A 72,089-nucleotide genomic window follows, 5' to 3' on the forward strand; every position below is an offset into this window, starting at 1 on the left:
TCACAAGGCCAAAATCATGTAATGTGAGGTCTTTGTTATCTTGACCTTTGAGCACCAAAATCTAATGAGTTTGTCCCTGTGCATTTTTTATTTATTTTTATTTTTTTACTAAATTTGGAGTTTGGAGTTCTTTCAGGGTGTTACTGTGATATCATCATGCTCCAGCTCTGTTGTTGCTAATGTGGAGGCTTAAAAACTGGTCAGTGTAGCTGTTTCTCATCCTGGAGAACATACACAGGTCCAGGTAGAATGCAGACTCCACACAGGAAGGCATAGCTGTGAGACAACAGTGTTAACCACTGTATGACCATTTCATTCATTTATTTCTATAGCTATTAGCCACATTTCCACTTCCCACTGTCTTCCACTTTAAATCGCATAGTTCTCTGTTCACTTATCATACAGCTTTTACTACTGTGACTATCATACGTATTTTACTGACTTTTTTTCCGGCCGTGTAGACGTCTTTTTTTTGTTGGGTTTTAAAAATGCCACTTATTTCAGGTCTTTCTCTTGGTCCTTTTAGCCCACTGTAAAAGCTCCTGGAGGTGGCCCTTCAGGGGCGGTTCCTTCAGTGGAGACACGCATCAACAGTCCTGATCCCATAAAATGACCCTGAAGTTCCTGCAGTGGAAACACCTCTGTTCACTTATCTACACACTAATGTATTTATATTTACCCATGCAGCCTAGATAATTAATTCACTTGAGCTACCTCATACTTGAAATACACCTTACACTTGAAATAAAGATCATACTATTATGTAAAATGATGGTGGAACAAAAAAATAAATAGATGGTTTTAGCAGGAGGCTACTAGGTAAAAAAAAGAGAAAAGAGAGAGAGAGAGAGAGAGAGAGAGAGAGAGAGAGAGAGAGAAAAAATACACTGAAGAAGGATACAGTCCACATATAACTGTATATTTAGACAATAAAACAAATGTTTTGCAGTAAGTGGCTAGGGTTAAAGATTCCTCTAGGGGAAACTATCACAGTACACAACAGTTTGACCTGTATCTAACTTTTGCTACATCAACAATTCCCACATCAAAACATGTTTAGTCTAAAAACATTCCATTCATTTTTTATTTTTTCTGCAGAATCCATTAAGCTAATAAAGTCTAATATACAATATGTTACTACTTGTACTCTGCCTGACCTGCACTTGCCTCCAACCACGGCGCACATCACTCCCTCTTTCTCCGACCGCTCGACTCGTCCTACACCTGGGGAGGCCCGAGAGCAAAGTCTTCAAAAAATATGTGCACTGAGAAAGAAAGAAAAAAAAAATCATAATAGAGGTGATGCTTCCTGGTAATAAAGTGTGTGCAGTGGAGGTGGTAATAACTCCTGACCCTATTAAATTAATTAAGCCACAGCTTATCATAATGGTGGGATGGAAAGAAAGATGAGGGGGCGGAGGGGTTGGGGGGGATGAGTGTGGCGGAGGCTGGTGGTGGTAGTCCCTTTGAAAGCTTCTCGTTGATGAGGCTGGAGGGTAGGCACACAGAAGAAACGCATAACTTATTAAATTAGTGTCGGTCTCCATGGGATGCACAATAATTGTCCTCCATGTCATTAAATTCAGCCTGCTTTCGGCTGTGCTTCACAGGTCTCTTCAGCCAGCCGCACACAATGGCCCACAGCCGCTCATATCTGCATGCTCTGGTATCCTGTCTGTGTCTGTCTGTGTGTGTGTTTGTGTGTGTGTATGCATATCTAGTTTCAGAGTGAACACCAAGTTAAAGGATATGTGTATAGCCAAAGCCACAAACAAGGTCATTATTGTAATTTTTGTGCATCATTCTTTTAGCAGTAACACTGTACTACTCGTGTTAACTGAGTATATGAATGTGAATATATAAATGGTGAGTGGTGAACAGAACAAAGCAGGCATCTGTTTAGGACCTCCAGCTGTTAGGCTGACATGATATCTGACAAAACCTCACCCCACAATCAATGGACAATCTTCTCAGTAGGGATCCTCCCTGTATGAGCCCATTTATAATATAGATATGCAATATATTGTCAGGTACATATATTCACAATTCAATCACTTCCCTGTTGATAGGTCAGCTCAATCTGCTGTGATGTGTTTTTTGCCTATAAGGCCCCACTGGACTGCGTGTTAGTGAATAAGAAACAAATCCGAGGGCCCGTTGTTTACATCATCTACTCATATGGCAGATGCCGAAAGCAATTTAAAGTGAGGGAAATAACAAACCCTCATTTTAGTAGGGAATCCTAAGTGCTACATATGTGCAAGGAGATATAAGTGCCCTGAACATGTGTGGTGAGTGTAAGTTAGAGGTGTGAGGAGAGGAGGTGTTCTGTGAAGAGCTGAGTCTTCAAGAGGTTCTTGAAGAAGAAGATGCTTCTGCTCTGAGCTCATTCCACCACCAGGAACCACAGACCACAACAGTCTGGAATGAGACGACTGTCTTGTGTGCAGGGATGGTGATTTTTGGACCACGTTCACAGGAGCAACACAGTGTCATTGTTTATTGTATCTTTGGGATCCCCATTAGTCTTCATTGAAATGATGAGTATTCTTTCTCGGGTCCAATTACGTGAAGTCATTCAACGTAAATAAGAACAATATGAAAAATTACATAAAGTCATTCAACGTGAATGTATTAACATGATTAAATAGGAATTACATGAATGCTTTAACATGCTTATAGAAGAGTTACATGAAGCATAATATGAAGTTATTCAACATAAATGTATTAACATGATTATAGATAATAATACAGAGTTCAACATAAGTTCATGATTTCATAATTTCATAACAGCTTACTTCAGTTTCATTTAAAACTCAACATTGTGTGGGGGGAGACTATTCCAATGTGCTACAGCTCTATAACTTCTTAAGTACATTGGTTCTGGGTAAAAGCAGCGTGAAGTTGTCACAAGAGGCCTGTCTAGTGCCATAACTATGTTTTACATTTGTTGGTTGAAGTTGCAAGAACAAAAAAAAAACAGGTTTACATGAAATATAAGTCTTTCTCAAGGACATAAGGCTATAAGCCAGTCTCTCCTCCACCAGCATCCATGAGAGCCTGAAGAAGAACACAATCTACAACGTACACCGGTGGTGAATGTCCGACATTGCCGCATCTCTTCATGCCAATTTTCTATGTCCAGATACGTCACCCCTACTCTTTGCCCTTCATTGTGGCAGCTTGTTCTGCAGTGTTCTCCTGTCGCTGGCATGTGCAGTGTTGTATCCCCTACTGGTGTTGAAGTGGCACTTAATCCCTGGTGGCACTGGTGTGTATTGTACTTGGGTTTAAAGAGGAACTGTGCAAGATTATTACCTTAATTAAACAGCTTCAGAGTAATTGTGATGCTTAAATGACTTGTTCCAGGGAGAATGGAGGCTCTCTGCCTTCCACCTAGCATGTCTTGGCCGAAAACCAACCTTGCAAGATCAGAGACTATGACCTGGTGTCCCGGCTCTCATCTTGCATCGTAACCCGTAATCTGTTGTTGATGACAGATATGACTACACAAATATGCACGTGGTAAAATGTATTGTTATCCTCCACTTCATGGATTGCCTTCTTGCTGGCTTTGTTGAAAACAAATGGACATGGTGCCCAGGTGCAGGAGGGAGGAGGGTTAGGAAGACAACGAACAAGCCACCAGGCTTGCGTAGCTTCCCTTTAAGTAGATGGTGCAGACCCAGCTGATGTTACAGTCCTCCTATACATTCTCCTTCATAGAGATTACAGTAATCAGTGTATGATGATAGGTGCTGATTCTTAAAGAGATAGTTCAACATTTTGGCAGGTTTGTTACCTTTAATTAATTGTCTTTAATTGAATTTCTTCACACTATGAGATAATAACGGAATGTTACGAGACAGAGTTGTTTTTGAGACAAATGCAGAGACTGCTTGCTGAAAAACTACCTGAAAAACTATGTGTATTTTGCATGAATTTACCTTCAAAACAACTCCATCTCGTAACGTTCTCATTATCTCATAGCGTGGTGAATGTGCAGGTCACAACTTGACCACCAGAGCGTTTTGGAGTTGTTGGATTGTGTATTTGATGAGTTTGATGAGGGAAACCAAGAAATCCCATTAGCCTCCGTAGCATAGCTCTGAGCAGCTTGCAGCTCTGCTCCACCGTTCAAAAAACAGCTTTCACTGACAATTAAAGGTAACGAACCTATACTCCTAAAACTAGCTATAGGGATTATGGCAATGGGCCAATTTGCCAAAATGTTGAACCCTTTAATGTGAACCGATTCAGTGGTCATACTGTACTGGTGGCTGCAAGTTGAGGTGTTATTAATGTGTATTTTATTGTATTGTCTGGGCGCATGACGTCTGTCCGACTACCCATTTCTCCGACCATACATTTCTTTATTTTTGCGTCCATTAGTCCGACCTCCCACTTCTCCGACTTAAGTAGCCCTAACCCTTAACCTTACCCTAAACCTAACCTTAACACTGTAGAATGGGTAGTCGGAGAAATGAGCCGTCGGACTTTTGGGCAGTCGGACTGATGTATGCTCCCCCGTATTGTCTTACACTGTCAAATATGGTTCAGGCTTTTTGGATTAAATAAATGGGAGTTGGCTTAATAATGGAAACACCCCTGTAGAAACCAACACAACTAAACCACCACAATATACACACACCCCAATGATCATACAGTTTAAACATCTTTTTAGTAACACTTGTGCCTAATGACCTACTTCAATTGTTTTTTTGTTGTTGTTGTTGTTGTTGTTGTTTTTCAACGAAAACTGAAGTGTTAAAGTCAATGTACACTCCCCTCACTGTGAATGTTGGGAGATTATCTTCAGCTGCTGTGAGGCCTGTTGTCGTCCCAGCAGTCTGTCGGGAGCAGCTAAGCTGCACAGTAAAGGCTAGCAGGCTTCTTTTGAAGTGTCACTCGACTGCTCCTGTGTGAGCAGGGTGCAGCAGCAGCACGCTGGGCCGTGTAGAGCAGCCGAGGTGCTAAGGCTGAGGGCTGCACCAGCAGCGCACAGCTCTCCATCCACTCCCCCGCTGAGCCGCCCACTCCAAACCCATTCTTGCCATTATCTTAACGTTCCCTCGTGGCTGCAGCACCGAGCTAACTGTCGGCTAATCTAACGGCTGGCACCACCACTGCTTGCTTGTTGAGGAGGCCTCGGGTGGCGCAGTACAGTGGTTATTGGTTAGCGCTGTTGGTATACACAGCAAGGAGGTTCTGGATGTGATTCCTGGACCAGGGGCGCTCTCTCTGCATGTTCTCCCTGGGCCTGCCTGGGTTCTCTCTGGGTTTTGTTGCTTCCTCTCACATACACATTTGTCGATTGATGTGAATTTAAGCATTGTTTATCTCTTTATGTTGGTGCTTTGATTAGGCCACAATCACACAATCTTTACAATGAATTGTGATTAATGTTTTAATTGTCTTTTTATGATCATTTTATGCCACTATTATAGATCTATAAGCTTAAGCATAGTTTATGAATACACGTAGAACTTACTAAGAAACGAGCCATTCATTGGAATTAAACATTGTACTATATTAATAATTGTTTGCCTTTAGGCTTTGCAACTACATCCATGATGTTAATGTCAATAGATTCTCATTGAAATGCATTAATCAAATTAGAAATCAAACTCCTCGAGATGAACAGTTTGTGGTGCTCCACTCATGTGTCATTGAGCCATAGCAGAAGAAGGGGGCGCGACATGATGATGTCATTTAAAGAGGACCGATCAAACCACAAACGGTGGAAAATGACAAGGAAATAGTGAAGGAGATATGACATTTCTGTTAGTTTCATACAACTGTTTCTATACAGATGAATGACAACAATTTTAACAATTTTGTAAAATGATTGCAATCAGGCAGTTAGGTAATAACTGTGACAGGCCTAACTGTGATAGGTGTAGCCTGACTTCACCGTATGTTGGCTCGCGGCACAACATGGATGAACAGTATAGCTGATGAGTGAATGGATGAAAAGGCCTAAATTAAAGACAATGTGCATAATGCATTTCTGCATTAATTCCGGTATCAATCTGTCATACGATGCAGTGGTGGTTTTGGTTGTTATTGGGTTATAGGCTGGACATCCTCGGTCGGAGCTTCCTCACTGGCTGTGAGACAAGGAGGTTGGAGAAAGTAAGAAAAATGTTTCATAAATCATACTGAGAATTTGATAATATTTTGTCAGATAACTACTTCTTTGTATTTGATAAGTATATCTGTCTTGTCTCTTGAGGAAAATGATGTTAGTGAGGCAGATATGTATCACACTACTGAAAAGTACCTATTACACACCCAATATGTGGTTCAATGAAATGAAGTGAAACAATTTCTTAGAATAACTAACTGTTCAGTTAGCCAGGACACTATTATGTTTCTGAAATGTATTTTTCTGCTTTTCACAGCTTCAAGTGTGACACTACACGTGTAACTTTGTATAATAAGACACTGTAAGTAGGACTGTGTGTGTAGCATCAGAACTGTTATGATAAGTGATAAGTGGGGAGGCACCGCTTGAGGTGAGAAATGTGGCTGATTATTGGGCTCTGGAATTTTGATGACACGTCTCATTATCTGCAGGAGTTTGTCTTTGCCGAGCTGCTTAAACACAATAATGCCCTGGTTTCTATATTGGGTCTCCTCGCGCGCCTGACGTGATGAGGAGTAATGGCCTTGTAAATGGAAATATCCAGCAGCGTTTGCTCAGGGAAGGAGGCTGCTGGGATCAGACTAGTTTTTAACCGTCACCCCCCCCTGTGGAGCTCAGACAAGCGTCCCAACTCTTCCCCTCCTAATCCAATAAAAGTCACCTTTTTTTAGCACGCATTTGTGCCAGCGGTGCCGGATGATGGAAACGGAATCCAGTTTTCAATCCACTTACTGAATCTGAATCATTCCAAAGTCATTTGTTTGGTGGGAATCGCAGACATCCATTAATGGAATATGACTTCATTTTGAGTCGATGAATACATTATAGCGCATAAAACATGAGACATGTGAAAGTCTTTGTTGATAGACTTCATTGTGATGTCATCAATATTGTATAATGCTGCAATATTTCAGTCTATCAATATTAGAGCTGCAACATTAAATTGATTAATCGAACAATAATTGATTTTTAAATTAATCGTCAACTATTTTGATAATCAAATAATCGGTCTGAGTAGTTTTCTAAGAAAAAAGTCCAAATTCTCTGATTTCAGCTTCTTAAATGTGAATATTTCTGGTTTCTATGTTTCTTTTATGACAATAAACTAGTATATCTTTACATACTATAGACATTTGAGGATGTCATCTTGTGGTCTGGGAGACACTGATTGACATTTTTCAAAATTTTTTGCAATGTTATTGACCTAACAACTAATTGATCAATCGTTTAAATAATCAACAAATTAATCAATAATGCAAATAGTCACGTTAGTTGCAGCCCTAATCAATATTTTCATACACCTCTAGTGGTGGAAATAGGGAGCATATTTTAAAGACCAACAGTGACAGCGTGATTGGCTGATTGAGAATCATTCAACGTTCACCATTTCTATTTCTTATAATCAGCTGACCTCTGGTGTTTTCGGTAACCAATCAGATCTCACCTGATTATAAGAAGTGGAAATGGTGAACATTGGATGAAAGAGACATACAGTAAAGGAAGTCTTCCTGACTCAACTTGAGCTTCGCTTCCATCGGCACAGTAACCACACAGATAATCTGTCTGTGTAATTAAACACAAAACTTCTCATGTTAATAACCTAATTAGTCATTTTAATCAGTAACCAGACAAGCATGATTGTAGAAAGCATAGAGTCACTGTCATGGACATGCTGCTGCGTTAAAAGTTGTATACTGTATATGTTGTCACGGTGACCTTCATTAACCCTATCCTGACTGAGTGTACTGTGTTAAGAGTGGCCGGCTTGACAACACCTGTCAAAGTTATAATAATAGCACTTAATCATTCAGTAATTAGCAGTTTACTAACTTTATAATATTTTTCATACACAATATACATTACTAAAGTTACGTGAAGGGGCTTTTATTGTTGCGGTGCTCCAGGTCAGAGAATTTGATGGGTCACAGAATATGATTAAACAAAAGATGCTACAAGTTCTTTAACATGATTGATGGCAGACTGATAATTAAACTAATTCAATTGTTGTCCCGCAAACACTGCAGTTTAATGTTGTTAATTAACATTTACACTTTTTTTTCTGTTTCCTTTTCACATTTACAGATGCTTATTTACATCAGGGGAGTTAACACCATATCGCTGTACGTAACAGTGAATATCATGCATCAACAAAGTTTCATTACGGGGTTTGTCGGTTGCAGATGCTGCCTAACAAATCTGGAGAGACAGTCCTCTGGTGGGAAACAGGCTGTGCAGCAGGTTATTATGACCCATCGTCAGGTTTTATTATTAGGCCACATCTGCAGGTACTAATTATGACAGAAACAAAGGGATGTGAATGTTGAGGACAGTGATGGGGTAAGGTAGGCAGGAGGATTAGAAAATCACCAAATGCAGACACATTCAAACCTGTAGTAAAGTTATCTGAAATTAAAGAATAATCAAACCTTAGTTTAAGCTCCACCTGTCTGCAAATGTCCTCAGTGAATGTGGAAGTGAAATCCTGACTGAGCTGCTTAATTTTTCACTGCACTGCATCTCTGACTGAAAATTCTCCAAGTCTTTTGCTCAAGCAAATAGCTGATTTATGATTTCTACCATCTTAAAGGGATACTTCACTGTCAAAAAAATGATTCAGTTGTTTTGGTTTAAATGAATGGGAGATGGCTTAAAGGGATACTTCACCCAAAATCGATAATTCCCCAATTTTCTACTTTCAGAGTTATCAAAACGCTTTTGGAGTTCCAGGGGGAGTCTGGCTGGAAACAGATTTCCACATAATGGCGGCGGATAGAGTTCACTTTTGCATCGTCCAAGACACACACACTATGAAACATCCAAATACCTCCGTACTGCTCGTCTGCACTGACCCAAGTGTCCGAGTTTTGCTGTGAGATGTTCTTCCATGTTTACATCAGACATCCAATGGTTCACAACGATGAACAAACATCCCAGAGCAAATCTTACACATGTGCACAAACATAAACAGAGCCACTGGGAGCTACTGCTACAACAAGGCCAAAAACAGAGATCAAGTGGGTCAGTACGGACAAGCAGTACGGAGGTATCTGGATGTTTCATAGTGTGTGTTTTTGGATGATTCAAAAGTGAGCTCTATCCCCCGACATTATATGAAAATATGTTGCCTGGAACTCCAGAAGAGTTTTTATGACTCCAAAAGTTCTCCAAACTTTTCCTTGACATGACACTGAATAGGAAATTGGTGAATTGTCGATTTTGGGTGAAGTATCCCTTTAACTCAATATTGATCACATCAGTTCAACTTATCACAACATACTGTGGGAAATGAGTCATCGAGTGTTGTAAATGCCATGCTGCTTTCCTGTGACTGTTTCCATGGCCTCTGGCTTTGGCTGTGTCTTCGTGTGGACCTGTGTGGTTATTTCTCTCTGAGTGGGGATGACAACAGATCCCGGTCTTGTCATCAGATTAGAAAACAAGCCAGACTAAGACGTCAAGCGCTCCAGAGCTTATCAGGTCAGGTGTGATCGCAGCCCCCACAAAGCCTTGAGACTGTGCTTACTGTTTCAGAGGATTTCGCTTGCAGATTACAGTTTCCCTTCCACTAACTTTTTTTTATTTTTTTCATTTAAACTTTAAATGGAGCCACAGCAAACCTCAGGTGGCAAAGAAAACACAGCTTTTCCTACAACTATTCTTTGTTCTCAGAGTCAGGCATTTAATTCTAACTCCCCCTGCTTTATAAGTATAATTGGCATATATATTATCTTGGCATAAAACCTTGTTATTGTCTGCTCATTTCCACTGTTAAACTTACTGAATTATGCTGTAAATACAATTTCAGCACAACATACATTTCAATTTTCAGAGAAGAGAAGAGAAACCCTTAATTTCTTATCAAGGCTTTTATTGCAAACCACTTGTAGGCATGCAAAACGCAGCAAAGGTCAATGGCAACTACAAAGCAAAACTGAATTAGTTAAATATTCAAAATGTAAGATTGAATCCAGAAGTGCTGAAAATATTACCATGTTGATGTTTTTAAATCAAAACAGTAGAAATGTGCATCTCTATCTATCTATCTATGAAGAAGGCCTATATTTTGTTTATTTTACAAAGGTGAAACTACAATGATGATTTATTTTAAATGTTGTCATGGCAAAGAATGGGCTCTATGCACAGCCCCACTACTTCCTGAATTTAAGGCAGGTCCTTCATTTCCTGTGTTACATTATTGGACAAACTGATTAATCCAGGTGTGTCTGAGTAGTCACAATGGACAGCCCATTGGTTAGTTTAGTTAAGTTTATTTGAAAAGGGACAGTGTAGAATAATCGAGCATTTTAACAAATTATAAATACCCCAAAGATAGCTGGACAGCTAATTTCCAAAAATAGTCAATTTGCAGGTTGTTAAAGGCATTCTAAATAAATAAAAATAGCAACAATAAAATACAACATGTAAGGGTAAAAAGGTAACACATTATGTAGACATATAGCTACAATCAAAACACAACAAATCCACTATTACAAGATGCTTTTATGTGATAATAATAAAACCAACATTACTGCTTATATTTTTGTGTGTCAACAAAAATGGACAGCTTTCTCCTGCTGTCCTTAGGTAAAGGGAGGACTCGTGCTTTCACTGACAGGAATCTGAAGCTCCTTTCCTTATCATTTTGAGAACTAGACCAGCTCTTATCACGGCTGCCACTTAGACACTTTCCATTCATTTCAGTCAGTTTGGAGCCTTCACACAGATTTTATTGTCATTCAGAATAACTAAATGGAATTTTCTTGCAATTAGCTCAGACAGAGTGAACATATTAAGAGTAGCCTATATGTACCATAAATATAAATGTATCAAAAGGCAAAAATAGTAAAAAGTAAAAGTGCATGAAGATGCAGCCTGGCTTTTTATTTGAGAGAATGTGTGTATGAAAGTCTTGATTGTGTTGTCTTTTGTGTTACAGCCGAGCATCTTTCTCGTGCTTCGCTCCTGCATCAGCCTCCAGCTCTGTAATTGAACAGTCCACTGAGGTCTAAGTGGGTAAAAGCATATATGTAGCATTCACGTCAGCTTCTTGTGACATCCAAGTTTTCTTTTTTTTCCCTGTCACTCTAGTGCATCCAGCCAGAATGGGCTCATTACTGCCCTCTGAGACTGGTGGGAGGACACTCACTGCAACTCTAACTACCACTTCAACAGAACTGCTGTCACAAGGAGCAACAATACAAATACGAACACACTCAGAAGAGACGAGCTGGGAGAGGGCAAACAAAGGTAAGATGTTTGCTTTACTGAAAATGTTTTTAGGGTGCATGATTTGGTTTCGTAAGTGAACAGACATCAAAACTGGAGAACAAATCAATTAATCTAGGCTCCTATCCTGTATCCACATGTTACTTCTTCATTTATCTGTTAATATTAACACTTTTTTATTTTATTTTTTATTAAATGAGCATTATTCTCAGATATTTTACAACATATTTTACAAATTGATGTATTGTCTCCTCCGGCACCTGAGGGTGGTCCTAATTTTGCATTCCACATGACTGACAGTGATCAATATCCGTGATATGTCCCTCCCTGGCCTCGTGTTATTATATTATACGGAACTGCAGAGCATCTGGGAGAGCACTTCAGAACATCTTTAAACATAGATTCTATAATAACCTTTTTTTCCCCCTTCTTCTTCTTCTTTTTTTTTTGATTTGAACCATTTAGCTAATTTACACCATATCAAGATCTGACCCTAGGGATAATGAAATCACTTCAGTTTAATATTTTCAAGGATTCAAGTATCTGTGGAACAGGACCAATATAATGAACCCCGCTTGTTCTAATCATATAACTCTTCCGGTAATTTCTTTTTAATTGAATGAGGATCCTGTTAAGCCTAATTCTACTTTGGCTTTGGGAATTATTGGTGATTTTGACTTATTTGCTAGTATATTCCTTTTACATCCTATTTGTCTTCACTTCCTGATCTTTAGTATGCAGGAGCTGTAAACCTGGAAAAGGCTTCACTACAGCAAGAATTTGAAATTAACTCCAGTGTCAGATTTGGCGGAGGCTCATTGTTTGTCCTATTTGCATCAAACCAGACTCTTCTGACTAGAACTCTGTATTTGACAGTTAGATTTGTCTTATTGCATCATTGACAGTCAGGCTTGGCGAACCTGCTTCTTACAGCATTCTTACAGCATTGTGAAGACCTTCAACCCTTCACTTCCTCAGCTGTGGATACTTGATCATATCCCATCCGACCATGAGGTTTCCTTCTCATTGGGACACCGCCATCCCTGAGCAGTGTCTTAGCTCTGGAGGAAGTTCCCTGTAACTGGGAAGACCTTAACCTTCCTCTGGTGTTCGGGTCACCAGTGACCCGTTTTCAAGTTTTAAATGCATAGAAGTACCACATGAATTTGTTTATAGAATCAAGATGTTTTGACATTGTCAGGAACCTCTATTTAAACAAAATAAAACTTTTATTTTTTCACAAAGTTCTAAAATGCTCTGGTGAAAATTGTTACATTTGTGGTGTTCGGGTCAATTTTGACCCGGTTATAACGATAAGAAGAAGAATTAATTACAGTTAAAACTGAAATCATAAGTGCAAAACCAACCTTTTCATGGATAAGGAAGCCTAACAACATAACCAAGAGATGAGAAACAAATGGGATGATAAATAATTGTTTTAGTGTGTTTTCAGCTGATTGAAGACTCGGGTCAAAACTGACCCGAACACCATAGATGGCAGCAGAAAGCTGACAAGAGGAAGGTTACATTGAAGCCAAAGGGCATACTGACAAAAAAGGCCCAGGGGCCCACACCCAAAAATATTAAAACCAATATTTTCATGGATAAGGAAGCCTAACAATGTAACCAAGAGAAGAAAAACAAATTGGATGAAAAAAAAAATTATTTACTGACCCGAAACACCATAGATGGCAGTAAAAAGCTAACACAAGACGAAGGTTAAAACAAAACACATGGTTATCCAATTCCTGTTTGACTAAAAGCACTAAAATGTACTTTTTATATTTTTAAAGATATATTTACTATGACCAACATTGCAGATTGAAATGTCTATCTGGGTTGTTTTCCATCCACTGACAAAGAGCAGTGCACAGTCGCTTCCCTAAGGTTTCCTATGGCAGCCATCTGGGACTGTCTCCCACACGGTGGACCAGCTCCAGGGAAGTGAGATATTTGGACCACGGCAGTTCAGAAGTTGTACAATTTTTTTAAAGGTGGTTATTACAGTGCCATCGTCTGGTTAATATTGTAATATTTGTTGCCTTGGCGACAGAGGACCTTTGAAAAACGGCCCAGACAACGCTGTAGAGACTTATATCCATACATAAGCTCCCTCTGTTTGCCATGCAAAGCAGGCACTCTAATCAGACAACTATTTTCCTCCTCTCATACCTCCTCCCTGTGTGGTGGAGCTGCCGTAGGTGGGAACATGACATGATAAAAAGCTCTCTGTGTAGAACTAGCAAATGTCAAGACAGAGAAACACAGGAGCAAATACTCAGGGAGAGACAGAAAAAGAGAGAGGAGACTGCAAGATAATGAAACAGAGGATGAACAACGGAATGACAGGAAAAAATGAGAGGAATGGTGAAGAATGTCTGCCGTGAACCTGGGTGACCTATAAATCACGGAGAAGTCTGGACGAGGAAGGGGTGAAGAAGACAAGACAATTAAAGCTCCTAACTGATGTGCAGCTTAGCAACAGGACGCTGGGATGTTTTCTTTTTTTTTTTTTTTTCTTTCCTCCAAACAAACAAACAAGAAGCCGACGCGGAAAGTCTCCGAGAGAGTTGGCGCGAGCCGATAATGAGGACTCGCCTGTAAACAGTCGCCGAGACACTTTATGAATTTGATCCGTGACAGACACAGAGGGGGAAACAGACACATTCTGTTAATTAGCATAGCTAATTAGCCACAATGCAACAATAATTAATTTAAAAAGGCGATATTTAAATTAATTATTGATTACATTAATTAAGTCAGAGGGGGGGAAACGGGAGTGCGGGTAATTAAGATAAATGTTAAATGTGTTGGTAATTAGGTTAGGATTGGAGAGAGATGATGATGATGTAAAGACAGCGGGCCGGGGGAGGAAGAGGGGGAGGAGGGGGGGCAAACTGTCATGTGACAGTCAATTCATCACCAAGACGAGACGGAGAGACGCTTCATCGGAGTCTTCCGGCTGATCGTCCGTGCGCGGCGTTTCCGCAGCGTTCGCGCTTGATCGAACGGCCATTGATTGGTCGAAACCGCTTCCACCACCTCTTGCTCACCTCCTCTTTGATCGCAGCACTGAATCCCTGGTTAAAGGGATAGTTCACTCAAAATTGAAAATTTACTCATTATCTACTCACCCTCATGTCGACTAAGGGCTGGGAGAAGTTTCAGAGTTATCCGTGGCTTCTCTGAGGGGGCTTTCACACCTACCTCGTTTGGTCCGGACTTTCGGACTTTCCAGATAGTTCGGATCAAATTGACAGGTGTGAAAGCTCCCCCGGACCACGGTCCAGACTAAAAGACAGAGTCTTTGGTCCAGCCTCAGGAGGTAGTCTCGGTCCGGACTATCCTGGACCAAGGTCCGCTGCTGCGTAGTGTGAAAGCATTTTTTTTGGAAGGTTCGAACTATCAGACCAAATACAGGAAGTCACGTCAGATTCGCTCGTGCCGAAAAAAGTAAATAAACAGGAAAAAAAGGAAAGATAAGCCACAGCAACATTTGGGGAGAGGAGATCAGATATTCTATCCAGATTTGGTCAGAGGGATGGGTGTGTCAGTGTAGGCTACACTTGTAAACGTTTACATGGAATTAAACAGTAGAGTGTCGCCGAAAAAAGTCTGAAAAAGACGGATATTTATCAGCGGGTGACACCAAACAACGTCTGCCCCAGCAAGTCAGAGCTTTTATTTCTCTCACACTCACACACAAGTCACCTGGAGAGATGCAGCCGCATCTGACAGGAGAATCGCATGTGTGAGCACTGTGTGCGTGTCCTCCACTACACAGTTACAGCTGATCGCTGATCGCTGCCGCTCTCATCAATGAGAGCATTTTCGCCACGGCACGACCCTCTTTTTTCTCTCCTTTCATCAGCTCCAAACTCACTCTTCACCGCACCGTGATTACAAACCACAGCGTGCTTTAAAGCAATATGTACATTTTTTTACACATATTTTCATTTTTTTCAGAGCACTTTCTATGCGCTAATGTCAGACGCACGCTCATCCACAAGCCAATCACTGACAAGCAGGCTACAAAACAAGCTTGAAATATAGACCTATTACATTTTTTTTGAGACAATTTCCCTTTTCGGGGCTTCAATACAAGACGGACATTACATACGAGCAGCGTTTTGTTACGAAGACAGTTGGTGTCCATTTGCAACCGTTATATGGACATGCACTGCTACGCCGAGACCCCCTGTAACTCAGAGAAGCCACGGAGGACTCTGAAACTTCTCCCAGCCCTTAGTCCACATGAGGGTGAGTAGATAATGAGTGAAATTTCAATTTTGGGTGAACTATCCCTTTAACTCCGGACTCTTGCTGGATGAGTGTACGGCCCAAATGATGCCGCTGATAGCTGCACGGAGAGCACACACAGACACACACAGAGACCTTTCCTGTGTCTCAATTCACATGCTTTTACCTTCACACTCGCTATGTTGAGTACATAATTGCGCTCACTTTGACACGTGTGACCACATGCGCTCAGATGGTGCACTCAAAAGTTGAGAAAAAGCGGCAGCTAAAGAGGGATGACACATCGGCGCTAATAGCGGCTCGCTAACCTCCATGTCACATGACACAGGGGGAAGATAATGATACATGAAAAGCAGTTCCATTAGTATGAAATGGTACACACTTTGTCATACACTGTCATAAAACAAACAAACATGGAAAACACATAAAAACACAGTACATGATTAAACTCGTAAGACTTTATACTCTGTTTTCCACAGAAATACAGTTCAAAAATCATATAAATAATCCTCTGTAACTTTAAAATCACAGAGGGCAACAGCACTGCAGCGGTGGAATCAGCCCAGAGAGATTGTGATAGAGAGAAACTGGTCTAGAGGAAAGTTGATGTTCTCCTCATCCGTCTGAAAAATCACATTTTAATGTCTGAATGTTTGGAAGATCTGCTCTTGTGAGAAATTGATCCAGTATTAATTTCTGTGGCGATGGAGCGAAAGAATCACTTTCCCTCCCTCCCATTACTACGAGCAGACTCAAACCACCCGCTGCTCTCTTAAAAGAGCCGGGGGATAATGAAAAAAAACAAAAACACGTGACACAGATACAGAGGCCGTCTGATACAACGGTCATTTTCAAGTCAAGCCGGTAAAGCAGCTGGCAGGAGGACATCTGCTGATGTTTGCTGGTTCAGTCTGAGACAACATGAGAGTTTAGTGTCAGAAGACTCATTCCGCGGGTTAACTGTCGAGAATGTAGAACAGAACTAATTTGATATTTTTAGCCTACTTGTGGACTTTTATGAATCGAGGCAAAAGCGGTTACCAGGTGACTCTAAACGTGTTTGTGTTCAGACCTGGTAGTAACATCGGTCTCAGGTGAGCCACACATAAGTGGACAGAGATGTGAACACATTGAAAAGCATCAGAAACACAGTTGAGAGCTCCCATTTCATTTTCTCACCATCTTTCTCTCCCCCTTGATCTGTGTGTGTGTGTGTGTGAGAGAGAGAGAGAGAGAGAGAGAGAGAGAGAGAGATTTTTTTTTAATCCAGTTCATTCAGAATCAGATATATTGGCCAAGTATTCTGCATACATACAGGCAATTTGACTCTGGATTGCATAAATCTCTGACGTTCACATAAAATACATACAACTGGACAATAAGTTAAGCATAACAAGAATAAGAATAACACAAAAATAGTTAGATAAAATAAGATAACTAAAGTAAAGTGGCCAGATTGTACACTACAGTCACATGTAAAATAGACAATGATGTATTTCCATATATACACACATACATAAATGCATATATATTGCAGGATTTGTATTGACAATATTTACATCAGGCAGGGTGTGGCAATGTCATGGACAGTGAGCAATGACATTAATCATTTCACATGAAATGAAAAGATGGTTGCACCAGACTTAGCAAAATGCTAATTTCCATCTAAATCTAAAATGATCATTTCCATATGTCCAGGTTGGACACGTTGCGGGAGGAGGTGGAGAGATGCACACTGAAGATGTTAGAGGTCATTCTGAACAAACCAGTTTATCCAGTTGATAATACCTTGATGGACCAAAAAAACAGCGGTGGTGGACAATTTTTTATTCCCTAATATCGACATCAGCATCAAAAAAAAAATTGAAAATATTAAAATCTGTGTTTGAACTAGATTTAAGGGATAAAAAGCAGGTAGTCCTATTTGTTTTATTTTTTTGTTTTGAAAAATGTAAAGAAAAAGTTTAATCGGCCGAGATATATCGGTTCTTACAGTATATCAGACTTTTTTATTCCCTTATATCAACATCAACCCCAAAAAATCCATATCAGTTGGGCCCTAGTAAATACCCATCACTCCTTACAATTTCTTAACAGTTTTGGCCAAACACTGTCAAACATTAGAACTGGTACAGTGGGTCCTTGTACAAGAGCAACACTGAAACATTCTGCAGTTAGAGAGAACACAGCTTAAAACAGCTGCAACAAAACCCCAAGAGATATGTTAACGCTGCCACGATCATCTGCAACCACATCTCTGGTCTCTGGGGTGTTATTATGCACAGTGCGCAGATTTCTGTCTGCATTAAATTTAAGCTCAGGTTCACATAGGTTATTACATTGGTGGATAATGTATCTGTCTGTTAGAGCAGCTTTTTCTACCAGGACACTCAGAATCTTACAAAACTCTGTGTTAAAGACAATCAAATAAACAACGGCCTCCGGGTTTTGGAGGTCTCATCTGACGGAAATTGAAGGTTTGTCCAAGTGAAAACGATGAGAACAGAAGGCGGCTTCTACCTCCAGATCTGTTGACAAGCCAAATGATAATGTGACGGAGTGAGAGAGACGGAAGCGAGTGCCAGCGAGGAGGGTGATCAGATCGGGTGGGAATAGGGGAATAGATATGCAAGGTAACTCAATTAAGGGAGGCAATTTCCACCCTCCCCTCTTGCCCTGAAAGAACTAGAGCAAGTGAAGCCACTTACAATTTTGTCAGAGGACAAATGGAACACAGAGACAGAAAAAGGCTCATACATTTGAAGAGCAAGAGGACTCGGAGAAAGAAAAAGAAAAAACAGCAGCAGAACCTGCACGTTCCGACGAATGGAACCAGCGTGATGAACCTCCAGGGCTGAAGCAGAATCCAGTCCCGGCCACAACTTCAAAAGGAATAAGTTAAAAGAGGAGGAATCAGAGGATCATCTGTGAGAAATAACTAAATTATATTTATTAGTCACAGCCTGCTATCAGTTCTTCCTCTCTGCAGCAGGGCTTTATCATCCAAACAAATAAAAGAACATTTTCATTCATCTGAGGGCTGGTGGGAAGGAAGGGTCAGAGATCGTCCCAGAGAGAACAACAGAAATATAACAGTGCCATATAAAAAGTATTTGCTGCCTTCCTGATTTCTTGCTTTTTTGAGTATTTGTCACAATTACATGTCAGATTCTACAGGTCAGGCAGTGATCAGGCCTGGTTGTTGAGATTGACATTGAACTTAACATTCCAAAATGTTGTAATATGTCATGATTTGACAAGCGGGCAACTGCTTTTTCACACAGGGCCAGGCCAGTTTGGATAGCTTTTATCCTTTGATAAATGTAAACATTATTTAAAAACGGCATTTTACAGTTACTTGCGTTATCTTTATCTAATATTAAAATTTGTTTCATGATCTTAAACATTTAAGTGTGGCAAATATTCAAAAAAGTAAGAATTCAGGAAGGGGGAAAATACTTTTTCACAGCACTGTATGTTCCAAACAAGTGGTGTTTTTTTGGGTTGTGGCCACAACCAGGTAGCCTGGTCCTGTACAGTCTCTTGTATTTGATTTCATTGAGAAACATTTACCTCCTAGTAGGTGGATACTCTGTATGCTGAAGTTTAAAACTACTGGATCTGCCGCTACCCAATCGCTAATGTTTGGTTGCGACGTATGTCATGTGCCAGAAACGGCCGGAACGCAATGGAGCGACCGTTGTAATGAGCAGAGCAAAGTGGTGTCCAGAGATGTCTGTCGACGACAGCTGCAGGTTTTCCTCAACAAATTTAAGAATACATTGGACGAATACTTCTTAACCCTTGTGTGGTGTTCATATTTTGGTTACTCAGCCAGTGTTCGTGGGTCTGGTGGACCCGCTACATTTTTGGGTCTCCAAATCAACACAATCAAACAATTTTATGGCAAAATACTCAACAGATGTTTACTTCATCCTAATTACAAGCCATATGAACAGCATATATGGTTAATATTTGCCCTTTACCTTTGTTAGATCACATTTATGAATTAATATGCTACTCGTTTTTTGTTAGTTTTTTTAATAAAATGTAATAAAAATAGAAAATCAGTTATAATCAAGATATTTAAATCAACAAATTTACAAATGAAGCAAGATTTTTCATAATTATTGATTTTGAACTTCATTAGAAATGTTACCTATTCAGGCCAGTTGACATAACTCAAGCTGAACACATACAGTAACCATCAGCCCCATTGAACACATTGCCATTTCACACCAGCCTATACAACACATGAGGGCTGCCCCTCATGTGTTGTATAGAGAGTTTTGTGTGGTTTTTGTCACTATCAGACTCTGAATCTTCAGAATTGTGCTCCTCACATTCTGAAACCCCTTCTTCATCATCAGAAGCTTGTCTCTTCCAAAATCAATTGCAAGGCCCTCTCAGCATATAATCTTTTGGCCGTCTTGATCAGTAGTGATCAATTGGGGCGGGAGTGGCTCAGGCCGTAGAGGGGGTCATCCAGAGGGTTGCTCTGTCCTAGTCGCTGTCGTAGTGTCCTTGGGCAAGACACCTTACCCACCTTGCCCCATGTGAATGTGTTTGAACGTGCATGAATGATCATGGTGGTGGTCGAAGGGGCTGTTTGGCGCGAAATGGCAGTCACACTTCCGTCAGTCTGCCCCAGGGCAGCTGTGGCTACAGACGTAGCTCACCACCATGTGAATGTGTATAAAATAAATAATGGTTTCTGTAAAGTGCTTTGGGTGCCATGAAAGCGATATAGAAATCCAAGCAATTATTAGTATTATTTGATAAGGAACCACCCTGGCAAAGGTGTGTCCCGCCCCCAATTTGTAGGTGGGACAGAGTATGAGTGCTTGAATTTTGCAATGGAGACACACACGCACATACACACACACACACACTCACACATACACACTCACACACACACACACACACACACACACTCACACACACTATCAGCAGCCCCAGACAGGAGGAAGACATAGTGAAGGTACACAGGACCTACACTTTCCATGCTAAGATTAGCCCCGGGTCCAGTGGACCCGAACACCCTGTATGTAATATAAACGTGTAGGGGGGGTCTACAGTATGCGGTCATTGAAAATGTGTTCTGATATATGTTCTTCACAGAAAATGAGCCAAGGCCAGTGAATCTGAGTTTGAAAAAATAATGTATCATTTCTTTTTTCTTTTGATAAAAAATGAAAACGGGTCCCACAGACCCGAACACCACACAAGGGTTAAAGCAGAAGTAAGCGATCCGGTCAGCGGATGGAGTTAGCAGTCCCGGCCCTCGTCCGTACGTCACCACATTCACGCGCATCCCTTGGCTGCACACACAGAGAGGACCGCCCCTTTATGCCGTTCTCTCTCCTCATTGGATAAAGGTTGTAGGATACAAGGAAAGTTTTCTCCTCGGTTTATAGCAGAGCAGAGTGACTGACAGTCTCGTGTTTCAGACCAAACACTCTATATAAGTGATTGCTGTCGGAAGATATAACTATTTAAGACTTATATTAACACAAACATTCCGCTTCCTTCTGCTTTAAACAACGCTCTCGCTCCAGCTTTAATTCTTAGATGTTAGGCAGCGCTGCCACAACATAACAGATGGCTTCACAAACATCCATCTCTGCTGGTTTTATGAGATTTAAGATTTTTTATCGTCAATTCTCTATATTTTCTTACTTCCAGGATACACAGAAGAATCGAAAAGCGTTATTTTGCTATCTCCCCTTAAAATGAACAGTATGGAATATAAATTAAGCACTCTAGAAAAAAAGTTAAGATATACAGTAATAAAATGTATAAAAACAACCAATGTACAACAGTAGTGCAGAAAGTACTGCAAGATGTACATGGACAGAAGTGCAAATGGTAAAGCAAGGTGCATGACAGATTGCTGATTGTATTCAAATGTAACTGATTATAATGAGCATTTTATGAGCAAAATAAAAAAAAAAGAAAACTAAGGGAGAGTGGTTGTCTGAATGTTGTGTTACAGGCAATGAGCAGAAGGCGGAGGTAGATCCGTGTCTACGTAGATATTTCTTGAAACGATGCCATGTTTGCGGAAAAACTTTTTCAAAACAAAAACAAAATGTGGAGAACGGCTTAGCGCATGACCTCAATCTCATTGTTCTCAGCCACTCTTTCTGTTCTCTGATTGGCTGGTAGATTCACTGCAGGACAAAAGCTGGCGGAGTCCTGAAGGGAAATGAACAGTGAGCGGAGGTCTATGTAGGCGGACGGAGGCGGGCCAACAACCAGGAAGACCGTCCACCAGACCTGGGCAGCTAAAGCTAATGTTGGTGTTTCTAAAGTCAATAACTGCAGGGATGTTACAGCTGATAACCAGTTGTTGTGTATTGAGGTCAGCCCGTCGTGTTATTCTGGACATCAGAGCTTCTTGCCAAGCTGGAGCCGGAGGGAGCGGACCGACCGCAGACTGTAGCTACACTGCAGCAGCTGCACTGCAGGGAGATCACAACATTATGAGTATATATAGCTGTGCTACCCTGTTAGCTTGAGAGCATTAAGCCACCGTGTTAACTACTGTTACCACATATTAACCTTATACATTAAATTCAAAGAAACATAAACACAGCCACAGTGCAGACACATGACTCTGTGAGCATCCACTAATGGTGATGCACACGCCAGATTTTATTAAACAGGCAAATGTTGACTGTGTATTTATTTAATGATATTCAAATATAGGTCCTAGTACTGACTTCTGTTTAGACGTTTACACTTCTAAACATCCAGTCTATTAGTTTCTTTAAATGTTTGGTTAGATGGCTGAAATGAGGTTTGTAGTATAGAAGCTCTGACGCGTTTTTATACAATATGTCAGCATATACTGTCACTCTGCTGTTATATCTTTAAAAGGGTTGGATGCTAACAAGTGTCTACATGAGACTCATCACAGTGAACATGGAAACTTTACAGCATCTGTGTGTTGGTGCTCGCGCTCTAACAAACTGTAACTGAGGCCTGGTTCAGACTGAAGCCCAAATCTGATTTTTTTTTTTTTTTTTTTTTTCCAAATTTGTTCCACATTACATACAGTATTGTATAGTGTCCAGTGGGTGCAATTTGAAATCCTATTTGAGCAGCGGAGCCATTCACATTGAAACAGATCTGTACACATTTCTTCAGAATCACATTTGAAACCACCTCTTTATGTGGTTTGAATCTGATTTGGAAAAAAAACAATCAGATCTCATGTGGTTTTTGGCTGTTCAGACTGTCAAAAAATCAAACTAGATACAATCTGGATATCCAATTTGGAGTGGCAGTGTGAACAAGTGGAAGTGCTTTTGTAGAAGAGGTCTGAACTAAATCAAACTACTAGTTGAAATTTAATGTTAAAGGGATAGTTCAACATTCTGGCAAAGTGGCCCATTGCCATAGTCCTTATAGTCATAGCAGTAGGTTCATTATCTTTAATTATTGGTGCATGTTGTTTTGAGAGACGTGAGCTGCTCACCGAACACAATGGAGGTGAATGGTCCCATGTCCCTCATCAAACTCTTTAAATACACAAAACTCCAAAACGCACAAGTTGTGACCTTCCCATTCACCGCGCTATGAAATAATCATGTAACATTGATTGTTGTTTCCGAGGCAAATGCATAGCCGGAACTACATTCGAGAAATGGCTGCTAGGCGGAGTGATTTCAAAAGCGCAGAGTTCCAAGTATTTGCTTCATGTGTCGTAATGTTACATGATTATTATATGATTATTTCATAGCATGTCGAATGTGCATGTTGAGGGACAGGGGACCTGTACCATTCACCTCCATTGTGTTCGCTGAGCAGCTCATGTCTCTCAAAACAACATGCGCCGGTAATTAAAGGTGATGAACCTGCCCCTATAACTATAAGGATTACGGCAATAGGCAAATTTGCCAAAATACTGAACTATCCCTTTAAAGATGTGACGCAATGTGTGAACCTAACCAAACGGTTTTGGTGCCTAAACCTAATTATGCCATTACCATAATGATAATACCTACTGCAACAACCGGTAGCCTACTGGTAATAATGACAACCAACGTCCAGCACACACGTTTCCTCAGAGCTGAAAAATGACCAACAAGCTGGTCAGGGAGGAAACAGAAACCTTCCAGATGACAGATTGACATTGACAGGAATTTTCATATTAAAGGTGTTTCACCAAATAATCCCACAGTCAGTCATCTTCACACAATTTGAAACAATGTGGTTGTCAATCAAGCAAATGTAACAAATCATAACAGGTTTTGATAATACGCCTTCATCCATTTTGCTTTCTGTCCTTCTTCCTCAGACCTTTTTACCTTTTCATCTCACATACACAAGCCCACACACACAGATACACACACACACACAACCCATCCATCTCTCCTCCTTTCTCCTCGGTCTCATTTTCTGCTCTAAATAATGATGCAGCAGACTCAAATCTCAGCCAGCGAATAAGAATGAATTTCTCTGGCCTGCCTCACAGATGGAACCTTTCAGCAGGCCATTCTATTTATGTTCCAATCCAATCCAGCCGTGACTCACTCACACCATTACTTTCATTCAGGATTATTGCAGTATGCTTGTCTGCCCTAACTGGAGAGTATATACCTGGCCGAAGTTTTGAGCGGAATTTAAAACAATCTAAATGCAGCCCCACGCTGTGCGGACGTCACTGCAATCACACACCTTCATGAAGAAAGAGATAATGACTCCAGTTGACTTTGATGCACAGCGGTGAGCTGTCTGACGCCTCTGTCTGTCCAGAGACTGGCCAAGTGTGATCACTGGTTTACCTCATAGCACTGTCTGCTCATCGATTATACTCCAGTTTGTAATTTCAAGATGGTTTGTTATTTACTGTGTTTATTTTTAACTAATTCCATTTTCACACCATTTCCATTAAAGAATAAGTCCATTTAATTACAACTAGGGTTTTATTTTGGTAATAGCAGTGGAGAGCAACCCATTTACAGGCCGCTGATTACGTGATAATTACAAGAAAATTTCAAGAAATAGCCAAGAAATAACATAGTAATGTCAAGAAATAGCCTAGAAAATAACAAGTAATTGCATAGTAATGTAAATAAAATCACCTAGAAACAACAAGTAATTGCATCGTAATGTCAAGAAATAGCCTAGAAATAACAAGTAATTGCATATAAATTTCAAGAAATAACAAGTAATTGCATAATAATGTCAAGAAATAACAAGTAATTGCATATCAATTTCAAGAAATAACAAGAAATTGCATATAAATTTCAAGCAATAGCCTAGAAATAACAAGTAATTGCATAATAACGTCAAGAAATAACAAGTAATTGCATATCAATTTCAAGAAATAACAAGAAATTGCATATACATTTCAAGAAATAGCCAAGAAATAACAAGTAATTGCATAATAATGTCAAGAAATAGCCAAGAAATAACAAGTAATTGCATAATAATGTCAAGAAATAGCCAAGAAATAACAAGTAATTGCATATAAATGTCAAGAAATAGCCAAGAAATAACAAGTAATTGCATATAAATTTCAAGAAATAGCCAAGAAATAACAAGTAATTGCATATGCATTTCAAGAAATAGCCAATAAATAACAAGTAATTTCATAATAATGTCAAGAAATAACAGTCAATTTCATGGCTCAGGGGGTAGAGTGGGTCATCCACCAACTGGAAGGTCGTTGGTTTGATTCCCGACTCCCCCAGTCCGCATGTCGAAGTGTCCTTGGGCAGGATACTGAACCCACACTTGTCCTCCGATGTATCATGAATGTGTGTGAATGATTAGCCTCCAAACCTGTCCCTTGTCTCTGCCCACAGAGCTGTATGAATGTGTGTGTGAAAGGGTGAATGTGGCATACAGTGTAAAGCGCTTTGAGTGAAGTGCAAGTCTATTTACCATAGTGATGTCATGATTTTTCATAAAAGCAAAAGATTACACATGCTTTGAATTATTTTGGGGATGGCCAACATCTTTATCCACCAAGTCCTTGCAATTGACCATTAGGCTACTTCTGGGCTATTTCTGCTACATTTCTATGAAATTGACTGTTATTTCTAGGCTATTTCTAGACATCATTACACAAATACCTGTTATTTATTGGCTGTTTCTTGGCATTATCACAGCGGCCTGTAAATTACAGGGTTACCCAGTCTTGCATGGTGAGCGTGGCCATGGTTGTTGAGTCATGACTCATTGTATAACTGCTGATTCCAGGTCAGTCTAAAGCTCTCTGTCAGTGGTCCTCGGCTCTTGGACAACTCTTCTGAGTTTTCTTTGGACTCAGTCAGGAATCTTGCAGCAGCAACAGGTTGTGGTCAGTTCATGGTCAAATTATGTTCTTCTCACCTCTGGCTCCAATGGTGCATTCAGGGGTTTAGAAGCACATCTGTAATCAGGTTGTGAAGGTGTTGACAGAGCTCTTTTCTTTGACCTATCATGAGAAGCTTCTTATGTGACACCTTGGTGATGAGAAACCTTTTTACAGGCATCAGTTAGGACTAATGCAGCTGATTAATGAGCACTGATAGGAAACATGAGGACTTTATAAACACTGGCAGATTCCAGATGCTTGCTTGTCTTTCATTCCTTTCTGCACCTCCTCCTTTTCTTCATGTGTTCAATAATTATTCACTTTATCACACATATCTTCATTTGTGGACATATACATGTTTTGATTTGTTCTGTATAATGTGGATTACTTGGGTTGTTTGTTACATTGCTGGTGACAATTTCATGTCAATAGCCCAAATCTATTTTTAAAATCTTACCTTTTATTCTTTATTTTATTTTTTATTTTTTTTATTTCCTTTTATTTTTTTTGTCTTGTTTTGTTCTTGTCTCCTCTCTGTTTGCCTATTTGAAGTCTTGTTTGTATTGTACTGTTGTTTGTTAATCACCCATGTTGCACCCCTGTACTATTTGATTGTATGTCTTCATACTATATTGCACTAATAAGAAAAATAAATAATTCATACTGGGAATAATGTTGATGCGTTGATGGAGCTATTTTTTATAGTAGCATAAGAGACAGTGATCTGCTCTTACTTGTTGTTTTATTACAATGTGCGGTACATTTTGTACATGCTACTCTACATATTTCTCAGTGTGGTACAGTGTAATCTTTCCCAATATATTGCTTCTCTCAGAATAAGCACTATATTTCTGTATGTCTGTTAACAGAATGGTTATGGACGGAATTAGTGTATGCAAAACACTGTGAAGTTTTCTACTACCTCTTCAGTTTTAAGACCACATTGTTGTAGCATTTTCTGAGCTGTATTTTTTAAATAGACATGTTAAGTGGGTCTTTATTGCACTTTTGTATTTGAAAGAAGAAATAGAAGATGAAAGACATTTTATCTTTGTGTTTATTTGATTCTAACCAAGGCACTTTGATAAGAATTGCTTTCTATTTTTAATATAGAGATTAACTGCGAGTTAACTAACCGTGATTACAGCCCTAATATACAGTGTATGTATATATATACTGTATATACACACACACATACAGTATATACCCTCCAAATACTGTACATTTGTGTAGATAATCTGGATAAGTGGTACGTGTAGCGATGAAGCGTTGGGTTTAAACCTCCATCAGGAGCAGGCTGAGGTGTCAGGAAACAACAAATTAATACCAGATGCTAGATGATTGCTCAGATGCATACATTAGTCTGATGATGTAAACGTATAAGCTAATCACAGACCTAATCCGGTTACACTGGTGGTTTGTTTACAACCTGTCTGATCATCTGCCTGCCTGCGTTTCCATCCCGCACTAACTTAATTGTAGGGATGGCACCGTGTTCTCAGATGACTGCCATGTTATTACTTCAGTGAAGAAACTAGAGAAATAATAACGCAGGTTCAACAAACTGGGATGTTTCCACAGTTTCAGCCCACAGTGAGTGTCAGTCTGTAAACTGCTGAGGCTGCATTTACCAGCGGGGGAAGGTGGGCGACCGTTGGTGGTCCCAGGACCCTCAGAGAGCCCAAAGGTCTCCAGGAATCTGCAGCAACTCAATTAAAAATCCCATTCAGAGCGATAATTAGGTCAGTTACCTGACCATCACCATGCAACATCTTCATGTTTTAATACAGTTTAATTAGGTTCTGAATGAAGTGTTCCCATCAAACGATGTGTCCTGTTTCAACTTTCTGAAGATTATGACGTTGAAGTGTCTAATGAGAAGAAATCCGGCTCGGGCCGCCCCGACTCCGCTGTCTTTGACGTCCATCTGCGTCCCCATCGCTCTCCTCTCCTTCCACATTTCTGCCTCCATCTGTCTGCCCGTCCCCGTTTCTCCTCCGCTCGCCTCCGTCCGTCTTCTCATCCCATTGTCTCTGTCGTCAAGAGGAGCCTCGGACTAGCGCGTCGCACCGGCTGCCTCTCGCCGGCAGACTGAGGCTCCCGTTGCTTGAACGATATCACCATGACAGTACCGCTCTCTATACTGTGTGTGTGTGTTTTTCCGTAAAGTCAGCACATAATAAAAGGCCAGATACATTGAGGGAATATAGGGTAGCATCTGAACACAGCGGACACAGATGACTGAAGAGTCCTACTAAAACTAGAGAAATCAAACTATTTTTTTTATCTTATTTTACTTTTTCTTCTTCAATTATCTATGTATTTTCACTATAGACTTTTCTTCATTTGTTTTAATTTATTTTTTTCCTATTTTATGTTATGATCTTACTGACTTTAATATTTATGTATGTTTTCTGTAGATAGTATATATGCCAGTAATGGGAATTTGGGGTAGGGAGTGGGAGGGGGGCTTCAATTTAAAAAAAAAAAAGTGTTACACAAATACTTGTCTATGGAAAAATCCACACAACACAATGTTAAAAAAAAAAAAAAAAACGTTAGCACATATGTGGCTGGAGCATGGACTATTGTTTTCAATTAAAAGTAGCCTCTGTTGGTTTTATGTATCAAAAAAGGGTGTGCCTGCAGGAAGTGTACGGCTTTAAGGTGTCACATGCCGTCTGTGCAATAAAAAAAATTTGGGAGCGAGGCTAAATGAGCCGAGCTAACAGGCAAAACGTGGTAAAGCAGACGAGCTCTGACAGCTTCCAGACAGTCCTGTCAGTCTGTGGCTGCTGCTGCTGCTGCTGCTTCCAGCTCCAAACACCATCCGCTGGATGAAGCCATGTTCAACCTTTTCAGAAACGTTCATTTTACTACACACAACATACATCTGCGCTGATTCACAAAGTGTCAACACGCTGCAGCCCCCCACCAGGTTTCCATTCAGGGGTGTCCAACTCAATCATACAAGGGGCCAAAATGTAAAAACACTTAAGTATATAGTCGCAAGTCCATACTGGCATTTACTGAACAGACTAAAACTGACAATGTTTTAATCAGATGTGAATTCTAACAGCCAGCACACCGTTAATGTTCTCTATAGAAATTAAAGGTGTTCAGAAATGGCCGTTTGTCCTGTTTGTCGCTCCTCCTTCTATGAGTTTCCACGAGTTGCCGCACGAGTTTACTCAAGTAAGGAAAACACATTTGATTGGTCGTTATCGAGCGGGCGGATATTCAATGTTTGGGGCGAGACTGAGCTCAGTGTGTCTCAGACGTTTGATTGACGGATGACGGATCCAATATCAGTGGCTGAAGAATTGTGAGAAGCGTGACGCATCATTGGTGTGCCTGCATTATCCAATGTGAAAAAATAATACCACACTTTCATCCCGGATTTACTCGAAAATAGAATTGTGCACAACGTTTGGGCTACATTGTCTGATAGATGAGTTGTTACACTAATTCTATGACCCATAGTGGAATCAAATTCATTTTTCTTTTCTGTACACCTTTACATAAAACAGGAATATAATGAGTGAAACTTTGTTTTTCATTAACAGTGCCTTCAAGCAACAAATAGATCAGATATGAACAAGCTGGTGAAACTGTATCGTGATGTGCTTGTCAATCTATTGCCTGGTCATAACAGTACGGTAGCTGTTGTTGCAGTGTATTGTGGGATATGTACTGTACTGTGAGCGCTATTACCCCAGGCCTTGGGTTTGACATGCGTGGTTCAAACTCTCAGACATTTTCTTTTTTTTTTCTCTTTTCTTTTTCCCAAAGGTGGAGTTCAGCCTGTTGAAGTGTGAATTACTTTCCTCTCCGCCGTTTTTAAATGCAATTACTTTTTTTCTGACACCTTGTGCGTTGTGCGACTTCGGCAAATGAGAAGGGAGAGAGTCAAGGTTGACAAACAGCAGTGTTTTTTTTTTTTTTAATGCGTCCTCTAATAGCCCAGCTTCCAGCCAACAGGTTATCTAGAAGCTGCTGGAGGTCACACACACACACACACACACACACACACACACACACACACACACACACACACACACACACACACACACATACACACACTGAGGGAGCCTACGTTCCCTGAAGATAGAGAGGGGGTGAGGTGATAACACGGAGCTCTGCTGTTTATTCCAGGCTGATGATAATCTCTCATCTGTGTGATTTCTCTGTTGGTAAATGAAGTTGATTCATCAGTGCCATCTGAGCTGCAGATCACTGTGTCTGTTTGGAAGAATTTAACCCAATTTTCATTGATACGCAGCACAATGAACTCATCTGGGAAAATAATGAGGCATCGGAGGTTATTGAATATTTATTTAATACTTAATAATTAACCGGCAAGATGTCGACAACTCGCTACAGAGCTGAACGCTAACCTTCTCTACCACGCATCTTCACCATGATGTCGATGTTGTTGCCATGCTGACATTCGCAAATTAAGACCAAACGCTGTTAGAATGTCATCATTGTGCAGGTATTTCATTACATGTCATAAACTAAATTAAATGTTCATGACACTATCATGCCATACCAACTTTATTTATAAAGCACTTTAAAAACCATCAGTGGACCAAAGTGCTGTACAAAATTAAACATAAAATATACAATCGGCACAAGACACAAAATGTACATAAAACAAAACAGAATAAAAAAAATAAAAATAAAATGCATTGAAATAGCACTATATAAAACCAATAAAACATTTTAAAGCATAGCACAATAAAAATCAGTCAAAAAGTCAAAGTCACTAGACTGAAAAATCAAACCGATCCAAAATGGAAAACATTGCAATCCCTGAAACTGATCGTTCATGCATCTAGTGACTCCTACTGTACCTCGGTGTTTGACCATGGACCCACAAAATCTCATCACTTCATCTCCCAGTCCTCGTGGATATTTGTGCCCGATTTGAAGACATTTCTTTACAGTGTTCCTCAGATATTGTGCTCACAGAAGTGAGATGGACAGATAACCCAAAAAACATAACACCACTGGCCGTGACTGTTTGACACAGTGGAGGTATGTAAAAAACAACAAATCCTACATAAAGTCAATTAGAACATCAAGTCCCAAATCAAAACCAAAACATCTTATGTCAGGAAATGTATCATGTAAAGATCCATAAGGTTCACATTAAGAGCAAGTCCACTGTATCTAATTCGAGAAATTTGGGTCAATGTTCAAGAAACGTTGCCATTTCTCATCTCTTTGCTGCATAATTTACATTCTGCATCATTTTGTACTTTACAGTCTTGAATCTTTTTTTTTAAGTATATTTTTTGGGGCTTTTTTGTCTTTATTGGATAGGAGAGTCAAGAGAGAGATGGGAAATAGGAGGCAGAGAGGTGGGAATGACATGCAGGATAGGACTGCTCGGCGCAGGATTCGAACCGGGGCCGCCTGCAGTGAGGACTATAGCCTCAACACATGGGGCAGGTGCTCTACCAACTGAGCTAACCACCGCCCCACAGTCACCGCCCCTGAGTCTTGACATTAAAAAGTGATTGCCAGATAATAAAGGATTTAATTTGCCGCAGCGTTTCCCAAGTCAAAAGGGAAGATTCCAATAACATTCTCGAGTCACTCATGTTAAAGTCCTGTTGGTTCTGAGATGAGCTCTGTCCGAACCGCTGTGGTTGTGAGTGTGGCCTGTTATATGCAGAATCAGAAACTTCAAATTAATCACTTGTATCTCTATTTTAGCTTTCACAAACATGGCCGTCTTCACTTGTAACTATAGTAATGAGTGATTGTTAAATGATGCATTTAGAAGTCTTTCTCTTTCCTACTCCAGCCACCTGGACTGATCCGCAAAAGGAAAACAGGTGAATCTGACTTGAATCTGAATCCAAGACTGTGAAGCCAAAAGTGAATTACTCCTTTCTATAACTATGTCCCTTCTTATCCCCATCTGTTTTTTTTTTTTTGTTTTTTTTACTTCATCCATTGTGTGATTCTAGATAGATTTTTCAAGGCCTGGTCTCTTGAGGTTTCCAGATTGTTAGGACTCGGCTGCCTGCCTCCACTGTCTCATTAGAATTAAATTATAAATAATAAGATTGTATCACACAGATTCTCATTCCAGGCCGAGCCCCCTCCTCCTCCTCCTCCTCTGGTCTTGTCGGTTCTGTCGCTACAGAGTCAAACTCCTGCCACACTGAAAACACGTGGCTGTTTCATCTGATGGAGGTTTCCAGTGGAATAAAAAGAGAGTGCAGAACTCCCTCTATACCCCACTGTGGTATCCTTTTCATTTCCAAATGTTGTTTGTCTTCCCCAACATCTAAATTTACCTCGGGCACGACAGCGATGCAGCGACTCCACTCGTGTTAATTGAAAGTGTGATTGTTGAAGCCAACAGGAGGAGAGAGAGAGACGAGAGAGAGCTCGGGCTTTTTTAGATTAGACGGCGGCGACGTTCTCTCTCTCTCTCCGGTCCCTGTAGCTTTACAACACTTGATTGACTTACATACTGTTTCTCCTGATCTAATTATCTTATAGGTATAGGACTGCTTTAGGGCAGCTCTTTTAGATGCTAGATGTGTTTTTTTTTCTTCTTTCTGCCTGCTACAATGGGTAGAAAAACAGTGATGAGCCAGATGGCCACAATTTATTTTTACCCCACCAAAAAAAAAAAAAAAGGCAGCAATTACTGGTTGCAGTCATGTATTTTTAGCCCTAAAAAAACTGTTTCTGTATCAGTGTTCACCCTGGATTAACCGTGCACATTTGCACATGCACACACACTCTCTCTCTCTCTCTCTCCAGCATCACTCCAGCTATCTGAGCAGACAGTGATGCATGTCTGACTGCACCGCTGACTTTATGGGACTTGATTTAGAAAATCTCTTCTCGGAGCCAAATCACGTTTCTCCTCGAGTGGCCTGTTTATGTGTGTGTGTGTGTGTGTATCTGGCAGTCTGCAGACAGCGTGAATCACGCACTTATGCCACTGTGTGTGTGTTTTTTTTACTCACTGCACCTCATGGATGTGAATCTGTTAGCATTCTGGACTCCAGCACAGCTGACAGAATGAGCATGGCTCGGGAAGATCGCAGCAGTGTGTGTGTGTGTGTCTGTGTGTGTGTGTGTGTGTGTGTGTGCTGTAGGGTTGTAGCTGTTCACTAGGGGGAGCACACGCTCTGACATGAGCCACTCTCCTCCTCCTCCTCCTTCTCCTCACACTCCTAATGAGCTCGCAGCGAAGGCACACATTTCCTGTTGCGGCCAAGGTCAAGTGTTAGTTCACGGAAATGAGAAATGCGAGAAAAGATGATTTATGAGAAGAAATATAATTTAAAAAATGGAATAAAAGCATGAGGCTTATTCATTTGTGACATTTCGGTCTGTTACTGTACCAACATTCATCAGGTATGTAAGTGCTGCAGTACGGATGCTGCAACAATTATCCAGAGGAACACATCTATCTACTGCATCAAACAAACCCCATACACACATACACAACACCCACAGCCTTTATGCTTATATGCAGAATCAGAAACTTCAAATCAATCACTTGTATCTCTATTTTAGCTTTCACAAACAGGGTCTTCTTCACTTGTAACTAGTAGTAATGAGTGATTGTTAAATTATGCATTTGCTGTCACGTGAAAAGAAGCCTTTCTCTTTCCTGCTTCAGCCACCTAAAGGAAAACAGTGAATCTGACTTGAATCTGAATCCAAGACTGTGAAGTCAAAAGTGAATTTCTCCTTCTATAACTATGTCCCTTCTTATCCCCATCTGTTTTGTTTAATTTTGCTTCATCCATTGTGTGATTCTGTATAGATAGATTTTTCAAAGTCCTGGTCTCTTGAGTTTTCCAGATTATCCTACCGGAATGATGCTCATTAAAACACCTGCATTCATTCTGTTTAAATGTTTAGTGCTGCTGTCATTTTTACGTTTCAAAATCCCAGTATCAGTGTTATTATTATCTTCCAAAGCAGTCATACCTACAGTATGTTACCTTTGACTTTGTCCTGAAAAAGTTCCTCTTTGAACATCTAGTCCCATGTTAAATGAACAAATCAACACCACACAGTGCCGTTAAATGCACCTATATGAGTATGTGGACCCTTTAATGAGATTTCTTTATTGACTGTCAAGTTATTATAATGTTTTGAACCAATGGCTCGCTTTCAGTTCCAATAACTCTGAATCTATATCGCTGATTGAGAATGTAAAACCAATTGTCTGTCTTCAGAGTCAGACAGTACAGTTACACTGACACCAAGAGTTACTTCATAAACATCTTATAGGCTACAGATATTAAAAAAAAAAATGCAATAAAGCAGTGGTGAAAATGTGCAGAAGCAGAAAAAATACCATTAATGACAGTAATTGACTTGTTAAATGATGCTTAGCTTTATTTGTGGGTTGGCAGGAATGAGCCTCGCCACAGAGGAAGACCAAGTCTTACCCACAGAGCCTCATTCAACAGCTCTGGTTCCTCCTGAAGATAATGGCAGTCTGCTGCGCTCACCGCAAAAAGACAGATCATCCCCGATTCACTGCATCCAGCCCTGTGCCTCCACTGCTACACACACACACACACACACACACACACACACACACACACACACACACACACACACACACACACACGGAGCCTATAATAACAACTCCGTGCACCGCCATAACCAGAAAATTATCTACACATGACTCCTTGATAAGGAATCAGACCCCCATACTAACTAAATAGTTCGCCTTTACGCCGCTAGGGGTCGCATGAGGTCCGCAGATCCACCGTCGTCCCTGACTCTCTCCCTTTCTCTGCCTCCGACTCTGCTGTGTGGCGCAGCAGCAGAGATAATAACGTTACTACTACTGGGTGTAATTATAGCGCACAGCCTTGAGAGCGGCGCATGAATGGCGAATGATTCACTGCATACATATCACAACATTTGCATGCATTTCGCCGAGGCTTGTCCTGAGGCCCCACGGCCACCCGAGTCAACAAGTCCTCCACTTCACTGTAATCACCCATTGGTTCATTACATGACAACCCCACTCTTCTCCCTCTCTCCCTCTCTCCCTCTTTCTCTCTGTGTGAGTCTGTACATGACAGGCAGATGGGGAGGGGAGGGGGAGGTGGTGATGGTCAAGAGTTTGGCAGCTAAGGGGTTAAAGTAATAAACGTCCAGCCCTGTCATTCTCTCTCTTTCTCTTTCTCTCTCCCTCTTTTCTTTCAGGTATTCTAGAGAGAAGCCACAGTGCGGGCACTCACAGAGAGAGAGAGAGAGAGAGAGAGAGAGAGAGAGAGAGAGAGAGAGAGATAGCCCTGAGAAACAGTGAAGGAGAGATGGGGCCGAGCGCGAGAGAGGGGGGGTGGAGGTGGGAGGAGGGGAGACGTTGACGGGCAACCGCGGCGTCCAATCAGGAGAGAGCTATCAGCGTGATTTACAGCCGCGGGGGCTGCGAGGGGGAGGTGCGATGCAGGGGAGAGGAGGAGGACGAGGAGGAGGAGGAGGAGGAAAAAAAGCAAATTGTTGAGTGAACAGCATCAGTAGAGTGGAGTGGAGGAGACCGCAGTGAGGGAGCAGGCTGCCAAGAGGAGACAGAGCCAGAGAAGAAGAAGAAGAAATAAAAATAAAAAATAAAAACAAAAAGAAGCCAAATCTTGAACATTTTAATTTTAGGATTAGGGATTCAACGCGAGAATCAACATGTATTCTGTATTTTTCTAATATGGATTATGATTTCTTTTTTTTCCTTTTTTCCAACTCCTCCACAGACTGGCTTCATCACTCCGGCGGCACTGCGCTTCATTGGAATGTGCGCTGTGGCTTCTCCGGGGCGCAGCTGAATAGAAAGACAGTGGAGCTAGAATAAAAATAAAAAAAACAGAAAGCTTCAGCAAAGGCGTTCAAACTCCTTACATTTGTATTTTTTTCTTTCTATCGATGCCTCTCTTTTGATGGGACAAGTTTTCCCGGACGCCTTACGCATTTTTGGGAGACTTTTACGCATTTTGGAGACTTTTACCTCCCGACTGAAATGGGTGATGGAAATTGACATTTTGTCCGCGAACAGGGGATAGCGAGGTTTTATGATCTTTTCTACCGAAGTGCACTTGTTTTTCCGGCGATGATTGTGCTTTTGATTGTCCTGAGCATCGCGAATGGAGCGCTCTCTCAGATACGCTACTCTGTGCCGGAGGAGGCAGACCACGGCACCTTCGTGGGGAATATCGCCGAAGACCTGGGGCTGGACCTTACCAAACTGGCCTCTCGCCGCTTCCAGGTCGTGCCCAGCTCGCGCACACCGTACCTGGAGGTGAACCTGGAGAACGGCGTGCTGTTCGTGAGCGAGAAAATCGACCGGGAGCAGATCTGCAAGCAGAGCGCCAGCTGCCAGCTCAACATGGAGGTTTTCTTGGAGAACCCGCTGGAGCTGTTTCGGGTCGAGATCGAGGTGGTGGACATTAACGACAACCCGCCCAGCTTCCCGGAGACGGACATCACGGTGGAGATCTCGGAGAGCGCGACTCCCGGGACCCGTTTCCCCCTGGAGAGCGCGTTCGATCCGGACGTGGGCTCGAACGCTTTACGCACGTACGATATCACCACCAACAACTACTTTTACCTCGACGTGCAGACCCAAACGGACGGGAACAAGTTCGCGGAGCTGGTGCTGGAGAAGCCGCTGGACCGGGAGCAGCAGGCGGCGCACAGGTACGTGCTGACCGCCGTGGACGGGGGTCAGCCTCCGCGGACTGGCACCGCGCTGCTGGTGGTCAAAGTGCTGGACTCGAACGACAACGTGCCGGTGTTCGACCAGCCCGTCTACACGGTCAGCCTCACCGAGAACGCGCCGGTGGGCACGCTGGTCATCCAGCTGAACGCCACCGACATGGACGAGGGGCTGAACGGAGAGATTGTTTATTCCTTCAGTAACCACATCTCCAGCCGCGTAAAGGACCTGTTCAGCATCGACCCGCGCACCGGGCGCGTGGAGGTGCGCGGGGAGGTGGACTTCGAGGAGAGCAGCCTCTATCAGATCTTCATCCAGGCTAAGGATATGGGGCCGAACGCCGTGCCTGCGCACTGCAAAGTGCTGGTCAAAGTCACCGACATGAACGACAACGCTCCGGAGATCACGTTCAGCACCGTGACCGAGTCCGTGAGCGAGAAGGCGGCCCCCGGTACCGTGATCGCGCTGCTGAGCGTGACGGACCGGGACGCGGAGGAGAACGGGCAGATCCACGTGGAGATCCTCGGCGACGTCCCCTTCAAGTTAAAAACCTCATTTAGGAATTATTTCACCATAGTGACGGACGGGCCGTTGAACCGGGAGCAGGCGGACTCCTACTCCGTCACCGTGGTCGCGCGGGACAAAGGGACGCCCTCTCTGGCCACCAGTAAGTCCATCCGCGTCCAGGTGTCCGACGAGAACGACAACGCGCCCACTTTTACGCAGCCCATCTATGATGTGTATGTGACAGAGAACAACGTGCCAGGGGCGTACATACACGCTGTGACGGCTCTGGACCCGGACGTGGGGCAGAACTCGCTCATCAACTACTCCATACTAGAGTGTGACATCCAGGGCATGTCGGTCAAAACCTACGTGTCCATCAACGAGGAGACGGGCTACCTGTACGCGCTCAGGTCCTTCGACTACGAGCAGCTGAAGGATTTCACCTTCATGGTCCAGGCCAAAGACGCGGGGACGCCGGAGCTGTCCTCCAACGCCACTGTCAAAGTCATCATCGTGGACCAAAACGACAATGCCCCGCTGGTGCTGGCCCCCGTGGGGAAGAACGGCACCGCCAGGGAGCCCCTGCCCCGCTCCGCAGAGCCGGGCTACCTGGTGACCCGCATCGTGGCCATGGACTCGGACGACGGCGAGAACGCGCGGCTGTCCTACAGCATCCAGAGGGGCAACGAGAACGGCATGTTCAGGATGGACTGGAGGACCGGGGAGCTGCGGACGGCCAGGCGGGTGTCGGCCAAGAGAGACCCGCACCAGCTGTACGACCTGCTGATCGAGGTGAGGGACCACGGGCAGCCGCCGCTGTCCTCCAGCGCCAGCGTGCTGGTGGTGCTGGTGGACAGTGTGGCTGAGGGCCACGGGGGCGGGGACAGAGGTGCCGGCGCCGCCAAGGCCAAGGACGGCACCCTGGACCTGACGCTCATCCTCATCATCGCGCTGGGCTCCGTCTCCTTCATCTTCCTCCTGGTGATGATCGTGCTGGCCGTGCGCTGCCAGAAGGACAAAAAGCTCAACATTTACACCTGCCTGACCAGCGACTGCTGCCTGAGCTGCAGCCCCTGCTGCTCTCAGCAGGGCCGGGCCCGCAAGAAAAAGCTCAGCAAGTCAGATATCATGCTGGTGCAAAGCGCTGTAAACGTGAGTGGAGCCGGTACAGCTCAAGTCCCCGTGGAGGAGTCAGGGAGCTTCGGCTCCCACCACCAAAACCAGAACTATTGCTACCAGGTATGTCTGACTCCAGAGTCTGCCAAAACCGACCTCATGTTCCTAAAGCCGTGTAGTCCGTCTAGGAGCACAGACACCGATCACAACCCGTGCGGGGCCATAGTGACAGGGTACACAGACCAGCAGCCTGACATCATATCAAACGGCAGCATTTTATTAAACGAGGTAAGAGTCCTCTCATGCACCCTATACGGTCTAACCTCCCCCCTCCCATCCAGAGACCCTCAGCATGTCTGAAAGTATGATTCATACACAGGATTCTGCCCTGAGACACTCAAGTCTGCCTGTTTGATAATATTTAAACACATCCCTACGTGACAGACATAATAATATGTTTCATACAGCAGCCATCACCAGTCCATCCTCCTCTCAGCTCAGTGGCATGCATGCCAGGCCTTTTCTTTTCTTTATTTCTTATTAAAGAAAAAGGCTTTTATTGACTGCTGATGTGTGTCGCACCATCCTCTTAAAAAAAAGACATTAAAGCAAACGATGATTAGACCACTGGTTGCTGACAAGCTGAGGTCAGCTGTGAAGCAGCAATCATTGCATGTTCATGCTGTGCTCCAAAAATGATAATAATAATAAAGTCAGAATAAAGGAAGTGTATATAAGCATAATGTACGGTGGCTCAGAGCTGCTGGTTGCTGTGGGTGCATCTGTCTGCATGTGTGTGTGTGTGTGTGTGTGTGTGACTGAATCCTTGGGGAGAGGAGTGTTCGCATTAAGCATACTGGTCACAATGTTGCTGAGTTGCACTAGAACAAAGATGCGTCTCTTGGCTGTGCCAGCTTGAATAGGTGCACTACTTTATCTTACGCCTTGGCAACATATCTGTATCCTGTTGGGGAGAGCAACGCCTCCTCCAACACACACACACACACACACATTTAATGATGATATGAGTGACACGTGTAGTGGTTGATGGTTGAACGTTCATTTTGATAGCCAACATCAACATGGCACTGTGTGGGTTTGATGGTGGAGATGTGTTTTTTTTTCCTCCCTCCTCTTCCCTTTTCCTCTATGCTAATCATGTTACTATAGGGTTCTCCAGCAAAAAAGCAACACACACACTGAAAACCGCCCCCTCTCTCTTTCAGACCAAACACCAACGAGCTGAACTCAGCTACCTGGTTGACAGACCAAGACGTGTCAACAGGTAAATATGGAAATTATGCAACCATCTCTCTTTCTCTCCCTCTGCAATAAAACCTCTCATCTCCTTTATTCACTTTCCCTCTTTCTATCTCATTACTGTGGATGATGAGATGGGCCCAGTACCATTGGAATTACTGTAAAAGCATCATCCTCTCTTCTCTCTCTTTCCCTCTCTCTGGCCTCGCAGTTCGGCGTTCCAGGAGGCCGACCTGGTCAGCTCCAAAGACAGCGGCCACGGCGACAGCGAGCAGGGAGACAGCGACCACGACGCCACCAATCGGGGCCATTCCTCCGGTAAGAGCTCTTGCTTGTTTACTGAAGCGGCCTCTTTGTTCTGTTCCCTTTGCGTTCGTTTTGATTTGATTTGATTTTTTTTCTAAACTGCATGTCCAAAAGGGCAAATCAATGTGTGTGTGTGTGTGTGACCCGTGTGTGGGGTCTGTCCTGTAAGCCTTGGAGTGTGCAGGCTTTGCTCTTCAGTGTGTGGTGTGTCTGGACTCTTCTTGCTCAGTTGCGGCTCATTGTGTATAAGGGGGCTGGAATATGTGAAAGCTGTAGTGTGCATCATCCGTGGCAGTTGAGAGTGTCGGACAATCAGCTTTTATGATGATGATGTCCTCTTTTTCTAGTCTTATTCCCTGTTTTCCCTCAAAAAGGGAATAAAAAAGACAAAAAAGTGCATCTTATCTGGCAGTCTGACCCCCAGGTGGTGAAAAAAAGAAGCTTTCTTAGTGTAATATTGGCTTTTTGTTGTTTCTGACACGTGATTATGTAACATCGGTGGGCCGGGGGGCAGCGGAACACCCCACCACCTCCTCCTCCTCCTCCCTCCCTCCTCCCTCTGCCTCTCTCCGCCGCCGTTGTTTGTAAATAAGTGGCGGCGTTAATGAGGAGCCGGCTCTCCCTCACCGGAGAGCTCCGGCCACTCGGTGCGCTGGAGACCACTCCACCAGACGTGACGGGCTTTTTAATGAGGCCACGCTCTGCGCTGCGACCGGGGAGGGAGAGAGAGCGCTGGGACGCGGACCAAATAGGTTGTGTAGAGCCGTAGCTAAACAAAACAAGCGATTCATCCGTTCATTAGATTAATTAATGCATTCATTCATGCGGTTGCGTTCTCCCTTCATCCGTCTTTCTCCTCCTTTTCTCTCTCCTCCCTGACCATATTCTTCCATACCCATCCTTTTTTTTGTTTTTCTTTCTTCTTCCTCCCCTCTTTGCCTAAAGGAACCCATCTGAGATCATACAATAGGGGCCCCACTGAGTTATGAATGACGGTTTTATGTCTTCATTCAGTGGCGGGCCCTCTGTGGATGGAGCCTGTCATCATGTCTGGTCAGCCGCAGCAGGGGCCCTCGCTGTGCCAAATGGAGTTTTTCCTGCCACTTCCACTGTTAACTCCACTAGGCTGGATGGGTTACACACAATCCAGTAAACACAAACACACAGAGCTGAATCCCCTTCACTTGCCATCACCCACTCCCCCTCCTCTTTTACTTCTTTTTTCAGCTCTAACAGGCTCAGTGTTAGACCTCCACAATTACCTCAAGTTTTACCCTTTTCAACCACCGTGGAGCTTTTTTTTTTTTCTTTTTTCCTACTCCCTAATCGGGACTGAGCCAACCCACTCCCTTTATGTGGATGGAGTTGTCCTATTTCAACTGCATTAGCATTTCGTGTGAATGCTGCCAGCCAGAGTTCACATTCTGTCATGAATAGTCACACTCTTTATACCGGTGGGGCCGGGGTGTCGTTTGAAATTTATACCTGAGATTTGGCAACAATAGCAAAGGAATGCTGTTTTTTTTCTTCTCCCTATCCTCTTTATCTTTCAACACATTTGAAATTGGGAGATTTGTCAAACAACAATCTTTTTAAAAAAATGTGACGTTCAATTCAATACCAAGTAATTAGAAGCACATTTGAAGTTTTTTAGCTTCAATACCCAAATGTGCTTCTCCCCTCGTTGTAACCAATGTGGCAGCCCGGCCAGCTGCTACACGTAGATGGAGTTGTCCTATTTCGAGTGCATTAGCATTTTGTGTGGAAAAACCTGCCAGCTCTTGTTTTTAACAAAAGAGGCTGCCGGCCCTGGTAGCCCCAAATAACACAAATCTGACTGAAATTTAAATCAGGAACTATCCAACCAGAGGAGAAGTCAACTAGAGTGCAAATCTAATCAGACATTAAAGGTCCCATAATGTATAAAGGGAGATAACTGTGCCTCTTTTGATGATAAAGCAGCTCTAGGTTCTATAGCCTATATTAATACTGTGAAAGTGTCAAATCCTCAGTCCACAGAAAAATGCACTGACTGTATTCAGAAGCTGAGCCTTTAAATAGCTCATCAGGATTCCTGTAACTTTGTGATGTCATAACAAAGCAGTCACCATCTTAGCTAAGCCCCGCCCTCTTGGACTCGCCATTTAACATCTCCGGAAATCATTTCTCTGATTGGATTGTTTACCTACACACTCGAATTAGACAACTCAGAAAACAGTCAGTCAGAAGAGAGACTCAGATCTGGCTCCTGATTGGCTCATTGACTTGTTAATACTAGAGCTCCAGATAGAGGCCTAAAAGAAGAGATGTAAAACTATATGAGATGTTTTTGGTTCTCTAAACCACTAATTCATCTTCTTATGGCTCAACACTTCAGATAAAAAAAAACACAGGAGAAGAGTAATTTATGGGACCTTTAAACATTAGCTCTTGGCTCTGGGAACTATCTGATGTGATTTCAGTAAAGACGATCAAACAACTCACAGAACTTGACTCGAGCCATATTTCAGTCGATACCACTAAAGTATTGAAGTTTTTAAACCCACATCTGCCTTAGTATCGTTTTTTTTTTCACCACTCTGGTTGGAACCAGCTGTCTTCTGTTCTGTTTCCAGCATATCATCTGCAGACTCTTGACTTGAAGCTCCGTCGTGGTACTGATCCAATCGAGACACGGCGACAAGTAGAACCCCCAGTCGACTTTGAGTACCCTTGGTGCGGTAAATAGAGTACAGTTGCCAGTGTTGCGGCATTATCAGCCAGCTTTAATGGCTTTGAATAGATTATTAGCTGTGCATCAAGTCTTTGTTTGATTAGGATAATTGATAATGTGGCTTAGTGTCCCACAATGCTGGGGGAGAAAAAAAAAAGGGGAACACAGGCTTTACCACTGTGTGTGCTAATTGAGTTTGTCATCAGCGAGGGCGCAGTTGAACTGTGTCAGTGTTTAATAGATGCTTGTGTTAAATAAACGTGTGCGCGGCATCCATCACAGAGCTGTGTTAGCGTTAGCCACTTCTCCTGACTTTGACAGGAGACTTTATGAATACATCAGTTAGAGGGAGGAAGGAATTCAGGCTTTCCTCCCAGCGAGATGGTTTTTTTTTTCTTTTTTCTTTTGGCCCATGTAATCAGATTTATGGAAGCATATTGGTTTTTATGTTGCACTAAATCCGTTGAACTATAAATTAGAGCATTAACGTTTCATATTGGCAGAGAAATGCTCCAATAAGATTTGTTTGAACGTGTTTCTGACCGCTGGAAACAGCACTGGATGGACCTGTTTACCCTCATTGCCCCATAATTTTTTCTGTCTTGTTTTTTTCCCCTCTTTTTTTTATTTATTTTTACTGTAATTGTTGTTTTCCTGCCAACTGTTCCAGGCCATGTGCTCTCGTTGTTCCCTGATCAAAAGCCACTCAGTTTTACCCCTCATCAAGGATGCACTTATACTGTAGAGCCACAAAGAGCCCAGAAATCACCTGTAACAGAGCTGTGAACAGGAGGAAACTAAATCGTGGGTCTGATTTCACAGCTATTAAGCGCGTTGCAGCTTCTTCTCTCTTTCTTTTTTCCTTTTTCTTTTTGTTAAAAACAATCGTCTGGATCGTGTAGGAATCCGTTTTGGAACAAAGCGCTTGTTCGGTCGGATCGCTGCCAAGATTGTTCTCAAGGTGTTTCAGAGAGTGAGGAGAGGGAGAGAGGGAGATAGAGAGAGAGAGAGAGGATGATTTGTGGTAAAGGTCAAATGGCACATTCAAATAAACACGTACACATTAAGCACGTGCCATTACACACTGCACACGGTGCAGTTAGAGCAGCGGCGAGGTGTCGGCGCCGTCGTCCCCCCGGTGTGGACGGATGTTTTAATGTGGTGGAAGGGATGAGAAACGCCTGAGCCTTGTATTTACCATTATTCATACTATAGCTGCTGCTTCTGTTAACGCCTATCACACCCACCACCATTATCTCCACCGCTACTGCTGCTGCTCATCATATTAATGTAAAATATAACGTGTGATCACAGGAAACACCAACCCTTCCATTTCTATTTTGAACCTGATCAACGTAAAAAAAAAAAAACGTGGTAGCGGATCTCGCTCTTATTTACAATGCAGCCCAGAGAGAGAACATCCAATAGGAAGAGCCGATTCTGTCTCTTTATAATGAATGACAGCGGTGGAGGAGGGACTCACAACCCTGGAGTAGAAATATCACAATGTAAATAAATAAACATGTGAGCAAATGTATATATTCACTTACATATTGCATATTCTCACTCCCCAGCCTCTTCCCTCTGTCAGACATGTACGTTTACTCACGCACATGTACTTTGAATTGTAAAGACACTGATTTAATATAACAAAGGCTCGTGATGTAAAATCAAACAGCATGTATGTATGAAGACACACATGTAACAGAAAGCATCCTGCAGGGGGGTTGGTATTGAACCCTCGCACGCACACTTAAGTAAAATAGCTCCAAACTGTGTTTACACACCGCATGTGAGTGGAGGAACTGATCAGATGGGGTATTTCCTGATTAACAACAAAATGGAAGAAATGAGTTATTCAATACACTGAATTTTCCTTTTATTGTTTGACTCCATGCAGCAGTAGGAGTTCACATGCAAAGAGGAATAGATTTTTATTTCTTTCCTGGCTTATTCCTTTAGAGGATTTCTTTTTTTTTTTGTTGTTGGTTGTTTAATGTGAAGTTGTGGAGTTCTCTCAGAGTTAAAGGTCACTCTGTAACATTCTGTGTGAGGGGGCAGAATCGCGGTAGAATTTGTTACACTGCCGGTCTCTCCAGGACTATGAAGTCCCTTTGCCCCCCCCTCAACACCACCACAACACCACCACCACACTCCCTTCATTTCCAACCCGGCTACATGTGTAAAGTACAACATTATCAACATAGCCAATGTCACACACTTGGAGAAGATTGAGTCAAGACACTTATCCAATTCCTGCCCCCCCACCCCCACCTCCTTCCAAATCCACTCCATCTCTCTCTTTCTCTCTCTCCCTCTCTCTGCCACCGCTTGCCGTGATGATTTCCTCCTTAGGCCTGCAGTTCACGTTATCACCGTGGTAACAGCTCACTGATCAGTAATTCATTTTTCAGACCTCTGCATACCAATTACCAAATGAAGGTTATTATGGAGACTTTTTTTTGCGTTTGCCCCCCCCCACCCCCCTGGCCCCCCGCCACCCCCCCGTGCGAACGCCACGCCGGAATGCTAAAGACGAGATGAGGCGCCAGAAGTAACGAGGGGTCAGCACGCTTCAAGATCGCCTCACCCCCCCTTCACCTCCCCCCAACCCCCCCCTCCTCCTCTTCCTCTTCCTCCCCCTGTGTGTGTGTCCTCGCTGGCCTCTTTGCTTGTGTTTGGCTTAGTGCGATACATGTTGACACAGTTTTTTTTTCCCATCCCGTGTTGAAGTAGCGAGTGGATCCTGTTACTCTGCCGGCAGACAAAGCCTCTTACAACTCCTGCTAACTGTTTCTGTTAAAAGAAGAAAAAAAACCTAATCTTAGAGAACTAACAGTACGCAGCAGATATATAATGACATTACCCAGCAGCTTTATATACATTATATGCACGGTGCAGCTTGTGTGTGTGTGTGTGTGTGCATGTGTGTGGTGAGAGGTTCAATTTTACAGCCGGAATGTTTTTATCCGCCTGATTCGATAGACACTGTCTAATGTGCCAGGGGAACATCTAATTTTGCCAAAATGTCAAGAAATATCAAGATGTCTTGATCTGGCTTTATGGTTGAAATTACCCACCCTCTCCCTGCGTCTCTCTCTCTCTTTCCCTCTCTCTCTCTCTCTCTTTCTTTCTGTGTGTGTGTGTGAGTCTTATCTCTCTGGCAGAGTCTAAATGCCACATTTCCCGTTCCCATTTTGAGAATTAACACAGCATCCATTTTGTAATGGAAGCAGAACTCCGTGTCCTCCTTCCGCTTTATTTCTTTCTTTCTTTTCTTTCTTTTTTTTAAATATATTTTTGCTGCTGCTGCTGCTGCTGCTGTGCTACCCTGCACGTCCAGGTGCACTGATAGCACATGTCTGCAACCAGCACACACACATAAACACACATAAACACACAACTCACATCAAGCTACAGTAAGTTGTTTCCTCCTGTGTAAGAGCGGCCGTATTAAAACATAATGTGATGGTATATTTATGGCATGTTGGTTAATATTTAATAAGAAACCCCTCCTTCTCCTCTCGATAGGAGACTGGGCACTTTTCCAAGCTGTTAGTGATGGCAAGCCAAATTAATCCGCTTTGTAACAAAGCAAATTCCCTGTTTGCTGACTGCTGCTACAGACACACACACACACACACCACACAAAAAAACACACTCACACACTCACTCCGCTTATACGGAGACGGCAGCAGTCTTAGCCTGATCAGTCTGTATTCAGAGGGATTAGCAGCAGATAGCCCGACGAGCTGGACAGTACAGATTTTAGCCTCAAACAGCGACTCAGACACACACATACACACACAACAAGCAGACTTAGGTTGCAAAAAAAACATGCATACACAGGATCTAAGCCTTGCAAAAAAAAAAAAAAACATATGGGGCGATGAAAACACAATTTGGCTTAAGGCTTACACTCGGCCTAAATAGCTGTGGTGAACAGTTAATGTCCCTGCTCACTCTGTCCCCTTTAACTCCTGCTCCCTCTGCCCTCTGATGACAAAAGGTGATTCTCTCTGCCATTAAAAAAAAAAAAAAAAAAAAGCTTCACAAATAATTACATCCACATGAAAGTGAGCAAGCCCAAACTGGTTCCCATTCATACCTGCGACGCACCAGGCTTTTCATGGGGAACAATAGGTTTTTTAACAGAGGGGGGAGGAGGGGAGGAGGGGGCCTGGGACAGGGGGCAGGCTGGTAATCCAATATCACTCAGTTTGTGGTGCAGTTAATCTAATGTCCACGCTGAGAGGAGCACGGCCACTTTGCTGGCTTCAGAGACACACACACACATATGCTCTGGCTTTGTCGTTGAAATTCCACCCACCTTTTTTTTTTTTTTTTTTTTTGTACATGTAGGTGCCTGTGGCTCACACGCAAACAATCCAATCACCTGTGCTGTTCTGCATCCGACTGTTGATATACTGCACATTCACATGTCACGATTAAGAGCTTTGCAATGGAATTTAAAAGCGATACATGCTGGACATAAAACGTGTGCTTCAACCACACATGAATAATCAGAAGATGACGGTATGTGTTTTTTTTTTAGACCTCGCTGACCCCGACTGTTTTCTCAAATCCAGGCTGCGGCCCCTGCCTGGGAAATGAATCACTCACCTTACATAACCACCGTCACTAACTGCCTCTTTTGTTTGTGTTTTATGTCTGTTTCCTGTCTGCTTTTTCAATGCAGTTTTATCAGCATGGAGGGCAATGATGGCGTATTCATGTCATTTTAGCAGTTGTATTTATGATTGTGTAATTTTAGATCAGTCTGCGTGGTTGGTTTGTTTACCATCGAGGGGCTGCAGATTGACCTATGAGGGTGTGGGGCTGTTGGCCCATTAGGGTATTCCACTTCCTTTGCATTGTGTAAGCATTATTCTGTGTTAGTAATTAGTCAATAGATTGGTTTGCCCGTGAAAATAATTGTACTGCACTGTTGCCGCTCCATCGCTTTGATTGATTTTAAAATGTGTCCTTATCTGTGAGGGTCTCACAGCTCTACACGTTGTAGAAGCTACAGTATAAATGAAAATGACGTGGCATCCATGCGTGTGTGCGTGTCCCAGGATGACGATATATGTTTTCAAACCGGATTGAAACAGAATCATTTCTCCTTCAAAAAAAGCCATGTAAACCCTGAAGTAAGCCATGTATATTATGGAATAAAAGTTTCATAGAGAAGACCAGAACCCCTGCCACCCCCCATGCTGCAGAGCAGAGTTCAGGATCTGTGCTTGAGCATGAGACAAAAAATAAGAAGTAGAAAAACAAAAATATCGGAAGCCTTGAGATTGTTTAAGGGGGAAAAAAGATAGAAAGGTTTGGTAACAGTTTCATGGCCATAATAATAATAAAACTCTCCTTGGCCCCAAATGCCTTATATCTATATTTAAGAAAAGTACTCAGTTACATTCTGTCTCCACCATCTCCAGATTGGTTTGCTCACAGAGGAATGGCCACTAAAGTTTTCTTTAAAAATCGCCCCTAAACATCCTTTGTGCTTTATGTATGTGCAATAAATACAGTAGGCTATGTGCTTGTAGAATAAATAATATAACACTATGGATACTGGGTAGATGCTGTGCCTTTGTTATTACAAATCTTATTCATATTTTATGAAGTGATCATTAGTTTCATATATAAACTCCTGTAGATAATAAGCAGATACAGATAGATAAATGTACTGCATTTAAAGGTCCTATATTACACCTTTTTCTCTCTGTGTGTTTTATTCATCTCAGTGTAGTTTTACATCTCTCTGTCTGGAGCTGTGGTTACAACAGATCTGTGAGCCAATCAGAAGCTTGATATGAGTGAAGTTTGCAATGTACAGTAACAACTCTTCAATACTGTGACGACGATGTGACTCATGCTAAAGACTGAAGAGTGCATGGTTTTGCTGAGTGGAAAACACAGACACGGGTCACTGTCGGTCATCTAGCTGCTGTCTGCACACACACGGTTTCCTTTTTTGTTTATAACAGCTCACTCTCAGTTTGTGAACTAATGTCAAAATGTGTTGGAGGGAGGAGTTGAACATGTAGTTGTTGTTTTTTTGTTCACATTTTCACCATCATTTATTTTATTTATTTTTAAATATCCATGGTTGTAATGAGGCTGGTGAAGATGGTAGTTGTGACAGAACTATGACAGCTGTTGTCAGCAATGGAGAAATATTCATAGGTCTCCACCTGCACCTCTGTACTGTTACAAGTTAGTTTTAGAGCCTGAAAAATGCTGTTTCTTTTCTTATTCTTCCTCTTTTCTAACCAGTTGACATGGCTAATTAATGTTTTTGTTGTTTTTGTTATTGCTGTTGTTGTGTTAATTTGTCTTATTTTTTTGTGGTGTGTTTATTGAACATGTTCATATCACAGAAATACTGAATATTTGACTCATTATTCAGCACTAGTAAACACTCATGTAAAGTAAGTCTGGCAGAATAGGCTTTATGCCGAGCTCCACTACTTCCTGAACTTAATGCTGCTCCTTTACTTCCTGTCTAACATTATTGGACAAACTGATTAATCCAGGTGTGTCTGACCATTGTGACTACTCAGACACACCTGGATTAATCAGTTTGTCCAATAATGTTAGACAGGAAACAAAGGAGCCTGTTCAGGAAGTAGTGGGGCTCGCTCGCATAAAGCCTATTTGATGGTGGGTCCAGGTGGGCGCATGGCTGCTTTGTTATGACATCACAAAGTTACAGAAATCCTGATACAAACTGTGTGTATTACTATGTGGACCGAAGCAGAAGCCAGACCACAGGACAAAGACATCAACCTCTATATCACCCCTACCTTTAACATTTGATTAGATCTGTCTACTTCTTCTGTGATCAGATAATTCCTGGTTTAACTTTCAGGCAGATTTATTTTATTGAGAGCCGCCGGTGCCTGCAGTGTTCTTTTAGTGCTGCTTCTTTTGTTAGAAACAACTTTCACAGTATTAATATAGAACCTCGACCTTCTTTATAATCTAAAAAGACATGGAAATCCACCTTTTTTTTCTTTTCTTTTTTAACAATATGGGACCTTTAAAAGTGCCATTGTTCCCACTGGAATGCAGTGAAGTAGAAGTATAAAGTACCATCAAATGAAAATATTCAACCATATACATGCTTTTACAGAACAGACCACAAAGGCACTTTGTTCCACCTCCTTTCACTCTGCGTGTCAGTAGTTTTTTTTTGTGCACAAGTTTTAGATCTTAGAGATAGTGAAACACAAAGCTCTGACACAAAAAAATCAAAGAGCAGCTTGCATAAGTACATACTGTGAAAGTCTTGTAGAAATACTTGAGTGTTTTTGTGTTTGTGTGCACGGATGGATGTTCTTTTTTTTGCACGCAGGTTATCATGTTTTTTTTTTTTAATAAATAAAAGACTTAAAGCAGAAGTAAGCGGAATATTTGTGTTAATATAATAAATAATAATAATACATTTTATTTGTAAAGCACTTTTCATAAAGTAATCTCAAAGTGCTACAGAAACCAGAAACAATATAAGTCTTAAATAGTTCTATCTTCCGACGGCAATCACTTATATAGAGTGTTTGCTCTGCTGTAAGCCGAGGAGAAAACTTTCCTTGTATCCTACAACCTTTATCCAATGAGGAGAGAGAACGGCATAAAGGGGCGGTCCTCTCTGTGTGTGCAGCCAAGGGATGCGCGTGAATGTGGTGACGCAGGGACGAGGGCGGGGACTGCTAACTCCATCGGCTGACAAGAAGTTAGCCAAAACGACCGGATCGCTTACTTCTGCTTTAAACATCTCTCCTCAGGTGCCGACCTGTTCTCTAACTGCACGGAGGAGTGCAAGGCCCTGGGCCACTCGGATCGCTGCTGGATGCCCAGCTTCATGCCCTCCGACGGGCGCCAGGGTCCGGACTACCGCAGCAACCTCCACGTGCCTGGCATGGACTCTGTCCCGGACACAGAGGTATTTGAAAGCCCAGAGCAGTCGACTGATAAGTCATTCTCCACCTTTGGTAAAGAGACGCCTCTCAGTCATCAACATCAGCAACCCCATCACCACCTCCACCACCATCACCATCACCTCAGCCACCACCACCACCACCACAGCTCCCTAGAGAGGAAAGAGTTGGAAGCATTTCTGCCCAAAGCTCCCTGTAACCCGGCTTATTTAAGTGAGTATTGTATTTTTTGCTCAAGCCCGAGCAGCCGACCCCCGCACTCTCTGATATGGTGATTGAATTAGGTGAAGAAGATGAAAAAAAAAGATTCCAAATTCAATTTTCTCCCTAGATTGGCGAGCAGAAGGAAGCATGAAATTCATGTCAAGCCTGACCCCTGTTCTTGTCAGAGTGTTTAACTAACTCTTCCCTCTTTGCCAAGCATCTCCATTATCTGTGAATGTGACGATCTTATCTTCCTCCACCTACCATTTCAGTGCACACACACACATACGCACACAACTCCAGCACTGATTGGCCTGTGGGCTTTTTCCAAATGAAACATGCCAAAAGCAATTATGCTCTATATGGTTTCTTTGATGTGGATGGAGATGTTAGCATTAAGGAAGCTCTGTCTCATTATGGGGGGGAAATGGTTCCTGTAATATAAGAGACACAGGAACCTCTCAAGGAACCTCGCAATGAAAAATTGGTTGTTTTTAATCAGTAAAGAAGAACAGCAGGCAGTGAGCTTTAACGTCTCATTCTCATTCGACGGACATTATTGTGTTGAAGCTGAGGATAACAAAAAAAAAAAAAACAGTTTCAGATGATTGAGAAGAAGAGGAGAAAAAGAAGAGGGAAAAAAAAATCACATTTCCCAAGGAACGCGCTTTCTTAACTCTCATTCAAAGGCCACAAAGAGATACATCCTCAATCACTGCAATTTGGTGATAATGCTTAATTATAATTTTGTCAAGCAGCGCCTGAAGAGGCCCCCTCTCTCATCATCTGACACAGCCTGTCAGAGCCATGCTGCTTCCCTAGCGCCATCATTTCAAACCACAGCGTGCTGTTAGGAACAGCAGGGAAAATGCCTTTTTTCCTTTTAATTAATGTTTTATTCATTTGCTCTGTTTTTTTTCTTTTGTATTATTATTATTTTATTATTCTGATCCTTTTATATCAAAAAAAAAAAAAAAAGTTATGTCAGGCAGGCAGCCAAATCGCGCACATTAGAATTTCACAGTCCTTCTGAAGGGGGCTGCATGCGTTCGAGGACAATGTGTCGCCGCCGGCGTCGTCTCAATCAGGTTCCAGTTCGCTCGAGTCGAGATCAGTGAGATTTGGAGATTGTTAAGTGATGTTCACAAACAGTCATAAAAGTTGTAAACCAGCCTCATAACAAACAGGGAATATTCAGCTTTGTAGAAAAGAAAAACTGTCTTTGAAAATAAAAAAAGTGATAGATAAAAATCTGCGAACAAGTCACTGGTGAGGTTACACAAAGACAATGTGAGACGAGAAGTGTTTCCGCGAACATCTGTGTACAGATACACAGCGGGGGAAACGGCATGCAAACCTCAGCACGCGCATTTCCCGCAGTGTGTGTGTGTGTGCGCTTGTTACAAGTTGTTTTTTATGAGTTACAAGTATGAAATTTGACGTCTTTACACCTCAAGCTGTTGACATAAATGACGGTGTGAGAACGTTTGAGACCCAGGTGCAGAAAATATTTAATAGTACAGTAAATATTTAATGTGCTGTGTATGCATACAAACCCACCCACCCACCCACACACACACACACACACATCAACTGTCAAAGAAATCTGCTCTCAGGCAGCTGAACCATCAGCCCTCTGCTGTATCACTCTGATGCACATGCAGCCAAATTTCATATGGAGAGCTTCAGTGTTACACACCGTGTGGGAATTTTGAGCGCTCAGTTACACACTCACTTTGTCTCTGTTACTCAGATGTGCTTTCTTATGTCTTTTTTTGTAAACCTCTCCTCTGTAAAGTCTCTTTTTTCTATTATGTACTTTTCCATGAATGTCCATTTGTCACAAGTAATTATTTTTACAAATTTGAAAACATACAGTGGCATGTAAAAGTTTGGCACCCCTGTTTAAATTTTCTGTTAATGTTAACAGTTCAGCAGATGGAAGATGAAATGATCTCCAAAAGGCATAAAGTTACAGATGACACATTCCCTTTACATTATAAGCGATATATATATATTTTTTATTTACATCTTTTACATTTTCAAGCTGACAGAAAAAGGAAAATGGCCCTTTAGCAAAGGTTTGGCCATCCTGCATAGTTAGTACCTAGTAGCCCCCCCTTTGGAAACTATCACAGTGTGTAAATAGTAAATATCTTGTCTGATACCTTAGTCAAAGTTATTTCAGAGCTCAAGTCTCCTGGGTTTCCTATTATTTTGCAGGCTGCTGCTTTGTTTCCCTTTTTCACTCTAAAACTATAGAAAACAAAAATAATACACTGATATTACTTAAGAGTGTTTCAAGTTTAACTTTTGGAGATCATTTCATCTTCCACTTGCTGAACTGTTCACATTAACATAAGTTTTTGCATGACACTGTAAGTACTAATATATAAACACATGCACCTGCTTTACAATTACAAAACTTTTGGCTGATTTTCTTTTATAAATGTATGCCTTTTTTTCACATTTGCACAGTTAAAAGCTGAATTAATTTATAGAACTCTCAATATAATATATGAATACTTAAACATCACTTCATAACAAGGGTGGGCAAACTTTTTGACTCAACACACAATGTGTTTTAATATTTGACATCCAGCATCAGATAGATGGAGAGTGTTTGTGTGAACTACTATAAAAGACATGTAAAAGCCGTTACCTAAGAGTAAAAGAAAACCTACATTCTGTTTCAGTGGGAGCAGCGTTGTTGGTCATCAAAGTTTGTGGTCTTTGCTGTAACTTGGACAATTTTCTACCAATATTTGACGGGTTGGATTAAAAACCCCAGCTGGCTGCATATGGTCCCATGGGCCTTAGTTTGCTCCACAAACTCAAGGTCCTTTTGACACCACTTTATTCCCATTAAGTCCCAGCAGGTTGTGATCAGAAATCATTCAGCACGATAAGGGATTGCAGCAACAGTGTATTTCAGCTGGATCTCATGAGCAAATGTAGATTAAAGAAGAAGCAATTAAAACAGTAAATAATAAAAACATCAGCGAAGCGTAACACTTGTGGGGATTTCAATTTGATGCCGCTTAATAAGAATCGTGTCAACGCCATCTAAATCAATAAGAGATGAAGAGAATATATTAAATGAATGATTAAAATCATTATAAGTGCACTGCAGCTGTGACAATGCAGTTTGGACAAAGAAGCAGCTATATGAGTGTACGGAGGTGAAAAGGGAGCAACAGTACATAACTATATTACTATAATTATTTAGATTTTAGTTAATCAATTATGATTATGATGAGGATTTTAGGCTGTTAGAAAGATAATATAATCAGCAGTATAACACAAGTTCAATGAAAGTAAGAAATCGGCAATTAATGCTGTATGGAAGCTGAAATTAAAGCCTACAGCTTATATCATTTAACATGATGTAAGGCAATAACAAGGATCACCGTGTAATGGAATATATAATTAACCAAACATGTGAAAGGCTGTAATGATATAATTATAGAACTGAGAAACGATGCTGCTGTTGTTATGGTGCGTTTTTGACAGTGGAAGTTGTTTCAGACTCCAATAAGTCAGACAAATTGAAAGACAAATGTGATAATGATGCTCAAGAGTAAAGTGAGCCCAGGCAGGTGAAGAGAAAATTGTATTAATTGTGGCGAGAAGGTCTCAGCAGTAATTTAGCCTCATAAGATGATCATAGCAGCAAACTGGAATGTCAACACTGTTAAATGGAATGTAGAGATAATAGAACACGTAAAACGAACTAATAAAATCATTAAGGTTGCGGTTTGCCTTGATGAAAGGCATGTAACGTGATCTAATGGAACATCAAATATTTATGAGTGTAAAAAGGCTCGAAAAGCTTCATCTAAAAATGGGAGCGGGAGAGGAGCCACTCAGAGCTGGCATTTGAAATTCAGATCGCACACATTACGTAAAAATATGTGTGTGATTTAAACCTGATGAACTTTTTTTTATTTTTTACTGCAGCCTCACAACAATCAATGAACAATTAAGCATAATTTATATCATTTCTAAGTAACCACCACCCCCCTCTTTCTCTTTTTCTCTCTCTCTCTGTCTGACCCCCTTTTACACTGTTCAGCCTTCACATTGAAGGACACTGTGTTTGTTGTGCGCGCCGCTCCGGCTCTAATAGTTACCATGGATGTGCTTATTATGCGCTTATGATGCAGCACTCGAAAAAAGTGAAGGGCTCCCCAAATATCACCGCGTTTCCCAGGAACACCGCCACTCATTCCTCTCTCAGAGTAGATTAACTGTGGGCCTTATGCTAATGAGTGTGGGGGTGGCGAGAGAGGGAGGGGCGGGGTGGGTGGTGGATGATGGCGGAGAGGGAACAACAGTCAGAGGGGGAGAGGGGAGGAGGGAAGGGGGATAGAAAGGGATAGAATGATGATACGAAGACGGCTCAAGCTCCCTAATCTGATCAAGTCAGTGATACACAGAGACTCTTTTGTCCCAGGGACTCTGCAGGCCTGGGCCCGGACCTGGCCTGGGGTCGGGTTGAGGGGGGAGTGGGGGAGTGGGAGGGGGGGATGTGATAGCCACCAGAGCTGAGTGATTGCAGACATCAAACTCAGACAGGACAGAGGCAAGGGGGAGTGGGAGAGGGGGGGCATGAATGAGATGTTACTACTCCAGCTTCCCTCCCCCCCTTTGTTGTCCTCGTCCTAAATAAACCGACCGTGCAGTCTTCACCAGCTCACCCACCGTCCGATGCCACTATTCTCATAACCCCCCCCCACACACACACACACCCCTCTTTGCATACATATTCACACACATATTATCCATGAGTCATTTCACAAGAGTGAATGGAAGCAGCCACAGATGAGAGATGTGAGACTTCCTACCCCTTGTTGTTCGTGTGTGTGTGTGTCTACTTGTACAGCTATACATGTGAGGACCAATTTGAGTTTTAAACCATCAGAGTGGGGACATTTTGGTAAAGTGAGGACATTTTGGCCGGTCCTCACTTTCTCAGACCCCTTCCAAGGGCTGTTTGAAGGTTAAGACTTTATAATAACTAATTCATTATAATTAGGATTAAATTAGGCTAAGAGCAATGGTTAAGGTTAGGGTAAGGGGCTAGGGAATACATTATGTCAATGAGTGTCCCCACAAAGATAGCCATACAAACATGTGTGTATGTGTGTATGGACCCACTAATTCTGTGTGAATGAGGCCATTTAAGCACTGGGGTTTCTCTCTGTTTTGTTTTCTGTCATCCCTCTCAGACAGAATCGACCCCCCCCCCCTCCCCCTCCTCACCCAACACTCATCCATTCCTCCACCCCACCACCCCCTCCCCTCCAGCAATTACACAGACACGCAGCTAATCATGTTGTCTCTCTCTCTCTGTCTCTCTCTTTCTTCTTACAGCGAGGAAAAGGGTTTGCTAGCTCCTTTCGCGTGGACATATCGGACACCGCGTGACTTTGCACAATCAACCCCCGCCCCGCCCACCCACCCCCCAACCCTGACGACTAAGGCTATTAAAAAAGAAGAAAAACAAAAAACAGAAGCATTATGTTTTCAATTCATTTTTTCTCCCTCCTCACCCAGCAAAAAAAATGAAAAATAAAAAAAAATAAAAATACAAACACTCATGACTCCACACGAAATGAGAGACACCCCCCCCCCCCTCCCTCCTCCCTTAAAGAAAAAAAAGAAGAGCTCCCTCCCTCCCCTCTGGAATTCCTTGGATCACTGCCGGGCTTCGGAGGCACCCCTCTCTCTGGATTAAGGAGACGGTCGGGACGTTGTGGAGGGGAGAGAGAAGGGGGTGGGGGGGGGGGACGGATGGGTGCGGGCAGGTATAGACGGATGAGATAGCCTTACTGGGAGGACACCATTGTCTCAGCAGGACTGAGAACCTAAACTGAGGAGGACGAGGAGGAGGAAGAGGACGAAGACGAGGAACAGTGAAAAAAACTAAAAACAAAACACAAACTGATCGCTGATCTTGCCGTCCTCTTTTTTTTTTTTTTTTCAATCTGTGTGTGCCTGTTTACAGCACTGATGTATACATCTGTGAGGAACATGAAAAAAGAGAAAAAAAACCCACACCAGGAACTGAATATGTATACTGTGTAAGACAAACTGATAAAACTGAGAAAGAGCCACCTGGAGAAAATCGCCACTGAGCCCTTTAGGCATTTGTACTCGCAGAGACGCCAAATTGTACAGGAGAATCTTTGTGCATTTCAAAATGCAATACCACAGTTTTAGATTTTTCTATTCTGTTTATGTGGTCTGATCTACTTCAAACTTTGTAAGAAAAGATTGTGGGCAGGATGTATTTTTTTTAATTTATGTTGTTTTTATTTTTTAATTTTTTTTTAATTTCATGTTTTATTCCTTTGTTTGCTTTGTATTTGGTTTGTTCACCATATCGTGGGCTTGGACAGTGTTTGGCCTGCACTTTTTTTTCTGAAATCGGAGGCGTCAAGTAGTTTCTATCATGTGTGAGAAGTGTTTACTGTACTCTTTTAAAAAGTTTCAAGGTGAATATAAAACTCTATATATAAATCCATCTATATCTACTTGTTCTGAAGGCGTGCTATCCATTTTGCTAAGTTCCACATTGCGGATTCAGAGGTTTGACTCGTGTTTTGAGTTCCCCTGACGAAAGGCGTTCGTTTTTTTCCCAGCGGGGAGGCGGCGAAGAGAGACACAACAGCCTTAGCAGATGTAAAACTCAAGTTCACATTGTTTGACATTATTTCATTTTTCTTTTGTTTTTCACTTTTTTGGATATTGATAAAGATCATGTCTATAAATAAAAAGAAGGTAATAATTTTAGATTGAAATCAGTGGTAATTTAGTGTCATTGTAACCAAAACGTTTAAGAGTCCATTTATAAAGCAACAGAACAAAAACACGGCCAAATGCAGAAGGTGTTGTACACAATGCAGTTGGGATCCAGTATACACACATTTCTTTCTCACACATTACAAACACAAACACACCAATATGCCAACAATAAACAGAAAAAAATGGTGAAAAGGAAGGTCTCATGTGCCGTTTCTTTCTCTCTTATGATGCATTGACACGAGAAAAATACAGAGTTCTGATTAATTTTCTGTCTTTATTTTATGTTAACTCTGTTAACTGTAAGCAAAGATAAAAGTAACAGTTAATTTTTTAGGGAGGTTGTACAATTAAAGTTGAATATGTTCAATTAGCAGCTTTCCAGACACAGATACAGACACAGGCTTCATTATTGTGATGATGTAACAAACAGTATTTTGTAGGAGAAATGATACCTATGCTGCGTTCACATGGACTCAGTCAGCCACTGAATTCAGAACCAGATGTGATGTTTTAGGGGGGATTTAACATGAGTTTTCATTTTGCAATGCAATATCAAAAGAAAGCTCAATTTATTAAAAGCTCAATTTATTATTATAGCCACATATGTATAGCTATGGTAATAACATTAAACAATACACAATATTCGATTCAATTTGTATTAAACAATACAATATTGCCATCAGTTCCAACCAGTGGCTGCCGTCCGTCTGTCTGATTCCATGTGAATGCAGTATTACAGTGATGAAAAGTGAGCTTCTGCATAGTTATCCTACAGTTTTGAGGTATTTTTACTTTGTACACAGACATTGAAGTAAACGTTCATGAGTGTATACACGTATTACCATTAAATGTATGTTATGTACGTATGACTTCTTACTGGTACATGAACTCTTGTGGTCTGGTCAAAGTACAGAGTTCAAGTGATTTACGTGTCTTCAGTTATTAAAATATTTCTTTTGGTTATTTTTGCATTTGAACACATCAGGTGTGTCGGAAATTACTCACTCAGATTCACTACTTAATACTCACTATAGGGAATTCTGTACAGAGGACTATATAGTGAGCGGAATAGACCAATACTGTCTCTTTGGTTTTCAAAATTAAATATTTCTTTGGTGTCTATCCGCACAACCGCAATGCATTATGCTATTGCTTGGTTAGTGACCGTGGGTTGCACACTACTTTTCCTGCTGCATTGTGGGATACTATTAGTCCACTATATAGGGTATAATAATTGTCACAATACATTCGGACAGCACTATAATCACTATATCCACTATTAGAAGTGAGTGATTTTGGACACAGCTCTCAACTATGGCTTTATATGCACACATACACTGTAAAAAACAATATTTTTGGATTAAGTTATAAAATAATCATGGCCTCAGTGTATTGAGATAAAAATGTGACACATGCATATTTTATGAACTCTCACATGCAAGGTCACGCATTTCAATTGATGAACTGCCATTGTGTGTTGAGCCTCCGATGGGAGGGTGCATTCACTCTCATTAACTCCCGGTAACAAATGAGTGTAGTGCAGGAATGTGTACAGTTTCGGTGGCTACCAGGCAGATTATGCGCATGACAAATCAGTTTTGGCAGCGGGTGAAGCCGGGGCCTCGTTGGCATCCTCCCTGTCGTTACTATCAGAGTAGTAGGCCTATTAATTGAGCCGAATGATTAAAGCTTTTTACAGCGGACTAATGTGACCGTAAAATTCACGCTTGTGATTACTCCCCCACCCCATAAAAAAAAAAAAAGAAAACAAGGAGGTGAACATGACACATCGGTGCGTTCAGTATGTTGAATTACAAATCAAAAATGTAATCATCCTGGGCGTCCTTGACTGTGACACACATTCTGTATAATAATCCACTTGTTTTGGTTGTTTTTATTACAGCGGTGTAGATTTAGGACATGTGTTTTATCTGTCTGAAGTAGATGTTGCAGCTGTAATCCAAGGTAGATTAGGATATTTACAGACGACGATGAACCAATAAGGCGGCAGAGTTCAGATACACGCGCTAAGACATGTAAAGTCCCGTTAATCTTACAGTACACTCTGAATATTCATCCATTTGTTGGAACAAAATCCCTCTGGTCTTTGTTATGAATATTACAAGTAAACACAAGGAGGAGGAGGTGGGATGAGTATACTGTAGCACCTATGAAACATCTCAGTCTGACTTTTTTTTATTTTATTTCCCGGCTTCATAATCCCATTCTGATGTTAAATATAGGATGACAAATAGCAAGGAGCGGCAATGTGAACCGCCGGCTCGGGCCCCTTTTGTTGCGGCGTAATGAGGGCAGAGCTATCAGAGCAGCGCCGTTTAGATTGAGGACAAAAGTTGAGCGGAGAGCAAGTGCAGTATAATCATATCTATTTTCTTGTTAAATAGAAGCTATTATGTTTGACCTCCACTCGACGCTAATCACTGTCACAAACCAAGAAAAAAAAAAGTTTTAATTTCCGTGCGCGTTTATGCACACCAGGCTGCAAATGAGAAAAACTATTAGAGTATAATGAAAGATAATTTAAGAACAAAAAAGAGAGGGAGAGAGACTTACAACTCCCCAAACAAACGGGAGGATTTGAAGAGAGGCAGATGTTAAATAGAGAGAGTGACTTCTCTCTTTCTATTTCCGGTGAGTGTGGGGAGGGTGGAGGGGGGAGGAGGAGGGGAGGGGCTGGCGGTGGTGAGGAGGTAATTGTGATAGCAAGTTTCAAAGTCAGTCACTTCACAAAGGCAAAGCGGATTATAGAAGGCTGAACTTTTTCATGTCAGAGCTCTCCTCTTTTGCAAATGCCACTGGACAAAAAAAAGAGGAAAAGAGAAAAAGAAAGAAAGAAAAAAGAAAAGAAAAAGCCATCACGGTGAATCTGTGCTTGAATTCCCTGCTGATCAGTGTGGGTGGAAATAAAACCGCAGGCGGGTGTGGATGGGCCGCGTGAAGGTTGATTATGGGCTCCTCAGATGTGGATGAATGGGTGAAAAGGACTGAGAGCGAATCTCTAGGAAGAAGGACAGGACAGGGGAACTTATGGAGCAGACCGTACTGTGCTGTTCGGGGTGGAGGGGGGTGGTGGTGGGTGGCGATGCCCCTGAAAAATACTGTTCTTATAGCCAGAAGCTCACAGCATGAAGGATCTATTTTCTGCCAAATTTGGAGCAGCTTTTGGTCGTTAAACAAGAGATTTTCTTCAGTTTTATTTCTGTCTGTGTGTTGATGTCACGTCCGGGGCCTGTTGTCGCTCACTCTCTATGAGTGTGTGTTTGGGGGTAGTCGTCATGCTGCGGGTGAATTTACAACTGATCATATGACTCAGTAATGGTGTTAGATTTTGGGATAAGAAGTTAAATGTGTCGTTCTATTTCAACTTGTGAAAGCCTGATGTCTGACACCCTACAGACAATGTCACAGTTTCACTGTATGGCTTCTATTAAAAGACTAGAGGTCACTATTTGCAGAACTACAGACTTGAATCTTTCTCTTTTATCCTTAAGCAATCTGTAGAAATAATCGAAGAGTTTGCAAAAGCAGACAAATGCCATTTTGAAAGAGATAAGCTGATGCTTTTGAATTATTCTTTGCATAGTGTTGTTTTCAATAAAGCTTTATTTTTGGAGCTATGTCTGTTTTGTTATGTCTCATCTCCTTGGTCAAAGCCACTCAACTTTGGTTTGACTGATATCACCTGGTGTAAATAGTAATAATAAAAAATTGTTATCTGCTTTTGCAAATAACCTCTTCAATTGTTATTATCATGTTGTAACCCTACATTTACATTATCATGGATGATTTCTCGCTTTATTTTGAAATTACTCCCATTGTACCTAATTGCTTTTAGCTCTCTTGCCGTATGTATGTTTAATGTTCACCTCCCACCTAGCGACTCCCCGGAGTGGCCTCAGCTCGCTCCTTTCTGTTTGCTGCTGCAGAAAGCGTCTTTGAACGCCACTTGTGTAATTGGTTGTTGCAGCGGTTGGCATTAAACATCACCTAAGTATTGTACGTGTGCAGGTGTTCGCTGTTGAACGTTGCTCCACTTCGCTGCAGATAAGTGAACGTTTAGCAGCTGATTTACTTATGCAAGTTGAAGCTTTTTTTGGGGGCAAACAAGGGAGAGAGAGTGAGAGAAAGAGGCAGAGAGAGAGAGAGAAAGAGAGGGAGCGGTGGTGAGTTAAAATATTATGATAGCGAGGAATCTGTTTTTCTGTTCTGTTGGACTCTGGAATAAAATGTGACAGCTCTAATGTAAAGTGTTCTGCTAGATATTCACTTGATTCATTCATGCAGTTGACATGAATGGATATTAATAATATAGGGAGATATGAATATGGTCAGCTTATTACTGTGGCTGCAGAAAGCTTTTTAACCTCTCCGCTCTGGTCACACTGGGAGCAAAAAGAGTCTTAATAGACTGGTCTCATTTTCAGATGAATTTCCACAGCACCTTAAAAATCAACCCTTTTCACTCCATTTCAAGTTGATTAAACCGAGTTTCATTTTCTTTGCGCATACGAGATGAAAGCTGAGATAATACGTCTGTTAAACAGATGTTAGAAGTCTGTGATTTTACAAGACGTGCATTTATGCTCCCTGCAGGTTTCACCTTGCTCCCAATCTGACAGCATTTGATTCCGACTCATTGAAAGTCCCATAGTCCCGCTTAGTTAAAAATGACACGGTGACTTTCATATATTTGTGCCCGGCGTGTTTAATCAGACGGGGGACCAACGTTTTAAATTAGGGTGTTTGAAAGCGAGTGATCAGTAGAATCCACTTGTTTTTTTTGTTTTTTTCTCTGTGGCTCTTTGAAAACCAGACCAGTGCACCAAGGAAGCTAGTGCTGTTTTGATCAGTGAGGTTTAAAGTACGGTGGCCCTGTGAGGTCAAGGCACCGCAACTTAAAGGGGAACTGTGCAGTCTGGTCGCTTTTCCGCTGTTTTGCTAACCCTCCTCCCGACCATGTGCATTGGTTTTCAACAAAGCAACAAAAAATCAATCTATGGAGTGGTGGATAACATTATTCATCATATATGATGTTGCAATGTGTATATTTGTGTAATTTAATGTGTCATAAACAGGAGATTGCGATTCATGGGTAGGGCGTTTGTGTTGCAGTGCTGCAGAGACGAGAGCTGGGACACCGCTGATCTTACAAGGTTGGTTTTCAGCCAAGAGACACTAGAGAGCCTCCATTCTCTCTGTAACAAGCTACAAGTCATTTATTTAACCATCACTAGTACTCTGAAGCTGTTTAATTAAGGTATCAATGTAGCATAGTTCCTCTTTAAGAATACACATGCCAATACACAAACAGTGCTAATTCAGAAAACATCCTCAACAGTTGTGTGTGTTGACCTCTCCGGGCCATCATAGTAAAAAGGTACTGTTCGGTTCATTCTGAATACATCATCAAGTTTGCTGCTAATGACAACCAATCAAAATATACACATTAACATTTTGTTAGCCACTGAGGAAGTTCCTGGTAAAATTTAAGAGGCAAGAACTTTACAAGAACATCCTATCACTCTGCCTCGACCCGCCGGACTCTTGAGGCGACGGAATCATTGTATAACAGTTCCGATTCTCTGTCTGCGTATGATACATTTGTTTTCTTTTACTGTTGTTTTTTTTTCTGACAGTGTTGACACTTTCTAATAACGCTCTTCTTATGCTGTGTTTTAAAAATGTTGCTTATGTCGGGGTTCTCTCTTGGCATCACATCCCTGCTCTGAGTTTACCCAATCAGCACCGAGTAAACCTAAAGCCCCACCCGGGAGTTATTCGATGCCACTCAGAGTACCTGCCCCGAGGCAGAGGCATGTTTAGACCCCGTAAAAGTTCTGAGAGATGGTCCTTAGGGGTCAGTTCCTACTTTAGAGGGGGGGACCGCCCTCGTGAAATGACCCAGAAGAAAAGAGGCTACTGTCACTGTAGATCAGTACACAATGAATTTAATTTGGCAAGTTTCCCAACGTCAAAAACTGAAGCCGGTTTTGCTCTTCCGTTGGAATTGTGTGTTTACATTTCCATGGTTTCACTGGTTGTCATAGTTGCGGTAAACGCATGGATCTGTTAACGCTGGCTTTTAACAATGTCCATTTGTGTGATATCCATTATTAAAAGTTTGCGTGATGATCCATGTCTTACATTTTTGACATTTGGAAAAAGGTGGATAGTAGCACTAAAATAAAAGAAAAAAGGAAAACACTAGAATAAAATACTTGTGAAAAGATTAATAATAATGTACGTATTTGACACATTAGGCAAGGCAAGGCAAGGCAAGGCATCTTTATTTATATAGCGCATTTCATACCAAGGCAACTCAATGTGCTTTACATAAAGACAAAACATAAAAAAAAAAGAGAAGCATAAAACTGAATAAAAACAAACACTAAAAACAGAGTTAAAAGCAAGAGCAAATAAAAGTAAAAGAAAAGAAAATAGATAAAGTTTAAAGTTCTTCATAAAACAGAATAAAAACAAACACAGCAAATAGAAGTAAAATAAAAGAAAATAGATAAAGTTTTAGAACAATGGCCCCCCTTCCCAACATTGCTTTTCTGTTCCGAGCTGTGTTCTGGGCCCCAGCCCGGGGCCTCCTACTGTACAAGGTGAACATGCCAGGAAAAAGCCCCCATGGACGGTGCCCAGGAGTCATCCACATCAGAAGCCCGAACCACCTCAGCTGGCTCTGTTCCCGCTCGGCTCCCTCCGGACGTCCACACTCACTCACCCTCATCTGTAAAGGCTGAGCCCCCCCGCCACCTTACAGAGGAAACTCATTTCAGCCACTTGTGTTCGCCATCTCATGCTTTTGGTCACTACCCAAAAAGGTCAGGACCGCAGGTGAGGGTTGGGAACGCAGATAGACTGGTAAAATCGAAAAAAAAAAAGGCTTTACCTTCCAGCTCAGCTCCCTCTCCGCAGCGTTTCCTGCTGACGCCAGCACCAATCGGGCCTGTCAATCTCATGCTCCGTTTTAACCTCGCACGTTTCGCAAAAAGGACCCCGAGATGCTTACACTACTTCGCGTGAGGCAGCAAACTAGCTCCGTACCCACGGGGAGCAATACAACCTTTTCTTTTTTTTTCTTTTTTTCTTTTTTTTCTGGCAGAGGTGTAAGAGAAGCGTGGCCTCGGACTCGGAGGTGCTGACTCTCATCACTGCCGCTTCACACTTGGCTGCAAACCGACACGGTGCAGGCCGGAGGTCACGGTCTGATGAAGCCAGCAGCAATCAGTGAACACGTACCACTAAAAAACTATAACTTTAAGGTCTGTTGCTTTGTTTTGTACTATTATAATGATGACAATGGTTATATAAACACACATTCTATGACAATTAAATGATGGGTCACTGGTTGAGTTCACATGTCTATCTCTTAGCTTAAAGGTTGACTATGTAGAAATACAAGAACAACAACAGAAAAAGAATTCCAGCAGTCGATTGCCAGACCGTTGCTAGGTAAAACGGGCCGTTGCTAGGGACTCCGCTCTGAACAGAGGACAGCAGAGGAGGAGGACTAAGCAGGATATTTACCTTATGTTTCATTTTTACCGTCATTAACAGCATAATAAATGACTTGTAGCTTGTTACAGGGAGAGTGGAGGCTCTCTGCCTTCCACACCGCTGCTGCTCAGAGCCTCCGCTGTCACTGCTCTCCTCAAGTTGGAAAAAAAAAAAAAAAAAAGGAGCTCCGTGGCACCGAAAGTCCGCGACGATAAACGTGTTTATGACAGATAAGACTACACAAATACACCCATCCTAACAAGTATATGATAATCCATTGATCCACCGATTGATTATTAAAAAGGCTTGGTTGGAAACAAACGCATAGGACCGGGAGGAGGCAGGAAAACAGCTGAGAACTGAGCCACATGTCGGCTACAGGCAGGTACGAATGTAAACAGAACGTTGACAGAAAGTCATTGTCGAGCCCGTCAAAAAAATTAAAAATAATAATTCAGACTAAAAAATTTTTTTTTGTGGAAAAGCAATACTTTCATTCTGTACCCCTCTAAAGGCCCCATGGATGTATTATTTTTGAAAAAATATAGCTTTTAATAAATATTCTACATATTCAACCTTTAATTATTAGAATTCAATTGTCTTGCCTATACAAAAAAAAAAAAAAAGAGAGACAAATAACTCTTATTGTTTGGCTGCCATTCCATTGTGCATTGTTTTATACACTGTTATAATATTATTCTATAAAGACTAAGATATTTTGGATATAATGTACTTTATCGTATTGTATTTGTGTATTTGCTGTGTCAATACAGATATATAGATAGATACTTCATTTATTCCCTGAGGGAATTTCACCAATACTGATCAATCAATATTGTAAATGTGAAACGATTTGTCTTCTTTATGTGTGTCAAACTGCCATTGCTGGTGGAAGACACACACACAGAAAGACAGAGAGAGGTTTGTGCAGCTTTGTTTGTGCATTGGCATTGAATTGGGTCCCATTCATATAGGCAAATTTACTATTATTACAACTGGTATAGCACAATTCATACACCAGTCAATTCAAAGTGCATCACAGAGGCAGAAATACATTCAAATCATTGACAATAAAATACATTTAAAACAAAAAGAGAGAAATAAGCGAATAAAAGAGGGTTAAGATGACAATGATGAATAGAATGTGTCCTTTTCCATGTGGTATTTTATGTCATTGTTGTTCTTTACAATCAGGCAGAGGGACTAACAATGAAAACTAGCTTTTTAAGCTAACTCGGGTGCATTTACATTTGTTTTGTTTTTTTTACATTGTTTTATTAATGTACATTGTCCCCTTTCAAATAAACTAAGAAAAAAAGATGATTGAATGATTAAATTTGATTGAATGATTTATGTAAAATAATATATTGCATTTCAGCAAAAACCCAAACTCCAATCCTTAGGTCTGAACCTTGTCACTGCCTTAATTATCAAGACAACTGGTCTCCTACAGGATGGGGGTTTATGTATCAGAAAAGCCCCCCCAAGTTAAAACAAACACACACACACACACACACACATAGCCCCCCAACAGGGACAGCAATCAGTGAGAGATGCCACAACAGTTGTAGCCCAGAGCTCTGCCATTATCTATGGATCACTCCTACCCCCCTCACCCCCACCCCCCGCTGCCCCCCAACACACTTAAAAGAAAACATAAACACATACACACCTCCACACACTTTCCCCACTAACCCCAGTACCCTGCTGCCCCGACTCGCCCTGGTCTGGACTGTCTCCAGCCATCATGCCCTGAGGAGGGGGCGGGCGGGGGGTGTGTGTAGAATGCGGGAGGTCGACGGGGTCAAGAGAGCAGAGCCATCCAGGATGGAGGCTGTTTAGTGTCACTGTGATCTCACACACACACACACACAAACACACACATCAGCGGACTGGTGTAAATGGTGTTGTCCAGTCGGGGCCTGCTGCTGCTGCTGCTGCTGCTGCTGCTGCGGACTGTTGTGTGGCCCGAGGCGGACAGGGAACGTAGCGTATAAATTGTGTCCACTTCACTGGCAGCAGTCGCTTTGCTGTTTTTTTATTCAATATTGTAGTTGAGCTCGGTTTAAATTGGGTTTACATCCTCTGTGCTTTTTGTGCGGGGGTTATTTGCCGAGTTTGTTTCATTCAGATAAATTTGTATTATTCATAAATGACCTGCAGTGCGACTCTTCAAGACAAATCAGCTATAATGCAGTAAAAATAGGTTTTTATTGTGGTAAACTTTGGAAATACAGCAGATTTCTTTATTTTTATTATTCAGTATGACTTTTATGCATTCTTATTTGCACATGGTTTTATATACAGACCCATAAGACCCTGTCCAACCACACCATCCATTTCATGGCGCAAGGTGATGCTGTTCACCTCAGTTTATTTATGTGTTTGCAAAGCTGTGTCTAAAGGTCTATACATTTTTTTTAAATAAACAGGTAGGTTCTATAGAGTTTAACCTATCAAAGCATCAGTCCACAGAGAGGCACATACAGCCTGTATTCAGAAGAAACCATCAAGACTGCCATTTATGCCTTAAGCCCTGCCCATCCTGCTCTGTCTTTTGATCTATTAGATCAACACTTGAAATAAAACACACATGTGTCAGATATGTTACATAAAAATAAATAACTGAAAGAAAAAAATGTTTATGTACAAAGAGTACATAAATAATTTAGTATAGTATGTGATCTCTAATGCATGAGTCTACATACGTATGTTCTATAAGAAGATATATGATCTAAAAAACATCTTAGCATCTCCTCTTGCCCTGAGCCTTTCATCTTTTTCTTCTTTCCTTTTATTTTTGAGTTGTGATCCAATCACAGACAAACCCAATCTTGGGTCCAAGTGGGCGGGGCTGGAGTGTGGTAACCACTTTGCTGTGACATCACAAAAGTTAGAAAAGTAAGGCAGACTTTCTAAACATGTTGTGTCCGTTTCTCTGTGAACTGAGGCTTTGTTTACTACTGTAACATAGACTGTAGTCAAAGAACACATGGACATTTACCTTTATACTGGATGGAACCTTTAATCTGGTCTCATTCAGTTCACTTCTGTGACATGATGCAGGAACATCATACAGTATGTCTTGACTTGTATTTAAAAAATGGCTTGAGTGTTTTTTTGTTTTTTTTCAGACATATGTAATAACTAGTCTGCCAGCACTTGACGTGAATGGTACACTCTGTCACAGCAAATGGCTCAGTGCAGTACAGTCATTTAAAAGCACAATGTGGCAACATGAAACAGTTTGAGTGTCATTATAGTTGAAGTTGCAGAAGTTGCCGGTGACATTTTTTTTTTTACTTCTCTCCCACAAGACAGAATGCTCCTCTTAACCTCTCAGCGAGCGGCCGCCACCTCAGAACACTGTGTTCTCTTCTTCTCTTACTCATCCCCATCTCTCTCTCTCTCTCTCTTACTCCTCCTCCTCCCTGCTACTTATCTGATAACAGACAATATGATCAATGTCATCAGTCACAGCGTGCTGTCTCAAACACGGACACTCCCATGCACACACAGACACGCAGGCATGCACACAGCTACACACACATGGAACAACTTCTAATTGCTGCTACGTGTGTCACTAGTCCTTTTTTTTTTGGGGGGGGGGGGGAAACAAACAAACAAACAAAAAAAAACTGTCACTCCAGCACTGACCACCATTTGTTTGAACAGTTTGCGGAACATTTGGCCGGTGGTGAAAGCAGTATGGGGGGAGGATCTGGGGTGAGGGGAGGGGTGTGTGTGTGTGTGTGTGTGTGTGTGGGGAGGCTCCTGCTGCAGGAAGAAATGGTGTGGAAATAAGTAGCTGAAGAACACTCAACCTTACATCCCAGAGAGGAGCGCAGTGACTGGGTTTATGTAGAGCCCAGATGTTAACAAGATGCAGTCATGGTTACCTCCAAGTAGACGGGCCCCGGGCTTCTTCTACTGTGTAAAATAGCCTAAAATATTTCACTTTGACAAATAGAGGGGAACACTACAGGGGAATTTGGTAAAACATTTTAAATAACAGATATCACCATTAAACTTCCCAAGTTTATCACTTACATTAAAGCAGAAGTAAACAGAATTTTTGTGTTAATATAAGTCTTAAATAGTTCTATCTTCCGACAGCAATCACTTACATAGAGTGTTTGGTCTGAAACACGGGTCTGTCAGTCACTCTGCTCTGCTGTAAGCCGAGGAGAAAACTTTCCTTGTATCCTACAACCTTTATCCAATGAGGAGAGAGAACGGCATAAAGGGACGGTCCTCTCTGTGTGTGCAGCCAAGGGATGCGCATGAATGTGGTGACGTAGGGACGAGGGCGGGGACTGCTAACTCCATCGGCTGACAAGAAGTTAGCCAAAACGACCGGATCGCTTACTTCTGCTTTAAAACAAATATTTTTGGAAGTTTCGTCAAATTGTATGTTTAAATATGTAAATGAGGCAATATCTATGTTCATTTGCATACATTTCCAGAACAATGGATAAAGCCTCTTTCAAAATTATTGTTCTATTTTGTGGCCATATTAGAGTCAGATTGAATGAGGAGAAATTTAGAAGAAATGTACTGACCAAAGAAGACAAAATAAAGCGAAATAACCACCTTAATGTGGATTTCTACCATTTCTTTCAAGTTTTATGAAAGGACACATGTTAAGGAAGAAAAACAGCCCAAAATTAAAAAAAATTATCAGTGCATGAAAAAAGTGTTTTAGCCTGTAGTGTTTGCCTTAAAGCATAGAAATTGCAATATGATGGGATATATTGTAAGCTCACACATAGCAACATGTTACTATTCCGTACTCACTGTCACAACAGTTACTTGTTTTTATCTCAGTGACCTTTAGTTTGTTAGACCTTTAAAAATGAATAGACTTTACAAAGTAGTTTTATTCTTTCAGTTGTGTATTATTTTCTTTCTACAGTAGGTTTGTTTTTCCTGGTAGTGGCCCTGAAAGTCCCTTTTCTGCTGTTTTGGTCACTTTATTTCTCTAACGAGCTCCCCTACAGTTTCAGAGTGCATATTTTACAACACTGTTGTTAAAACTCACTGCTAAACGGGCAAGAGGGTAATCCATGGAGGTTGGTCATCGTTAACAAGAGATTACAGGGTGTGTTTGTGTTGTAGTGCCGTAAAGCAGTCCATGTTTCTCGCCAGATGAGATCTGGGACACCGGGTCAGAGGTGCTGATGCTACAAGGTTGGTTGGTGGAAGGCAGAGAGCCTCCATTCTCCCTGTAGCAAGTCATTTAACCATCACAGTTACTCCAAATCTGTTTAATTAAGGTAAGAATCTTACATAGTTCCCCTTTAGGAGTTTAGCACAAGTGATTGTGCTAAATTCTTCATCAGCAAACTTGTAACTCCAGCCCACAGCCAGCCTCCCTGGACACGGCCACAAGAGGGACATGACCTCAGACTAAAGGACGGATCCAGAGGTGGGGGAAAAAAAGAACAGAAGAATACATTCAAACAGATACAAACTGACCTCCAAGACTATAGTGTCAAATCACACTGAATAAAAGTTCAAGAAGACCCTGAATGCAAAGAGAAACATTGAATAGATTTGTTTGCAAAAATTCATGGACAGGATGCGTTGCCTCTGGGAGAATGTTTCTGAAACACGGAGGATGGTCAGTTATGTTATGGTATTGCTTGTGTGTCTGGCACTGAGAGCTTTGAATCTGTGCAGGAACAATAGAATCATTAGATTATCAAGGCGTTGTGGAGCAAGACTTCCCAGTATCAGAGCGAGCAGGCATGACCCGCGGCTGAGAGCGAGCTGACAGGATCATGACCCACAACATGTAGCCTATGGAAAAGCAGATGAGAAAAATAAATAAATAGATTTAAAGCAGATATCAGTGGAATGTTTTTGTTAATATAAGTCCTAAATAGTCCTATTTTCCGTCAGCAATCACTTACATGAAGTATTTCAGCCTAAACACGAGTCTCTCCGTCACTCTGCTCTGCTGTAACCCGAGGAGAAAATTTTCCTTGTGGGATACAAGTGTTATCCAATGAGGAGAGAGAACGGCATGAAGGGCTGTGTGTGCAGCCAAGGGATGCGCGTGAATGTGGTGACGTAGCACGAGGACCAATTGATGCCTGACAAGGGCGGGGGCTGCTAACTCATGGTGCGTTCAAAGAAACTCGTACTTTGTGTTTTTCCTTCCTGTGAAGTCATACCAGTTCGATCTGGTACGAGTTCACGGGTCGGAAGTTACGAGTGGCCGTTATAGGGAACTTTCACAGACAACAGGATGGTAAAAACACGAGCTACGGGTTACCTGGAACGCTACCAAGTCGTAGTTGTGACTTGAAGCTGTAACTTACGGTTTCAAAAGCCTGCCTTGAACGCAGCATTAGCCGAAACGGCCGTGAAGCTGATATCTGCTTTAAGGAAAAAAAAAAAAAAAAACATTGGGCCGCCCTGAAGTGGCCTGCTATCTATGGAAAGAGCTGAATCTGAAATAGTTGGGAGGGGGCATCAATCAAACCTGAGAGAACTGGAGCAGTTTTGCTCGAGTTGAGCCAAACTAACGACTGAGAAGTGAAGAAGTCTTGTACAGAAATGCTGTATAGGGTGTTTTACAAAATATTAAGTTCTGGATCCTAATAGTGTGGTTCAAAATGAAATGTTACATCAAAAAAAAAAAAGGATTAAAAATTTCAGAGTAGAAATGGAAGGTGAATTAACAAATATTTGGGAAATAAGTCCCATACACTCTCCTGTGGGCGGGGCTTAGGCATGTCGACTGCTTGGTTGTGACATCACAAAGTTACGGAGATCCTGAGAGCTCTTTAAAGGCTCAGTTTCTGGGTATCATCATCAGTGTGCACTTCTTTGTGGACAGAGTGCTTTGATACTTTCACATTATTAATATACAGCAAATTGCTTGGACCTCGATATTGTATGGAATCTTTTCATTCAAATCATAATCACATTAAAAAAAATAATTAACAGAAATGGGAAAGACAGAGCAACAAGAAACAACAACGTGTGTTGAAGGCTTTGAAGTTCCCTCATGTGGATCATTTAATCCT

The 72,089-nt window shown here is 41.8% G+C and overlaps 1 protein-coding gene across 1 annotated transcript; it reads left to right on the forward strand.

The window, feature by feature from the left end:
• Window positions 1-36,054: 36,054 nt before the first annotated feature.
• On the forward strand, window positions 36,055-56,145 carry pcdh10b (protocadherin 10b; the record flags this gene model as incomplete). Its single annotated transcript, XM_083980510.1, has 5 exons — window positions 36,055-38,571; window positions 39,510-39,568; window positions 39,755-39,861; window positions 50,359-50,516; window positions 56,092-56,145. 5 exons carry the CDS (start codon window positions 36,055-36,057, stop codon window positions 56,143-56,145), a joined length of 2,895 nt encoding a protein of 964 aa, XP_083836636.1.
• Between the last annotated feature and the right edge of the window lie 15,944 nt (window positions 56,146-72,089).

Source organism: Trachurus trachurus (genome assembly GCF_905171665.1).
Source record: "Trachurus trachurus genome assembly, chromosome: 10".
In the NCBI taxonomy this organism is placed as follows: Eukaryota; Metazoa; Chordata; class Actinopteri; order Carangiformes; family Carangidae; genus Trachurus; species Trachurus trachurus.